Source organism: Lygodium microphyllum, chromosome 17 (assembly GCF_053477565.2).
Source record: "Lygodium microphyllum isolate KBCC chromosome 17, Lygodium_microphyllum_v1.1.10, whole genome shotgun sequence".
NCBI lineage: Eukaryota > Viridiplantae > Streptophyta > Polypodiopsida > Schizaeales > Lygodiaceae > Lygodium > Lygodium microphyllum.
Genome location: NC_141151.1, coordinates 48,007,018 through 48,079,106, shown reverse-complemented (window position 1 = coordinate 48,079,106; position 72,089 = coordinate 48,007,018). Strand labels below are relative to the sequence as shown.

At 39.9% G+C, this 72,089-nt stretch overlaps 1 protein-coding gene across 10 annotated transcripts; it reads left to right on the top strand.

Annotated features, from left to right (window-relative positions):
* Window positions 1-37,781: 37,781 nt before the first annotated feature.
* On the top strand, window positions 37,782-71,453 carry LOC148021858 (soluble inorganic pyrophosphatase 1-like). Of its 10 annotated transcripts, none has more exons than XM_087697373.1 (10): window positions 37,782-37,986; window positions 40,151-40,434; window positions 40,514-40,542; window positions 49,522-49,611; window positions 62,300-62,365; window positions 62,459-62,566; window positions 62,730-62,795; window positions 70,669-70,789; window positions 70,914-70,995; window positions 71,100-71,453. In XM_087697373.1, the coding sequence occupies exons 2-10, from the start codon at window positions 40,197-40,199 to the stop codon at window positions 71,140-71,142; spliced, it is 843 nt and encodes a 280-aa protein (XP_087553499.1). In that variant the 5' UTR covers window positions 37,782-37,986; window positions 40,151-40,196; the 3' UTR covers window positions 71,143-71,453. The 10 variants fall into 10 exon arrangements, with proteins under 10 accessions (XP_087553499.1, XP_087553509.1, XP_087553506.1 ...); XM_087697380.1 differs by lacking the exon at window positions 37,782-37,986 and adding an exon at window positions 38,002-38,131; XM_087697382.1 differs by lacking the exon at window positions 37,782-37,986 and adding an exon at window positions 38,579-38,601.
* Window positions 71,454-72,089: the final 636 nt, after the last annotated feature.

Below are 72,089 nucleotides of genomic sequence, written 5' to 3'. Positions count from 1 at the left end.
GAACTGATGGTTCTTTTGGAGAGCCATTAGGGCTCCCCTTCCAAAGAAGTTTGATGGCCTATTTGCAAGGTAGGGTTGACCATAAGGCTATGGGTATAGGAGCCTCTAAGATAATCGACAATGCATGGTGTCATGGCTGAACCTACCACAATTAGCACAAGATCATAACCTAGGGTCCTGACACTCAGATGGCAAGTGGCTTCCTCCGCAATGCACACATTGAACATGTGGGCGTGTGGGTCATCTCATCATCTCCTGTAGTTTTGCTATGTCCATCCTAATCTCTACTAGCTCTTGTTCCAATTCAGTGCCCTTCCCTTTGTCTTGAGTGCTTGGGTCTGCTCTCTCACTCAGTGTTGAGGCTCTCTCAAAACTCCTTACACTAGACTCTTCTTAATTTGATCCTCTGGAAGCTCTTTCCTTGAGCTAGTCATCCACTCTAATAGCTTCTTCAAAGACCCTCATCAGTGTGTCTCGCTGCAAGCTAGAATTGTCGGCCAGGGCTTTGTAGAGCTCTTCGCTTCTTTTTCCATTGATGAATACCCTGGATACCGCCCTCTCGGTTGGTCTCTCACTCATGGGAATTCCCTTGAAGAGGCTCCTCACATGGGTCACATAATCTCAAATATCCTCTTTCTCTTTCTACTTGATGTTCATGAGTCGCACTAATAGGTTATCGGAGTATCCAAGTTCGAAAAATCTCTTAATGAAGAGATTTTTTAGGCCACTAAAATCCATATGCTCCGTAGCATCTAGACTTGTGTACCAGGTACCCTTGTCGCCTAAGCATAGTCCGAAGGCTTGGGAGCATTGAGTAGGATTAATGAGACCGTTGGCCTTGCAAACCTGCTCAAACTACTCCACAAAGTTGTATTGGTTGTCAATAGCTTGGTATTTGTCCAGCTACTTTGCTACCACATGGATTTTTGATTGACTCTTAAAGCCTTGGTTGACTCCCAACCCTGTCATTATTAGCGATGTTGCCAATGCTGCAGTGCTTTGTTCTGCGGTCATGTTATCTAGCAACCGCTTTATCATGAGCTCGCTCAGTGTGAGATCTCCTTCTAGCTCTCTCTCACTCTCTGACCGATTCCTTCCCGCTAAGGCTAGCACTCTCTAGATCTCTCACATTTCTAAGCTCTGGCGTAAGTTCCTACTTTGCTAATCCTGGTTGTACGAAGCGAGGCCTTGCAAAGCCTTGCGGGCCAGTTTTCTCTCCTCCTCTAGGTCTGCTATGACATCATCTACTGGTCTATCGTGGTGTTTTAGTCGGGTTTGAGCATTGTATTTTTTCACTAAATGTTGGACAACCTCAAAAAAGTCTCCTAGGTTAAACTCCTCATTGCTTCTACGGCCTGAGCTACTCTCTTCCATATCTAGGACTTTCTGTTCTTCCAAGTTGTCGATCAAGCTAATAAGGCTGGGTAGGTCCACTTCCGTGGTATTGTCTATCCTTGTTGCATTCAGATTTCTCGTTGTATTCTTTGCTTGGTGGTCCTACTTTTGGGGATTCGATCTCCCTTCTATGTCTTTGGGTCTTCTCTTAGTGGTGGGTTTCTTCAAGTCCGAGTGTGTTCCTTGTTAATTACAAATAGTCCTCAACTTACCCTCACTCTGTGCGTGTGTGTGCTCTTTTCTGTGCATTGTGAGAGAAATTAGGTTTTAGCTTTTCTCAATTGTGCTTTGAGGGCTGAAATTCAAAGTGAGTGAGAAGACAAGTGCTAGATGACTCTATCGCTCTCATCATGGGTTTAGCCTGATAGGTTTGGATGCTCAATGTTTGGCCACCGATGTTTGGTCATCCACGTTGGTTTATAGGATTATGTGTTATTCCCTCCGCTAGTCCACTCGATGCTGCTGTCGGGCTGAATTGCTAGATGGTCAAATAGTATCGTCTCTATGCCTGACTCTCACTGATCCCCTTGTTCCTTGAACTAGACAGGCTTCTCGAGTGTCTTTATAGTCTTTAGATGTTTGGATAGCTTCTGTCTAGGTGGTCTGGTCTGATTTTTAAAAAAATTTAGAAAAATCTGACTCGGCCCAACAAGTCCAAATTGCAAGGGTCGAATATTCGATTCGGCCCGTCTGAATGGCCAAGGGCCAAACGAGAAAGGGCCAAATGCAACTGGTCCGAATGTCAACTTCAGCCAGTCCGAATATAATTGTCTGAGGGCCAAATGGTTGAACAGTAGCAAGCCAAATTGATTGGGCCAAGGGGGCCAAGTGGGCAGGGCCGAGGGCCGAAATTTCAAGTGTGCAAGTAAGATGGGCCGAACACCAAGTTGGTTCGAATGGTTGATTCAAGCGGGTTGAGTGGTGGACGTCCAAGCCAAGTGGGCCAAATGGCCGAATACAAGAGGACTAATGGCCGATTCTGAAACGGGCCGAGGGCCAAAATTCGAAATGTCCGAGTCAATTGGGTCAGATGCCGAACACGTGTGGGCCGAGGGCCGATTCTGGGACCCAAAATCGCCGTCACTCGGACAGGCAGAACATGATGTATTTTCTCCGAGCTGACACAAAATTCACTCCATCGAGCGATTATGGCCTCCACACAAGTCAAGCATCTCCAAATCCTACCTACACATGAAGGAGAAGGTGTGGGTATACATGTAGTGGGCAATGCACTTGTCGACGATGCAATTGAAGTAGGTCCACACAATGATGTTCTCTCTCTCTCTCTCTCTCTCTCTCTCTCTCTCTCTCTCTCTCTCTCTCTCTCTCTCTCTCTCTCTCTCTCTCTCTCTCTCTCTCTCTCTCTCTCTCTCTCTCTCAAGTAACCAGGGTTTCAAAAGAGCTCCCCCTGGTCTCCTAGCTATTAAACCCCTCCTTCACAATGTTCTTGCCACTCATGCCCCCTCGCTTGTCAGCCTCAACCCCCTTCAGTTCTCCTTCCTCCCGATTTTCCTAGATCTATGCCATGTTTGGCCTATTTTATAGTAGCAAACCCTACACCTTTCCAACCATTTTTCTAACCTTAACCTACTCTAAATGCAACAAGAATCAAAAGCAAGGTACTAAACTACTTTCTCCTACTAAACTAAACTAACCATCAAAGACAAAAAATGCTTACTTGTAGCCCGAATTAAAGATCCAAAACCTCCTATCTATCTCAAGCTCTAATTCGGGGATGAAACCCTTACTTCGATGCTCGATGTGCTCAAGCTCGAATCCATTGGTCCCAACAACGGAACCAAAATGTAGAGGCGGGCACAAGCTCAGCCATTGAGACCCACGAACCGCTTATTGTTCAAGTGTTTCAAGTGAGCACTAATGGCTACCTCTCACATAGCCAACGTGCTATCCTTCTCTACGAGTATAGTGAGCTTACCTTGATACTCAATCGAGTTGCTTCCTCTCTCAAGCACTCCGATAGCTCCATGATTCTTAATGCAAGCTCAAGCATTCTCAAGCCTCCATGTCCAAGCTCCATCCTCCATAGTCGCATGCGAGACAAGAGAAGAGAAGAGAAGAGGAGAAAAGAAGAAGAGAGGAGATGGTGGAGAGCTTCACCTCCTTGATCCCTCACACTCTCACACTCCCTCCCTCAAGCACACACAAGCAAGAAAAGAGAATAGAATGAGAGAAAAAAAGTGAGTCTCTTGTTGCCACACACCAAAAGAACGAGCTCTCATTCACCAGTTGAACTTTATAACAAAGCCCTAAATCCCATTTGGACGGTCATCCCCTTTTTACATGGCCGGCCATAGCCTAGGCCCTTTTTTTCATTGTTCTCCTATCTTCCTAGCTTCCATCCTACTGCCCATTTACATTTACAATTTGCACGGGTCAGAGCCCGACGCTCTTAAAATAAACCATGATGTGCCTTGTGCTCTTTTACAGAAGTATTGACTTGTGCTTTTTCTTGTGTGCCTCTCCTTCTTCTTGGCTTGCCTTTATTCTCCATTCCGCTTTGGACTTGGCCTTGTCTTCTGCTTTATATTTTTGGATTTTCCACCTTGTTCATTTGATGGTTAACAAAATGCTTCCCTCCTTGCCAACTTTTATCACCTATGATGAACGTAGCCCATTCTCACGCTAAGACTTGAACCATACAGAAGCCCAACCCTAACCCTTCCTAGGACCCCATGGAGTAGCACATTGAAGACCAAGTCCTCAAAAAGGGGGACTAGTCTCCCAATGATAGTACCAAGCAACTTGCCAAGCAAGACTAACTACCCCAGGAGTGCCAACCTCCCCAGTCTCCCAAAAAGTTCACCTCTTCACCAAGCTCTCTCCCAAAATCGCTCTTCTCAAGTCAAAGGGCCAAAAGCGATATCAAGAGGAGGAGAGTCTAGAAGACAAAAAGTCCCCCCAACCCCACCTCTATCCTCACCAGTCAAGATAGCACCTTCTTTACTGCCACACCCCTCTTTGCCAACTTGCAATTGGTGGTGTTGATTCCCCTAGAGTTCTCACCTGGGAGATGGCTTATCAATCATTGAATTTTATCAATGAGTTCTTGACCACGCAACAACATGAGTAGTAGGACCCTGCTGCCTAAGTGGATCCACTCAAGTAGGCCAGCACCATCCTCTCTAAGCAACTCTGACAAAAGGACACCACTCTTCATGAACATCGACAAAGACTAGAGGCATGCCAACAAATGCAACTGGCCTTTATTGATGATGTCAAGAGTGGAACATTGTAGTTGGAGAAAGATAATTATTTTCTCCAAGTGCATGCAATTAAAGCAAAGAACCTTGATGGTGTGACCTCGCTCTAGTTGGAGATAATTGTAAAACTCTAGTGCGAGTATGAAACGGAGTGATTTGACCAATGGGACAAGCTCAAACAAGAACTCTAGTGCGAGTATGAAACAGGGTGATTTGACCAATGGACAAGCTCAAACAAGAACTCGTAGCCATCATGATTGATTTCTACTCAAAGCTCCTACCTCTGCCTGATAAATCAGATGACGAGACTCTGATGCTAAGTCTGCTTTAAGTCCGCTTCACTTGCCCACCCTTAGACCACTGTAACTCCACCCTATCCACCACAGTAAGGCAAAAGCACTCCTACTGACTCCTCTCTCTCTCTCCCTCTCTCTCCCACTCTGCATCAGGTCTCTACTCCATTGACCGATGCTTCATCTAGTTACTCTCAATGTTGGCTACTTGACTCACGTGCTTCTTTCCATGTTACCCCACATCGGGATTAGTTTTATATCTATCATAACATTACAAGTTCTATGAGATTGGAAAATGGTATTGCATTAGATATCATTAGTATTGGGGATGTTAGGCTGCAGTTTGCTTCAAGCAACTCTTTTTTTTGTATAATGTACATTATACCAACTTTGACTAAAAGCCTATTCTCTACTAGATAGTTGGATGATGCAAGATAACAAATCTTTTGGTGATTTTGCATGGAAGATTATCCATGGTCACCTTGTTTTTACTCGAGGTGTAAAGGGTGGTAGTCACTATCCTTTGTTTGTATCTAGCTTAGTTGACCATGTATTGGCCGTGACTGATTTACCACATGTATCTTTATGGCATCATTAGCTTAGATACATGTGTTTGAAAGAAATGAAAGTCTTGGCTCGTTTGTAGTAACTTCTACATCTTGATTACTCGCATTTTGATTCATCTAATCATTGTCTTTATTGCAAGTAGACTTGTAACTTGAATAAAAAGACTGGTTCTATATGCATGGGTGAGCCTCTAGCTCTTATGTGTTCTAATGTATGTGGTCCCATGCCCTATTAGTTTTTGGGTGCCATGAAGTACTTTGTGACATTGATTGATGATCATTCGCGTAAGGTCTAGGCTTATCTTATTAAGCATAAATCAGACATTCTGGATACATTTCAATGCTTTGTTGCTCTTGTTGAGAATCAATTTGGGTATAGACTAAAAATCCTAAGGTTTGACAATGGGGGTGAATGTCTCTAAGGAATTTGAGCATTTTTGCAATGAAGAGGGTATCAGCATCAATTGATCACCCCATACGCCTCACGCTAGAATAGTATTTATTATAGAGCGCATAAACAAGACTATTTAAGAAAGAGTCCATAGTATGCTTAGTCAAGTATGTCTATCACAATATTTTTGGATTGAGATAGTTACTATTGCCATGTATCTCATTAATAGATCCCCATGTGCTACTCTTGGTTGTCAAATTACAAAGAATGTATGGTCTAGAAAACCTCCATCATATGCTTATTTGAGGATCTTTCAATGTGAGGCTTTCTATCACATTCCCAAGGATAAGCATAACAAGCTAAATCCGAAGTTTGTTAAATGCATATTTCTTAGATATATTGATATAGGTAAGATGGGCTATCACCTTTGAATCTATAGGGTCAAAAGGTTATCTGCAACCCCATGATGTTGTGTTTCATGAAGAGAGGATATATAAGCAGCCTAAGTAAGAAGTTGAGTTATGTAGGGTGATCTTTCAAGAGGAGACTCCTGTCAGGGCATAGCTACCTAAACATCCTTTCTAGGATCTGCTTGTTGTGCAGGATCATGCTATTATATAAAGAGGACAAGTCGCACAAGTCCCATAGCCAAAGCTTTGAGGTGCTCTACTAGACCTTCATGTCCTCTTGATTGCTATGAGCCCTCTTTGTATTTTATCATGATAACTGACTCTACTAAGCCACTTACCTATGAGGAGACTATCTACAAAGGTGATTCTCATTCTTGGGAGAGGGCTATGCAATCTGAGTTTGATTCATTATAGAAGAACAATGCATGGGACTTAGTTTCCTTGCCTAATGGAAAACATGCATTACTATGCAAGTGGGTGTACAAGTTGAAAAGTAACCCCGGTCACCCTAAGCCAACATATAAGGCTAGATTGGTTGTGAAGGGTTTTAAGCAAGAGCATGGTGTTTACTTTGATGAAGTCTTTTCTCCTGTCATCATTATGAATATCCTATGCTTGGTCTTGGCCTCGGTTTTTGTTGAGTTAGATCTGAATCTTTGTCAGATAGATATTAAGACGGCTTTCTTACATGAAAGCTTGTATGATGAGATTTATATGCAACAATTTAAGGGCTTTGTAGAGAAATGCAAGAAACACCAAGTGTGTAAATTGAAGAAGAGTTTTTATAGGCTTAAGCAAGCACCTACAAAGTGGTACCATAAGTTCGATACTTTTATGCATTCACAAGGGTATTCCCACTATGATATGGATCTATTTTTATACATGAAGTAGACCCGTGATGGTAGCCTTATTATCTTAGTACTTTATATTGATGATATACTTATAGCTAGGGATTCTCGTGCTAAGCTAGATGCATTAAAGACACATCTCGAGAAGAGCTTTGAGGTGAAAAACATGGGATAAGCCTCACACATACTTGGTATGCACATTACATGCAATTGCTCTAAGAGACTTCTTTACTTGTCTTGGAAGCAGTACATACAGAGAGTACTTAAGTAATTCCATATGTAAGATGGTAAGCCTATTATCTATCCTTTACCTTCTCACATAGAGGTTAATCATGTAGATTGCTTGTAGTTAGATGACAAGAGGGCCAAGATGGCCAAGGTTATGTATGCATTTGTAATGGGAAATTTGCTATATCCCATGATAGCCACTCATCTTGACAGAGCATTTGTAGTGAAAGTTGTGGTATATGATATGGCTACATGCGAACAAATTTGGGATGCTGTAAAAGATATCATTAGATATCTAAAAGACACATTAAATATATGCATTTGCTATCCTACCTAAGATATAGAAGTCATGGGTTAGATTGGCTCATTAGATTATGCTAGACATGTAGATAGTAGGAAGTCCACCTTTGGGCATGTCTTTACCTTTGCTAGAGGTATTGTTTCTTGGATGTCCAAGGTGCAAAAATACATAGCCTTATCTACTATTGAGATAGAGTATATTGCAACCTCCATTGAGGCTTGTAAGGAGGCCCTATAGTTAGGTCATCTGTTGGTAGCAAACATTAGTATTACTATCGCTCCTAGACTACATTTGGATTCTATGAGTATCATTCAGTTGGCCCATAATTTGGTCTTCAATACAAAGACTAAGCACATTGAGGAATGCTATCACTTTATCATAGAGGTGGTAAAGAATAAGTCAATTGAGCTTTGTCAATATCTCAACTAGTGAGAATCCTACAAATCTACTCACTAAAAGTTTCTTAGTGGAATGTTTTGCCTTCCTTAGGAGGTTAGCGTGCATAGGATGAGATGATGTCTTTTCTCATCATGTTATACTCTACTTACATGATTCACTTTTTTCTCTTTTTCTTTCACTAGTTATTGAGGCACATTCACCTTCAAGTGGGAGGTTGTTGGAGATAAGGCCACATGTGCCTAGCCATCCACATTTACTCTCATAGTACAATGTACCTGCACACCTATACACTAAAAAATAGCAGGCACACATCACTATCACTTTAATCTTTATTCTTTCAATGACCATTGAATAAGGAAAGGCCAATCACACATGGTGATTGTTGGCATTCCCACATACGGTCTCTCTCTCTCTCTCTCTCTCTCTCTCTCTCTCTCTCTCTCTCTCTCTCTCTCTCTCTCTCTCTCTCTCTCTCTCTCTCTCTCTCTCTCTCTCTCTCTCTCTCTCTCTCTCTCTCTCTCTCTCTCCATCTTCCATAGCTCTTACTTTGCTCTTACTTCTACTTGTGTGCTTCTAGTCGAGCTCTACCTTTCAATAAGTGCATGGTTGCCGATCCATGGTACTAATGATGATGATGATGATGATGTTACTGCATGCTACAAGTCATGTTGTCCATACTCTTTATGTTGTAGAGCTATTGCAAATCATGATGACAATGAGGCGATGGTAGAAATGCTACTTAAGATGCCACATTAATGACATAGGCCCTAGAAGATATCGATGATAGCTAGCAACCCACTACAACCATAAAGAAGGTTATGATGATGACAATGAATCTGTGGCAACATACACTTGTAGTCTCTTAGGAGATGATGATGATTGTCGTGCTATGAATCATGTGGTTCATTAGAGAGGAAGAGATAAAAAAGGCAAAGCAAGGATGGCACACATGCCCCCTATTACTATTCTAAACTTCCCTTGCCTTTTTCTTTGTTGGCTTTGTTTTTAGCCTTATGCTTTAAAAATCAATTCTAGCTCTCATTCACCCTTGGGGAGCTCCCCCCCCCCCCCGGGAGCTCCCTCTTCTATCTGCCTTTCCCCAAGTGTCTTTGAGACACTTAAGGATGCTTATTGTCAAGGTAGATTTGTCAAGCAATGAAATTTACGACAAATTTATCTCATCTTCCTTGCATGTATTAAGAGTATGTCTCTCGAAGATCCACTCCCACGTCTTGTGCATGTTGATAAAAGTATGTTTCCTTAATGTTATTCTGTCCTTGTACTTTCTAAAACTTCATTATCAACCAAAAAAAACATTAAGTGATTTTACTCATTGTAAATCAAGATATTTTACATAAAACCACGTGGTGACAATCCTAACTACTTGCATGCACATTTTGGAGTTGCTGATCACACACCCCTCCTATTATGTGATGCATGATGCATGAGCAACTTGTAATCACCGTGTCCTTAGTCTCAGAATGGAACCAAAATGTTGGGCAACATGAGCTCAACAATGGGACACTCCCATTATTTTAAGAGTTTTGATCATGAAATACCATGGCTAGCACTCACCTAGCCACTCACATGAATATTGAACATAATGATTTACTTGTAGCAAGCTTACCCTGTACTCCATCAAGTATGATGGATGCATGTTGCTAGCTCCAAAATCCATGATGCATTCCCATATTTCTCAAACCCTCTATGGCCTTCATCATGCATGAGGATGGATAAGGCATGGGAGAGTGTTAGAGAAGAAATAGAAGGCTTCACACTTGTCTCCTCACACTTACACTCTCACTCTCTTAGCTCTCAACCTCAATCTCCCCCCCCCCCCTCTCTCTCTCTCTCTCTCTCTCTCTCTCTCTCTCTCTCTCTCTCTCTCTCTCTCTCTCTCTCTCTCTCTCTCTCTCTCTCTCTCTCTCTCTCTCTCTCTCTCTCTCTCTCTCTCTCTCTCTCTCTCTCTCTCTCTCTCTCTCTCTCTCTCTCTCTCTCCATATATATATATATATATATATACACACACATATACGTGTGTGTGTGTGTGTGTAGAATGTGACAAAACTTTACATGCGTACCAATTAAGTGGCCAAGAGCCCTTTTTTTTGTCAAAAAAAAGTTGGGAGATCCCTTGTTTGAAGTTTGGTGTTTAAAGCTACTTTTTTGGCACGTGTGTGTGTGTGTGTGTGTGTGTGTGTGTGTGTGTGTGTGTGTGTGTGTGTGTGTGTGTGTGTGTGTGTGTGTGTGTGTGTGTGTGTGTGTGTGTGTGTGTGTGTGTGTGTGTGTGTGTGTGTGTGTGTGTGTGTGTGTGTGTGTGTGTGTGTGTGTGTGTGTGTGTGTGTGTGTGTGTGTGTGTGTGTGTGTGAAAAAGCAAGATGGCAAGAAAGAAAGTTCACATACACATGAATAGCCATTTTCATTATCTTTCATCCTTTTTATACAAAAACTTAGGGTTACCATCCCCCTTAAGCATCTAGCCCTCTTTTTGGGCTACGTAACTAAACTTCCCTTTGCATGCATATTAAACTAGCTGGTTACGATTAAGTTGCCTTTTCCTAGCCTTTAGCAACTCTCATCATGAGTACAACTTGCACAAGAGGGAGCATGCTCTCATAATATTATTTTACACAAAACATAGTGGAAACAAGGTAACTTTGATAAAATTTTGTGGTGGGTCTTCAAGGTCATTATTTCCTTCATGCCTTCATATCCTTCTACTTTAAGTAGTTAACAATAAAGCATCTACAGTATGGATGATCAATGGATCATATAGGTATACATGGTGAACACTTATTTATGCAATGCAAATCTTGGCCCCCATCCTTGCACTTGAGTTTAACTAGGCATTGGTGGAAGGCTTTCCAAAGGAGTGAATTATGCACAAAATTGTGTCTATCCAAAATCTAGAGACTCTCTAGACCTAAGTAGCTAGAAGACCATTATGGTGGGGTACACACTAGCCCAAGATCAATGGAATAGTGATGGAGACTAAGTTGAAAAGTTGAGTGCCTATGTTGAGAGAGCAGGGGATTGAGAGTTGCATGACAAGATGGATTCAAACGAGGATTCTCTACACTAGACCTCATCTTTACCTTGAAAGGTATGATTGAGAATGCAAAATCCATGAAGAAGAGACTATATTGTTGCTTTGTGGATTTCCATAAAGCATTTGACATAGTCTTATAAAATAAACTACTACAAAGGATACATTCACTTAGGATCCCATCAAACATGATTTGGCGAATCTTTGTGTTGTATGAGAATGTGGTAGGTCAAGTCAAATGCCCAAAAGGACTTTAGATGTGGTCTCTGGTGCAATAACGTGAAGTAGGGATCCCCTCTCTCTCCTTCACTCTTTGGACCCTTCATTGATGAGATAGAGGAGCACATCACACTAAGAGGAGGAGATTGGGACTTGGTGGGTGCACAAATCTGTATGATTCTTTATGCTGATGATATTGTCTTGGTCTTTGAGACCCAAATAGTCTAGAACAACATTTGCATGCCCTACATGACTTCTACACATAATGTGTACTATTATTTAATCTTGGAAATCCTGATATCCTTATCTTCCACACATTTGTCCCTAGTACAAAGGAGGTCAATCTTCACTTTATGAGCAATATAGGTGGAAGTAATGCATTCATATTATCTACATTATAGTCACATTTACCATATGCACTAGGAGATTCACCATGACATAAGTAACTAGAGATCAACTCACATGAGGATATGCATTACTAGCCATGCTCAAGGGAGAGTGCCATCATGTGAACTTCCATGAGACTCACACATGGAGGTGGTTATTTTACATATTGATCCCTCTTGCCATGATGTATGCAGAACTAGTTTGGACTCCTAGCCTCCTTCTAGCCTATAGCTACATATATATGGACGCAGATTGATAGACCATAGATTACATCCTCTCATGGATGATCTACAAGGAAACCATTGATACCATGTGAGATGCTTAGAGAAAATTTTGTAACACCCCCATGATGATAGAGGCCCCCTTCCAAATCATCAACTTTATACATAGAATGCAAGTCATGCACCTAGATAGATTGCCTAGGAGAGCTTTTGAGTCTTTTAAATAGCTAGCATGAGCAGGACATAAGAGCTCATGGTATGCATAGGTAGAGTAGTGGCTCAGACAATATGGGATTAACAAGGACCACCTCCCTCCCTTCTAATATGATTGTGACTCCCCTTCCATACACCTCACTTGCATTATAAGGAACCTAGTCATGTGATATGATCTCTGGCATGACATTTGAGTTGTTATCTAGTCATCACTTAATACTTGATGTAGAATATTAAATTATCACTAGTATTTACTAGATCTATTTGCCAAATTTTTACAAATTCTAGAAACTCCTATCACTTCGATTATGGTACTTCATCTTGATGTCTTCTATCTTTGATTACCATCAATTCTAGCGCTAATAATAAGGTGAGTGTTCTAATCCAAGATGAACATACTAAAGTTACTATACATTAATCTCAACTAAACCTTTTAATTTAGTACACCATAAACATTAAACATGAACCTTGCATGCTACTAATCTAACATAACCTGGTAACCAACGTCTACTTATCCAAACTAACTTACTTGCCTATGATGATTGTGACCCAAAATATCCTAATATGAAGCTATTAATCCACTAAAGGCTAAAGGATTATGTTTGAACTTATATAGCCTAACCTACTAGCTATTCTAACCTAACCTACTAGCCTATCTCAACCTTCTAACTAACACATTGACTTAGCCTAAACCTAGCCCACTCTACTTATTAATCTGGCCTAAATTTATTGAGATATACTTAGTAATGTAATCATCTAAGTTATGATATACAAAGATCCATTCACTTCGGCTCTCTCCTCCTCTTTCTTTTGCTTTTTCCTATGAGTTAGATATATTACTCACATTATCTAGAGATACCTATAACAATAATTAGATATCCTTATCAACTATTTGTGCACACTAATTACACTACCTAATTTTCAAACACTAATTATATGCACTAATTACACTAACTAATTATATGTACTAGTCATTCATGCTAATTATATTTTCTAAATAAATATACTAGTCATTCACACTAATTATACTTCCTAGTTAGATATACTAGTCATTCGCACTAGTAGTTATACTTCCTCATTAGATACACAAATGAAACTGTTTAATCACAATAACAAATTTTAATATCTATTTCTTAAATTAAAGATTGCAACCTAATCATACCATAATTATATCCTAGTCAAAGGCAAATCTAGATAGATTTGTAGATATTGTAATCTAATAATACATTAATCACATACACTACTACCCAAGACAATAAAGAGGGGGGGTTACTCACTCTAGGTTTGTGGCTCTTAGAATCTACCTTTGAAGTTGCAATCCATCTCACCAATAATAGACAATAATTAGTTAGACAAATTTTCCCATTACATTTCATTTATTAGTCACCAATATGGTCGTTTCTTTAACTACATCTTAACTATTGAATTGTTATGTGCATCTCTCTCTCTCTCTCTCTCTCTCTCTCTCTCTCTCTCTCTCTCTCTCTCTCTCTCTCTCTCTCTCTCTCTCTCTCTCTCTCTCTCTCTCTCTCTCTCTCTCTCTCTCTCTCTCTCTCTCTCTCTCTCTCTCTCTCTCTCTCTCTCTCTCTCTCAATATCCTTCACTACAACCTAATTATGCATCAATTGTGCCTCTTTGACATATAATAACTAAAACTCCACATTAATGAAGCTTTAATATCACAATGAATATTTCTCCCTCTCCCCCTCTATCTCTCTCTTTTTCCATAAACATAAAGAGGAGAGTGTTTTTGAAATCTTGAAATGTGCTTTTTGTGTGTACAAGAAGGGAGAGGGGGAAAGGAGATAGAAAGAAGTAGAGGAATACCTTTTTGCATGTTGTATTTGCACCATGGTTGATTTCTTTCTCATTTTGCATAGTGTAAGCAATGCCACTAGTTTTATCTTTTTTCATTTAATTGACGTCAATATAGATGTCAACATATTCGTCATCACTCTCAATATTAGTGTTGGTTAAAAAAGTACCCTCACTATATACATCAAAATAAGCTTTGGTATATTTTGAGGCATGTCTCAACAATGCTGGTTGATTCAAAAAGTACCCCCATTGTATACATCAAAATAAGCTTTTATATATTTTGAGGAATGCTTTGATGCCTATATCAAGTCTTGTACTAATGCCTATTACTGATAGGTGTTCACCATCAAAATTTTCCCCACATATGGTAATGAAGCTCAAGGAATAATCAAGCACATGAACATCAATGGAATGAAGAAATGTTCTCACAATTCCATATGCCAGAGAGCAAATGAGCACCAAAGGAACATGCATTTATCGATGTTATGAGACTGTAGAAGACGGTACATTTGTGGAGGCAATATGGACAATTACTCAGTGAAAACTATCAAACATACAAGGCCATCCGTGAAAATATTTCTATGCTAAGCAAAGGTAGGACACTTCCATGTCCACATAAATGTAGAGATTCCCTCCAAATACTAGTTTCTAACATAGCTTAAACTCTCTAGCAATACATTAGGAATTAATATTGCCATGACTTACATTATTTTAGCAGGACAAGTCTTCAACAAATTAGGCTACTTCTATTAAAGCCCTCAAAGCCCCCAAAGTAAAGTAAAGAAGGTTGATTGATTTATAGCTTAATGGCTTTCTTCTTTTGCCTCCATTAGGTCTAAGTGATGTAGGATATAGAAAATTTAGGTTATCTTAAAGATCATAAAAAACTATGAGGTACAAAGTAAATTATAGGAAAAAGGAATCCAATAATCGAAAACTAGTGAGTTTGTGGTACCTTGAATTCCAAAGACTGTTGGATACTAAAGAATATGTCTCACATTAGGACTAATACACAATTATCCCTCTCCCCAATATAGAGCCTACTAATCATAATATGAAAGAATAGAAAAGGAATATATGTGCTCAAAAGAAAGGAAATGAAGAAGAAATAGGTTAGGTTTAGCTCTTATAATAGTTAATAGTGAATTTATTGTTGATACTTTGAGAATTTATAAATTATAGAGGTGTCAATTGTTGTAACCAAAGGTCTCCATATGTAACCTTGTAAATTTGTGACCTTTTGTGATGGGAAACCACTCATTAAAATATATGCTCACAAAGTGGAATATGATTTCCACTTTACCCCTGTCGCAAAAAGATATGTGAAGTCTCTTTCTATTAGATTTGTGTTGAAAATTGCAGGAACTAGGTGTATTAAAAGGTGGCCTTATTTAGTGATAATTGAGAGCATGACCTAAGATGGAGAATAATCTAGCACTCAAAGGTCTTTTCAAGTGACAATATCATAGGGATAAAGTGTTTAACATAGCCTGAGTTGTTCGTGTTTCTTAATCATTTGCCTTGTGAATATTAAATTGCTCTAGATTGAATAGAAGGAATAATTATCTCTAGCTTGAATGTTAATTATCTCTTAACAATTTGTCTTGTAAATATTAATTATTTGTAGATTTAATATACATAACAAGAGCCAAGGATTGGCTATGGTGTTGCGAAATTTAAAAGTAGAGAATAAACATTATGGACCTTTAAAAATAATAAGTTTAAAAAAGTGCAACTAAAAGGGTCAAACATTTGTCAAAAGCATTGAATGAAGCAAAAAGAAGAAGAAGAAGCCAAATCATCACCTATACATGTAAGAATAAGAAATGGTAAGCCTTGCATACAATGAAAAACCAGGTGATCAAGAAGACAAATCAACATCAACTATAAGAGAATTCAATTGTAATGTCTCAATGTAATAGTAATCATTACCAATCTATTTATGTATAGTTAAATACTCCAAAAGATCAAGCTAAAACCCACAAAAGGAGGACCCAAAATGTTAATACTTACTTCTTACCCAACCAAATATTGCCATGTAAATATCTAAATATTAATCTCCAATAGCATTGATGGCTTGGACTTGTGCCTATGTCCCTCCTTGTTGGCAAGACCCATAAACTAGAAAAGCCTTTACTTTTTGCATCCAGATCTCCCTTACAATGGCAATATTATTCCATACCTTACAAAAGTGTTTCTAAGAATGCCATTAGGTATTTTGCCTTGCTAAATTTCTTATTCATATTGACATTCACAATCAATTCATGCGAAAAGGGCTTACGAGTCCCTACTATGGTTTAAATCCTTTAAGTAATTGCATGATTGAAATGATTTCATGATAGTTATATAGAAAAAGCTTGTTCTATATGGTTACTCTATGGTTTATTACTATAGTGTAGATAATTTATCACTTTTATGTTTTTGAAATATGAATCCTCTTGTTTTTTAAAAAGTTGCTCCTAGTTAAACACAATTATATTATGTCAAATAGTTTCATTGTTGACAGTTCCATATGTATTAAAGATCACATATTTAAACCTTAAGAAAATATTTTGTATTTCTTTCCTTTAAGAGTGATCGAATAAAAAAATGTTTACAATTGTTAGGCATAGCTAGTTGAAATAAGGAACCATGTTGGAAATGTGGTAGTATCATATTTAGAGAACATTTTATGGTGAAAGATGTCGATAAGATTTGATTAGGTTCACTATTTGGTTTTCTTTTCTAAAGATCTACATCTTTTGAACCCTAAACCTTATCACGATGATGCTAAACCCTAAATCTTATCATAATGGCATTAGGATACCATGTAAAAGTCAATTAAACGTATTGAGTAGTTTTGTATATAAAATCAATGGAAAGATAGTGAATCAAGGCGATAAGTATGTAAGGGGAATATATGAATCATGTGTGTCACTTCATGAATTACAAGTGAGGATAGGTTTCAAGGGTCATCATTCACTCATGTTCACTTATGCAATAGGAAACCTAATGACATAAGGGGGAATTTTGGGTGGACTTAATGTAAAATAAAAAGGAGACAGTCCCAAATATTGAGACACAAGGGGCAATTCTGGGTGGACTTCATGTAAAACGAAAAGTCCCAAATATTGAGACAATTGGCCTCCTAGCCTCCTTCTTTTATTATGATACTATCCAATATTAGATAGTTGGCCTCCTATTATTATGATTCTCTTGTCCAATTTCATACTTAGTGCCCCAATTCCCTCATTTTAAAAAGATAATACTTCAAGTCCCTATTTTGACATGTTTTAGAGCCATTGATGGCCTTTTGATAATACCACAAGCTTTTTGGTTTTTTCTTTTGAAAAGAGGAATGAGTTCTCCATGTCCTTGCATGTAATGAGCATGGTGATTAATCTTTACCAACGATTTGGCATTTGCCCTCATTTGATATATGTCAAATAGAATGCACAAAAAGTGTGTCCATCCAAATATGTAAAAAGCATCCACCACTCGTGTGTAAGAAATACCTCACTTATATACACCAAAATACACAATATGCATCCAACACAATTGTGTGAACCAATGCATCACATGCATAGCAAATGTACCGTATGTCCACTGGAAACTTAAAGGCTCATAGCCTTCATGCCTTAACATGTGGAAAATTGGCATTTCTAAGAGGATAGATAGAAAATCTTGTAGCCTGAGTAAGACTTTGTAAATTATGGCGGTGACACAAAGGTAGTATAAAATACAATTATCTTTGTGTTCCCAATTAGTTGTAAATTTCTCTAGCACCCACAGGGAGCAATGTTTTTATGCTCCGAGGAGTAATGTTTATATGCTTTGTGCAACCAAGGGATTTGGTCAATTACTAGAGGACCTCTGCATGAATGAACAAGGGAATACCTCCCATGTGGTATTATAGTATGATTAAATTAACCAAATTATGTGGCATATGAAAATTAAACAATATAATAAAAATAATTGATTACCTAAATGCTACAACTTGGAGTTAACCTTAATTTTGATGTGAATTAGGAACTAGGATATGAGGAATCAATCCAATTGAGAGGTTATGCTATATCAAGTGGCTCAAAACTAGGCTAACTATAGGTTTCAAGATTCAATGTTTTAGACATTAAAGAAGATGTTCATTCATCCATCAATTATAGATCTTTCATGAGGGATAGGTTATGTGTAATGTATGAATTTTAAGGGAAAATACTTAGGAATCTATGGATAACAAACTTGTTTTCTCAATTATGAATTATGTAGGATCCATTAGGTGGAGATATTAAAATATACCTCTTATTCCTCTATACTTTCTATCAGGATCAATTACTTTTTCTCGATATACATGTCAATGCTTGAGACCTTACAAGTTTATTAAAAACTGGCATATAGTTCCTAAGAAAAGAGTGGCCATTATCATGAGGAACTATCCCATTAGAGCTAGAGTTTGGAGATACCCAAAAGTATTGCATCATAATAGTATTTGTCATCCCCTAGAAGCGCCCAGTGTATGAGGACATGATCCTAAGTGAATTTTATAAGGAATGATTTTTTGTATAGCTATAGGGATTTCTATTTAACAACATTATTGTTTACTCTTATGTTCTAATAGTGCACCATAATCCTTATGCCAAGATGTTGATTATACTCATTCATGATTCACAGTATTTAGGATAATGTATCAAACAACTTGCTAATATTTGGACATAGAATTTTGAGAAATAAATCTAATTCTATTGGAGAACCTCTCAAATCCTCTCTACATTGAGATTCAATAAGGTTGGTCACAAGGAATGCCATGGAGAATCTTCCAAAACTTCTTTATATTAGCCTATCTATCCTAAAAAGATCTTAGAAACTTGAGGATCGATCTCCACAGAACCCAATTGATGGAAGAACCAAAGTTAGTTTGCCTCTACATTTTTAAAGACCAAGAGACTAATGATACTATGACCATTGACAATTGTCAAAACATATTAAAGCGAGAGAGATTGTCTTTGAACACCCAACATTGTAGGCCACAATTTATCTGAAAAGAAAAATCACTAGCTCACAAGGATGGATAATGCTTACATGGAGCTCTAAGAAAAGAAGTTCCTATTAAAAAACCAACTCCATGACTTCAATGTTCAAAAAACCAAGGTAACAATATGTAAAAGCTTGGACTAAGGCAACAGACCATAACTTTGTTGCTACGAATATCAGAAATACAAATCAGCCCATGACCACTTTTTGCTATGAATATAAAAATTACAAATCAATCCATGACCAGTTGTATGTGCATCACTAGTGAAGTCGAAGCAATGGTGCACCCGCGGTGCCAAAACAATGCAATCACACTGAAGCCTCCCAAACTTGGGAGGAAATCAAAGAATTTATAACCAACACTATGAGTCTATCAAGATGAATGAAATCTATAGCTTTCATTGAGTGAACTTGAATTTGGAAGCTTATTAATCAAATTTTATAAGCCTCGAGAAGATGCTCCACCAACAAGAATGGCTCAACAAATCACAAGGTTTTTCTAAGAGCCAAATCCTCCTCAACACATGTCTCGAGGCAATGAGGTCTATAACCTAGGAAGATGCCTCATTTGTGTTAAACCCTTAGTAAATGAGATCTCTAGGGTAAAAACAAACAAGTGGGGAGAGAGGTGAAGAAACCAAGAGCACACACACAAAAACAATGGAGACTTGAGCACGAAGAGAGATAATGCTGAAATCTTCTTCTTCTTTCACTCAAAAGAACTAAATCTACAACATGATAAAAGACTTACATAAAAGTACCACAACATATGTATATATGGTCACTAAGTGTGAACTCGCTAAGAAAAAAAGAGATGGTATAATGAATGTGCCATAACCAAGGTTGGACTATGTGGGTATAGTCCACCCAGCTATAGATTCACTAGTGTATCCTTGTATCGACAACCTAACATGCTAGTGAAAAATATTATGCCACATCACCAAGGTGCATAGTGGATGTCGGCTTGACATCTCAACACTCTTTTCAACTCTCGAGGCCTTGGTGAACATGTCGGTAGCTTGATCCTCTAAGCTGACAAGTCAATGTCACATGCTAAAACCCACTCTTGAATGAAATGGTCATGGACCTCTATATGTTTGGTATGCTCACAATGCACTAGGTTCCTGGTCAATTAAATGCTACTAAGGTTATCATAATAGATGATAACCTTCTTGTCCACCTACATCCCCAAATCACCAAGTACCTTGCATAGCCAAGCTACCTTTTGTGCTGTAATTATAGCACCTATGTACTTTGCCTCTATATTAGACAAGGTAATCATTGATTGTTTCTTGCTACTTCAAGTAAATTTTCTAAAATACTACCATCCCAATCTACATCTATATAACCATGCAAGTCCAATGCTTGCATGATGGAATAAGACATAATCCAATGTGGACTTGATGTAGTGCAATGTGCACTGCACTAAATCCAGATGTGGCTTCCATGGAATCTACATAAACCAACTCTCCAAACCAACTATGTAGTTTAGGGTTTTGGTCTAGTCATCATCAAATAGATAAGGCTTCCCACAATCTTCCAATACATAGTGATATCCTTAATCAAGTCACCTTCATGTGCACTAAGCTTAGCATTAACATCCAAAGACATAGAAATAGGCATACAATAAGCCACACTATACTTTTTCAATATATCCAATGCATACTATATCTATAACAACCTTATACCCTTTGAAGTCGATTACCTGTATGCCGAGAAAATAGCGCAACTCTCCCAAATCCTTAATCTCAAATTCCATCTTGAGGAGACCCTTCACATGGTCAATCTCTGTCTTACCATCACCCACAATGATCAAATCATCTATATATATAGTAATGACCACAATAACTGCATCACTCTCATATACATAGAGTGAGTTATCAACTTGTACTCTATGAAATCCAATACTGACAAGGTATTTTGCAATCTGTCATGTCATGTCCTGGATGCTTACTGCAGCCCATACAAGGCCTTACGAAGCTTGCATACATAACCTGGATTATTCTCATCTAGATAACTAGATGGCTGCTCCACATAAACTTCCTCTTGCAACTCCCCCTACAAGAAGGCATTCTTAGCATCCATTTGATGCAGCCACTGCTATGATAGCCCTTATAGGAGCCATTTTAGCCACTTGAGTAAAAGTCTCCTCGTAATCAATACCATGAGTCTGTGCATATCCTTTGGCAATGAGCCATATCTTATAATGCTCTAGATCCATCTAAGTTATACTTAACCTTGTAAACCCATTTTTAGCCAGTATCTTTCTTCCTTTCAGGTATAGGCACAACTCCCATGTGTCATTCTCTTTAATTATAGTCATTTCTTCATCCATAGTATGATCCTAATACTCATTACCCATTGTATCCTCAAAACGAGCGGGTTCCACATCCTACACAACCTTAGCCATGTATGCATAATGATGAGCTACATAGCTATTATATGTCAATCATTGCATTGGCTTTTTTACTATACTTGACTTGTGTAGAGCTAGATCACTACCATGTACTTTAGCATCCTCTTGTGCCTTCTGCACACCAAGTGTTTTAATAGATGAAATCCCAAACTCCTCATCCAAGATTTACTTAGAGCCATTCGAATCAACATCAACATAAGAGAACCTTGATGATAAATCTATTATAATAAGCGAGTCCCCAACTTTCTCTTTATGTTTTCTTGAGATCTATGGTGTACTTGGCAGAGTAACCTATGACCTCAATGTACTACTTCAAGGTCTATCAATAGAACTATGACTAGGAGACTCTTGTGGTCCACTCAATGTCCATGACTACTGACTTGTTTTCTGTATAGTCACACTCTCATGCTCATTAGTCCCAATTGTATTCTCCACATTATCATACCAACTACTTATTTTATACAAAATAATATCCTTGCTAACTCTCAGCTCATGCGTAATAGGCTTGTAATATCTTTATCCCTTTTGCTCAATAGAATATCCCAAAAATTCACATTTTTCTACTTTGGGAACCAATTGCTATGCAACTCATCAAGAATATGTACCTAAACAATATGTACAAATACTTTTTGAAGGGACAGATTTGGCTTTCTACTTTTAAACTTCTTTTTGGGTGTCATACCATGTACAACAGCACTAGGTGTCCGGTTCATAATGTATACAATAGTAGCAATTGCTTCAGCCCAATAGTAATGAGGCAAAAATCTTTCTGACATCAATACATAAGCCACCTCTGTAATATGTATGTTTTTCTACTAAGCAATGCCATTTTACCATAGAGTATGTCTACATGTATACTGCCTATGTATACCATTTTTTTGTAAAAAATCAAAAAACTCATTGGAGAAGTACTCTCCCCCTCCATCTAACCTCAACCATTTAATATGCAACCATGTCTCCTTCTAAACCAAAGTCTTAAAGCTTTTAAAGTGAGTGAACACCTCACTTTTCTCACACATAAAGTAAACCCATACTTTGTAATTATGATCATCAATGAAAGAAACATAATACTTGCAACCACTCAAAGTTGCAATCTTTGTTGGACCCCACACATTAAAATGTATCAATTCAAGTGGCTTCTTACATACATGATTTTCATGTGAAAACACATGCCTTGTTTACTTTCCAAATTGAGATGCTTCACATATTTTGTGCATCCCATCAACTCTAAACTTAGGCAAACCATCCACAACATGTTTTAACTACAGGTCTTTCAACTAAGCAATCTGGCAGTACATTTCCCTTTTGCAATCAACTTGCAATCCTTTTTAAGATATTCTACATAACAATCATCAAATGTGAACTGAACCTGCAATGCTTATTCTACCATGTAACCAACAAAAACCAAATTTTTTGTAATATTTGGTACATGCAACACATCAACCAAGTACTTAGTTTTACCATCCTACGTATTCAAAGAAACATTTCCAATACGAGTAATGGAGTGAGCTATATCATTCCCTATCTCCACATAGCATGAATACTCTAGATCATGCATCTCTCTAAACCACTCTCTATGAGAAATCATGTGATTAGAGGCACCTAAGTCCACATACAATACATCATTCTTTGATAAACCATCAACATGCATAATATTCATAAAGTGCTACATAACAAATAATTATTCACATTTGTCATCATTGTTTCTACTAACTAGATGCATAATTGCCTTGTTACTTTTTTTCCTTTCTAATTTTAGCCTTCTTTTTGAAGCAGTTTTTTAAAAAATGGCCTTTCTGACCACAATCTCAGCACTTCCTACTATCACTAGAATATTGTTGCCTATTGGAGTCTACAACTTGGCTCATAGACTTCCCCTTCCTCAGGATTGTCCTCCTTTATTTTGTTATGTAGCATAACTTTAACCATGACCTCTAGCTCTACTAGTAGAGTAAAATACTTGTTTAGACCTTTTCTTGCTTTGAGAAGAAGATAAATCCAAGCCAAAATTCTTCTCCTTGAGTATCAACATAGAAAACAAGTCTACAAAATCAAGATAACATCTCTCACACTCATAGATGACTTGAAGCTCTTATATTCATCTCCAAGTCTATCTAAGCATGCATACATAACATCATCATCATCATCAACTACTACACTAATAGATCTAAGAGCTTCCACAATACTCTTGATCTTTAAGGTGTAATCATTAATGGACAGGTTCCTATTTTTCACTTAGTTAAGCTCTAACTTGAGTTGCAGCTTTGTGATCTTAGTGTTTACGTCAAACAGCCTTGCCAGTTTCTTCCATGCAATAGTGGGGGGTATCACATTTCTGCAAATAGCCCATCATACTATTTGTGACATTGAGACTGGTAAACAATGCATGACTTTACCTCTATGTATGCTCCTAATCTTTTCTAGTATTTACCTATTTTACAATAGCAATTCACGCAGGAACTTCGGGTAGTACCACTACCATGTCTTCTTCAATGTAATTCTAAATACCTTTGACCTTTAAGAAATTTGTCATCTTGAATATCCACGCAAGATAATTGTTCTTATCAAGCTCCTATAGCTGACAATCTAGTTGAAGTTTAACAAAACAAACAACATTGCAAAAAATTGCAATCTACAAGCTGATACCATGTGCACCACAACTAAACACATAGCCTTTTTCACTAACTACGCAATAATAATTGCAATCTACAATCTATATGCAAATGCCTTTTGTGTTTGCAATCCACCAAACACTTGAAACCTTATAAATTCAAAATCTATAAGTTATGCAGCTATAAATGGTTGACACAATCGAAAGTGTAGTATATCCAAAAGCTACTATCGGACCACTTGCTAGTCTAGAATGGAGGCCAAAATGATTGTATATGCCAAAAGTGACAACAAGGAAACCCTAATGGGCTCAATTTGTAGTATGTACATTGTTTTTCTAACTCATGAAATTTCACTATACTCAAAGATTATAGCCTTGCTAGCCTTAGGAGCTCCTATAGCTATAATCTAAGGCGAATTGAGCAAGATGGAAGCGCTTCTTACCCATTTCTTGCTTGCTTACTTTCATACTCCAATGCATTCATCTTGGTCTTCAATCAAGCTCTATGTAACCATGCCATGAATCTAATACCATGAAGACAAACACAAGGGGAGAGAGGTGAAGAAACCAAGAGCACGCATATAAAAAACAATGGAGACTTGAGGAGATGGAGAGATAGGGCTGAAATCTTCTTCTTCTTCTTTCTTCTTCTTCCGCTCAAAAGAACTATCTACAACATTATAAAATATTAATATGAAAGTACCACAACATATGTATACACAATCACTAAGTGTGAACCTGCTAAGAAAGGAAGAGGTAGCACAATGAATATGCCATAACTAAGGATGGACTATGTGGGCATAGTCTAGCTATATAATCATTGGTATATCCTCATGTCAATCACCTAGTATGCCAGTGAATGTCTTGCCACATCACCAAGGCATGTAACGGATGTTAGCTCATGTAGAGTTTGACATCTTAACATAGGGATAGCCACAAAAACCATGGTATGTCCAACCATTATGAGAGGAATCATGTTCCTCAAAGGGCCCAAGCAAACAACAATATGGCCAATGGATAAGTCTTTGTGATCATCTAATAGCAAGGATCGTGAGTAACACAAATGCTTCCAATGTTGTAAGATTGGTCATTTAAGAGTTGATTGTCCTAACAAACCAAGGAACCCAAATTGCAACTAGTTTGCAATGAGAGAAAGGAGAAATGAAATCAACCAAAGGAGCCAAGGAAGAGAAAGAGCAATTGGATCTTATGCCAACTCTATGACATTAGATATTGACACCTTGTTTAGCTAAATCATTTAGAATCTTGATAATTAGTGGAAGTACTCCTTCTTTTTTATCTCTAATGATAGCAAGAATATTGCAAACTAAATATTCGAGTGATAAGGAAAGTGATGGTAGAATTGGCAAAAGTAATAGTATCCATTAAAAAAATAGGTCAAATCAAATTTGAACTAGATAGGAATAACTATACTATCTTTAAGGCGTTATGATTGTATATTGGGCATCTATTGGCTTAAGCAAAATAGGGCTAATTATCTTTTAGATTTTCAATGGCAACATAGAACCCAATGAAAGGTTGAAAAACTAAAAGAAACCAAGGGAGGCTGCACATCTTCTTAAATTAACAACATTCATGATGTGCTTCTCAAAGAATTGACCAACCTACCTCCTTATAGAAACATTATCATGAAATTGAACTAATATTTAGAGTTGAACTTATGTCTAAAAGATGCTACAAAATTTTTGTTCTAGAAGTCATAAAAGTTAAAGAAAACCTAAAGATATTTGATTGAATATTGATTCATCTGTCCAAGCAACTCACCTTGGATACACATGTTCTCATCCAAAAGAAAAAAGTTGGATCCCTAATACTTTGTACTAATTTCAAAGGCTAAAAGTGAGTAATGACTATAAATAAGTACCATATTCCCTAAATTGACAAACTCATGGACCAACTATATTGGTTTCAAAGTCTTCTCCAAGATTGATTTGAGATCAAGCTACTAGTTCATGAGCAAAACATCTAAAAGCCTCTGGTACACATTAAGGCCACTATGAACACACTGGCAACTTTCAACCGCCAATGCAATATATATTCCATCCTTAGTTGGTAACTTTATGCTAGTATTCTAGTGTGCTTTAAGTCTCTTAAGGATCATGAAGTCCAAACTAAAGATAGTGCTTCAAACTCCTTAGTTGGTAACTTTATGCTAGTATTATTTGATAATATTCTTGTGTGCTTTACATCTCTTAATGATCATGAAGTCCAAACTAATGATAGTGCTTCAAACTCCTTAACAAATCAATACTACATTTTCTACATATATTGAATCAAATAATGTTATAAAATTATATTTATTATGATATTTTATTTAAAAATATGAAATTTAGATGATTTTAATTATTGTGGAATTTTTCTATTTGTCACATGATCTATGACTTATTGCATAATCACATGCATGTGATACCAGTTGCATTATGCTTGGTGGATAGATGGAAGGATACTAATGTGTTTTGTGTTGTGGTGAGCAAATTGTTAGACAGACTTATGCATAATTATTTTTTTGGAGTGCACATTATAATGCATGGAATTTATGCACTTTATAACATGGAAAAATATAATTAGAAACATTATATTTTGTATGTGCCCTTAAGCGCAAGGACTTTGCATGTATACATATGCAATAGATTTATTTCAGATATATTTATTAGAAGATATAAAATATTATTTTTCATTATAAAACTATTTAGACATGCAAGAAAAGGAAACACAACAACTCAAAAAAGATGCTTTCAAATAAGCTTAATTGAATATTATAAATGCATGCATGGGGGAGGTACTTACCCATATATGGGGAAATTGTACAGCGTGAACCAATGGCCGCTTTTCCAATTGAAGGAATGCCGCTTTTGTGTAATTTGAATCAAACCTTGCCATGCTGTGTAAGTTTTGTGAAATTCTCTTCTACTATGCAATTTGTTCTCTTCATACTTTTCTATCAATTATTGGCTATTGTATAATGAAGGCCAGCAACAAATACTTGGGGTATAGGTTTCCATAGAAGGATCTTAATCGATCCTCCCATAGTTGAGAATGGTCCCGATTAGCCAATTCCCAATATGATCAAGGAAGTCCAAGGATTTTTAGGGTTGTTGGGATGGTATGAAATTCTCATCAAGGACCATTCCCTCATAGCAACATTGTTGACCAATCTTTTAAAGAAATACATTAGTTTGCTTTGCTAGAAGAGCATCAACAAAGCTTTAACAAGCTCAAGAAGTGCATCACAATGGCTCTCGTACTAAAACTTTTAGACTTCACCCCCCACAAGTTTGAGGTAGTTATTGATGTAAGTGGACTTGCAATTAGTGGAGTCTTAATGGAAGAAGAAATACAGATGGCTTGCACTTCCTAAAAGCTAAAGCCATATAAAGGTAGTTGTGCCATGCACAATTTAGAATTTATTATAACAATCCATGCCTTAAAACTCTAGAGATATTACATTTTGGAAAAGAGTTTTTTCTAGTGACAAATTGCAAGAGTCTTAAGTGGATCTTCACCTAAGAAGATCTAAATATGAGATAAAGAAGATGGATAGGAATTTTGCAAGAGTTTGACTTTGAACTCGAATGTAAGCTAGGAAAGGATAATATAGTAGTCATGCATTGAGTAGGAAAGCATTCTTAAACAATATATGCAAGGGTATGGAACCTAAGAACCATACCTACCTTGATAACCCTCCTTATCTTAGAATGTACCGCCAAGCTATCACTCTTGATAAAGAATATAAAGCAATCATGGAGACAATCCTTTAAGGGGAAATTTCCAAACAAGGAACATGCCTAAAGGATTATCACATAACTAATGTATATATTTACTTCTAAAATCAATTTTGCATTCCAAAGATAAAGAAGTCGAGAAAATAATTGTGTGGAAGTCACAAGATAGTCCCATAGATGGATATCCACAATATGCAAAGATCCTTAACATTGTCTTAGTGAGCTATCACTAGGTGGGAATGAAAATAAATACACAGCATTACATGGCTTGGTACATGTATGGTCCCATGATTAAGGTAGAAAGGATAAAAATGCTAGGGGGAACTTTAGTCCTAAGCACCCCACAAATGAAGTGGGAATCCATAAGCATGGATCTTATTGTTGGTCTAGTATTGTTATGGGTGGATATGGCTCTACCATGGTAGTAGTAGATAGATGCAACCAAGGTAGCTCACTTGATTCTAGTCAAGAATGCCTATAAACCATTCAAAATCACAAGGCTAGTTATTAAGGAAATCTTCAAATTACATGGTTTGGTCGAAAGCATGAATAGCTAAAGGCTTCAAGTTCAATTCCAAATTCTAGACTCAAAACTTAGTTAGAATTTACCACCTATCAACCCTGAATTGACAAGCAAAGTGAAATGCTAAATTAAATCACTGAGGATATTCTAAGGACTTATTGTAGATGTGAATATACAAGGTAAATTGAATATCTACCCCTAGTGGAATTTGCCTACAATATTGCCTACCAAAATAAACCATTAAGATGACGTTATTTTCAAGATCTCTGTGACTAGGGATATTGGATGCCCCTAAATTTCCTATGTTTTATTCTAATCTCAAAGTTCAACATTCAAACTCAATATTTGAAGAAATGCCCATTCACTAAGATATTAAAGCAACCCAAGATGGATAGAAAGCTTACTTAGACCCCAAAGCAATGAGCACATTCAAAGGAGACATGGTTTTCTTAATAGTGAAGCCTGAGAAAAGCTCAATATCCTTAGGAAAATACATGAAGCTTAGTCATAATATACTCAAGTCTTATATGCCTAACTCTGATCATGTTTTAGATGATCATGATGTTGGTACTACAAGGAGTTCTTGAAATGTAAGTAGAAAGTATATTTGATACAAGAGAGAAACCCTTAGATCTCACATCTTACAATAAGATATCATGTATTGGAAAGATTATCTTGAAGAAGATGCCACATGGACAGAAGAAGCTACCCTTGTAAAATAGTAACCCTAGTTTCTCTTGAGATGAGGAGATCTCAACTTTTCTAATGGGAGAAGTATCAATTACATTGACCTTATACTTGTAAAGATGTAGTGACTCAAGCTATTCATTATAAGTTTGAGAGTTGATAAATTTAAGCTTCTATTAGAGAGAAATGATAAAGCTAATTTCCCAATGAATTTTAAAGGGGTGAATGGCATGCATAAGGCATGGAAACAATCTTAGACTTGATAAATAAGCAATAAATAACTATATCAAAATGAGATATTAAATGGAAGGATCAATAGAAATTGATCATCTAAACACATAGAGCTCCAAAATTTTATCATTGTAGAAATGTTTGGCACATTAAATTGACACTAGCATCACACTAAACAAGCATCCAAATGCCAAACACAAACTTGGGGTATTTGTCTCATAACTATGCAAGTTTATCACGTGGATTTGAGAAAATAAAATTTAAAATCCCTTTCTCTAGATGTTTTAATGGATACTCACAAACTAAAATGGAAAAGGGTGTGTTCTATTCATGATAAACTTATGGATTAGGGGTTCTTAAATTAGGCCTTGAATGTGCATGATAGTAAGGATCTACATCTAGTGAACCTTTCAAGAACATGAAGAAGTGTGAAAAAATAGCATTAGCTCAATATTATGTATCCTCTTCATCATCATTGCTTTGTGCTTACATCGGTGCAATGATGCCATAGTCTTTCCTTGAAGTTCTCAATCTCACATCCTCTAGCCCTCCTCCATCATCATTGCCATCCTCCTTCCCCTCACACTATGACTCAACACTTATTTTCCTCTCAACTTTCCACACCATGTTCGACAAGTGTATAAAGCTAAAAAGTCAATCATTCAAGCATGAAGACTTGGAACCTTATTTCTATGGGGAAACTTTGCCAGTTTTGATTTTGAAAAGTCATGCACATCAAGTTGATTATAATGAGCTTGGTCTATGCTCAAAGAGTGGAGGTGGACATGAGCACTTGTCATAGTTTCCTACTACAATGGTGCTAGACTAGATGGATGCATGTGTATTGTTTCACACACTTTCAAACCAATGAGCACTTGCAATGTCTCACCCTATGGGCTTCCCTAGCCATGGCATCTCTCGGACCTGGAGAAGTTACTCTCCTTTCAAGCTCAGCTATTGAAACTACCATAAAGAAGGATAGATGGGCAAAGGAAACTCATTGCATTGTGGTCCATCAATGAGATCCAAGATCCACCAATTTTGGTTTTTGCTCCTCTTTAAGGCTCCTGCTTTTCAATCCCACATCCCTTACACACAAGAAATCGATATCCTTTACTCATCCCTTCAAGTTGAAGCAAGTTTATTCTCACTCTCCCTTCCACTCTATTTGATCTCTTTATTACCTCTCACTCTCTCTCTATCTGTACGTAGTAATAAAAGGAAGCTAGGAAGATGGATGAGCCATCCAATGAGTGAAATAATGGCTACTCTCTCCTCTTGATTGATTCAAAAGGCAATGGTGACCATTTCCCTCAATAAAGAGCTCACAATTTAAGCAAAGAGAAGATGAAAGAAGGAGAAGGATAAGCCACATTAACGCTATAACCAATATAATGGTTTCAATTCAAAAATTTTCCCCTTAAGTATACTAGACAGTTTTACAATTGGGTAGCCTCTTTCTCTTGGCAGCGTGCCAACTCATTATATCACTTGGAGCCTTAGGATTTTGGCCCATTGATGACTATCTTACTCTAACTCACACACACACGTGCTAGGACAATTATGACATACTTAGTGGTACTAAGAAGGGTATGGAGGAAGATAATGATGATGGGGGATGGGTCATTTTAGAATGGTTGCCTTAAGAGGGTCACCTCTAAGTAGAGCAAACTAAGGAGGAAGAGGTGACGATGAGGGAATGTTGAGGAGGGCTAGGAAACACTAGTGGTAAGGGAGTTAAGGGTATCTCTCTAGTTGAGGGTCTCTCTTATCTCTAGGCACAAGGAGCAGTACAACATCCTCACTACAATTGATGGTAGCCACTCATGTAGCATGGATGTCCTCTAGATAGGCAAACAACCACTAAATCAATGAGGTGTACCAACCCTGTGCAAAGGTCTATCAACAAACTCTCCAATGGTAGTAAGCTCTCCCCTTCTATGACCAAAGTGATTCAGCCCCCAACAAACTTAGTAGATGAGAGTAGTTAACATTGCACTTGGTTCATAGAGAGTGGTAGTTGCTTCCACAGTCTCCAAGGTTAATACTCTGCTACATTGTTCCCTTAAAATAACATTAACTTGGGTTCTATCCTACCAAAGATAGTCATGTTCTAGCAGTGCTCCCTAGTATTCCTTTTCATTTGGAAAGTTACATGACTTAAGAGGTGCATCCATACATAAAGTCAATCATTGGGATTGGGCTCACCCACTTTTCATGCACTCACCCAATATTTATTTTTGTTTTTCAAGAAGTCCTTACTACTATAGACATATGAAAATATATTATTTTTATATCTTGTTACACGAGGTTTTTTGGCACACCCTTTATGCACATAACAACCAATGTGCAAAATATTAACTATAATATTTAATGTTTTGCAAAATCTCACTCCCACAAGAGTGTTCAAAATCTTGCCTAGGTGGAACCCCCACAAGGTTAGGTCATATATGAGCACACCCTCTTCAACAAGTATGAGGGATGTATGAGCTTTGAGACTCACTTAAGCTCCCATATACCTTGAGAGTTATCCTATGTTACAAGGGAATTACCACTAAGTCATCTGCCCTACAAATTAGTCAAGTGGTCTCTCATTCACCCTCATCCCCCTTCGAGGTTCAAGTATCTCATATTGCAAGATGAGTAGCCAACATTCCTCAAGATGCACATGACGTGTTGGCTTGCACATTCTAATGATCACTCGAATTAAATTATTTTCCTCACACATTTGTCATAAGCATAGATTTGAGGGTTAATTACAACGTTCAAAGGTAAGAACAAGCATTTCAAAACATTCTCAAAAAGTCTACTTCTTTGAAATACATTATGGTGTGCACACTTCTACCCTTGCTTTTTTCTCTTGATTGTTTCCTACTTTTCTTTGGCTACCTAGACTTTCCTCTGACGAGTTTTGGGTTCCACTATTTGATTAAAGAGTTTGAATTTGGACTTTCTCCTATCTGAATTTATGTAAATTCTATTAAGCTTATGTCATATGCTAGCTTTTCTAGCTAATTTTAGGAATTGACACTTTAGTTATTTTAGCTATGTATGTTTTCTAGGTCAATTTAAGCTTATTATGAGGTATTATATTAGTCTCACTAGCTTTAAATTAATTGAGTTCTTTTAATAGTAATTGGGGTGGTATTTGCAGTAATAACAATAACTAATTTTGCTCAAGAATCTGATTCAGCCTTTGTCTCATTGAACAACCACCACCTCTTTGGGTTCCACTACCATCTTGGCTTTAGGTTCCTCTTCAATAGACTTCTTACCATGATCGCAACATCTCATGAGTGGCATGATATCTTGGCCTCATCTCATCTTGGCCATGGTCATTTTTATGGAAGTGTTAACCCTTTTTTCATAAGGTTGGCTACTACAATAGCAAAAGGCAAGGCAATAGCATAAGGTCAATTATTACAAAAGTGAAAAAGATGGGCAATGGGCATGAAAAAGGCTAAAGTAAAAAATACTAGAAAAAGCAAAATATGACTACCAAAATTATATTGACTAAATCAAAATGGTAATCAAAGTTGAGAGTGAAAGCGTGCTTCTCAATATGTAAAAAAGCCAAAAATGGCACAAAAGCGTCAGGCACTTCAAGACAAATTAGGGGACTTAAATTCAATAGCTAGGAAACCTAAATATTTATTATAAAATCATTCTTAAGAATTTGACTCACTCGTGTGCAACTTGTACTTTAAATATTGTGTAAGTTACTTAAGAGACACACCAATAGGACAAAACCCCAAGGTTGCAAATGATAGAATGAATGAGCACATGTAAATGTGCTACACCTGTGTAAGTTAGTTAAGAGACACACCAACAGGACAAAACCGCAAGGTTGCAAATGATAGAATGAACGGGCATAGAGCCAAGTGAAGGATGATGTCAAAATGTAAAAGAGCTCGACCATATTTAAGGTGGGAAATTTTGAATTCAAATCATTCTATGATTGCAAACTTAAGTGGCTTATCCTTTTCCTATTTCCAGCTTCTCTGTCCTTTATTTGTGAGCTCTTTGTAGAGAGAAACAATCATCGTTGCCTCTTGGATCAATCAAGAAAAGAGGACAACCATTGTCTCACTCGTTGAAAGGCTTGTTCATATTCCTTGCTTCCTTTAGTTACTTTTTGTTGGTAGAGAGAGCTCACTTCAAATTGAAGGGACAAGCAAAGGGGATTTATTTCTTGCATTCAAGAGACATGGGGTTGAGAAGCATGAACTTATGAAGAGGAGCTACAACCTAAACTAGTGGAGCTTGGATCTCATCGATAACTTTTAGACTATAATGTAGTGCTTTTTCTTCACTTATTTGTCTTCCTTTTTAGGATTCTCGACCAAGCTCAAAAGGAGAGTACCTTTTTTGATTAAATGAGGTTAGAGACATGTTTTGCCTAGGAAGCACATTTGGGCAAGAGATTATGAGTGCTCAAAAAGTTAGGAGTGTGTGAAACAATATGCATTCATCCACCATGTCTAGCATAATTGTAGTAGGAAGTTACCTTTTGGTTCCATTTAACTAGGACTTGAAATATGATTGATCCATCGATCATCCTTCCCAGCTGTAAACAGTTTACATAGTACACTAACAAGATGGATTTTCTCACATGGATGCATGCACTTGCAAAGACCTTGTGCATCATAGTCTAGGGGGGATGGAATGGGAGGCAACCAATCTATGGATTTGTTATGAAGAGAGTATATTAGTGTATTATTGGAGTAATTTAACCATTAGTATATAAATTTTTTAATTTCACATCATCAAAAAAGAAAAGAAAAAACCAAAAAATGAGCTTTACTGCTTGCCTAATATCCATTATTGCATGCATTGAAATAGACTTTGTAAGTGGATTGAAAACCCTTGTGTGTGCATTGAGAGGAAAACTAGTAAATGCTCTATATTCTTCATTTTTAAACTAAATATTTTTAATTTTTACTTGGTGGAATCATGGGATGTGCATGAAAAGCAATTGATTGCAAAACTAGCTAGTCAACCAACTATAATTAGCCAATGAATTGCCTAGTCTAGGACATGAAACCCTCTACAATTGCATGTATTTTAAGAAGTTTAATCAAGGCTGGTTGGGACTTAAAGTTGCAAAATAGAACTAAAGTTTCATGCTAATTTGAGGTGATTTTTGAAGTACATGCCCATGGAATCATACAAATGGAAATTACTAGCATAGATTAGCTAGTCATGAAGATTGATTGAATTGTGCCACATTATAAAATAAATTTAAATTTATTGATTTGGTGCTATGATTTTAAATTTTGTCTTGAAGTGCTTGAAAGCAAGGTTGACCACAAAGTAGGCGTTGGCTCAAGCTAGCTAGTCAACTGTTAATTAGCTCGTCAAATTGACTAACAATTGAGAGTAGTAAGAAAATGCTAGCTTTTGGAGTATTGTATCAACAAGAACGATCCCTAAACTTGCTTTGCTCTAAGTTTGCAAGGTTCCTCATCATTGGTTTTTCATGGGAACTTAGTTTGCAATAGCAATCTCTTAGTAGAGCTTGACTCACTCCAACCATGATGACATTGTGGACATTATTTGAGACTTATGGATCCATTTGCTAAAGAGGTCGAATACATATATTATTTAAAATTTCATTCGCAAATTTGTTGGTTTAGAGGTTTCATTTGGTTTCTAGCATACTTAGAGACACTCTTGGAGGTTCTACGGGGCACTAGTAAGCTAGTTAGGGACTAGCTATACAATATATTTGGGCTATTTTTGAGTTCCCTATTGCCGATGGATCATATTGAATCGGAAATTGCAAGGGCTTAGGGCTGAATTTGTGGGTTTTATACTAGTTGTGGCCTTCTCTCACTCAAGAACTCCAACAAGCATGTCTAGTGGTTTGGCAATGACCCATTAGGTCACTACCTTAATCTTTTGATGCTTGAGAGTGTTGAGATGGTTATGGCTTAGAAATGGTTGCAATTGGAACTTTTCTATGGGCATTAGATTATTGCTAGGGTAACCATCCAATGCTTCCCTTGTGAAGTAGAACCATAACTCTCATGCGCATTGAATTTGTCTGTCATTTTGTGTGTTTTAGACACTTTAGATGGATGGCACATTAGTGCATTTCTTTTTATACACTTTTGGCTATTTTTAAAAGGTTTGACCGCATTTAGGGTTTTTGCTATTTTTTGCCTATACATAGGCAGCCTACCCTCCCACTTTCATTATCCATTATCCATCATTGATCCTTTATGACCAGCTAGCCCTTCTTGTTCTCTCATCCCCCTACGACTGTCTAGCGCCCACATTGATGCATAGAGTTGCATGTTGGGGCTAACTATTGTAGCCTTGTACCTTCGCCCATTGTAGTCACATTGTTTCTTCTCTCTCATGCATTCTCTCTTTGTCTTCTTCTTCCCTCCATGTTCACTTTCCTCTTTCTCTTGTGCACTTTTGCAATTTCAACATACTATTGTTATATATAAATCACTGGACTTATTTTGCAAACAGAAGCATAGGAAGCTTTATAACACTTCCCACTTTGAAAATAAAAATGCATTTCTAGCTTTCTTATATATGGTTTTGTGAACTCACATTTTGAGAGAAAATCCTAAGATAAAGGCCTTGTTTCATGCTTTTTCAAGTGGACAATACAAGGACTTACATTTGGGATTTTAAATATGGAGGTTGTTCGGAACTTCTTATGAAGGTAAATTGACTACTTCGAATGAGTGGTAGACCGATCAATTGGGAGGGTATATGAGTTGCCACAAGTCTTTGGTCAAAACCCAAGATTGGGCAACTCCTTTGGATGATATACCTTCAAGTGAATAAGTCGGGTCTCGAAATTTGACATCGTGAAATACTATCCATAACAAACCAATAGATCAAATACAAGAAATCAGTACATCTCGAGATACATAAAAAGATGGAAGAGATGATCACAATAGACTTGAGCTACTACATAGCTTTATTGCATCTCTAAGCCTAGATAAAAAAAATAGAGCGTCTACTTTCTAAAGACAAAACTCCATGTAAATGAGCGAGTCCTTATACAATCTATCACATCCATGAGAACAAAATGACCAATGCATGGTAGACCCAATATATGTGGGTGACTCTACGTTACAACCAAGGACAATAGAGATAATCACACTCTCGCCCCAACACATACTCAGGGTGGTCTTCAACCACTTACCTTTATCTACAACAAGTGGCACACTCCACTCATGACCTCTCTATCACATCTTCCACATTGCTTCTTCCCAAGATACATGGCCATCTCACATAAATCCTTTAGTTATGCACTACACAAGTGCCTCAAACTCCCATTGCAAGTCCATTGTGAGTCCTCCCTCATCTTGTGGCCCTTAGCCCACATGTAAAACAACACTCTTCTACTCTCCTCAATAGGGAGGTCCTCCCATACACCATCTACTCAATTACTAACCCCCTTGATGCACACTCCTCATCTCTCTCTCTCTCTCTCTCTCACTCCTCATCTCTCTCTCTCTCTCTCTCTCTCTCTCTCTCTCTCTCTCTCTCTCTCTCTCTCTCTCTCTCTCTCTCGGCATCATGCTCCACTCTTTTGGTGTGCACGTTGCTAAAAATTGGGATGAAAATTCTTTAACTTGGTGTTGTAGGTGGAAAGCTATAGCTTCTCTTAAAGCTAAGAGGCCTTATCTCTTTTTTATGGCTACATCATCCCTTACATTGTCCTCATGACATGGTTGCTTTGGGCCTCGGATTGCAAAATGATATTGTTAGTGCTATTGTATACATGTCTAGGTTTGCTACCTCAGTTGGCTCATCAATACCATGAGCTCCCCATGCCAATTGATCATTAACCCTTACATCATTATGCTCATCACGGTCTGATCCTCCATGTCAACACATCAAAATAGTTGACATATCCCATGTCTTAATTATAGCCACATCATCAATAACACATTAATTGAGCATATAGGTCACCATAATCATACTTTGATCGTGATTTATGTCATATGGGTTTTTGTTATCATTATAGGTAAGTTCATCCATGTATATTTGCATGTGTATCCACATTATCATAGTCATGTTCTTATGTAGTCCAACCATGTGTCTCCCTTGGCTTCATGCTAGGAATCGTAAGTGTCCATGCTCACACAACATTATATGGTAAACATTATTGCAAACTCATCTTTCTTGTCCATGGGGTCATTAATACAAGACTCTATTCCTTTCTATGCCTTTCTAAAGGCATTGTCAAGGATGTTGCTCCTAGGTTGGTACTAGGTAGGGAAAGCAATGGTAAGGATATATAATGTGACACCTTACTTTGATGCATATAGATGATCTCATATTGAATGTTGGAGAAGTAACAAATACAATGAGAAGTGGAGTTAGTGTCTTCGTAATAGTAAGATATTTCAAAAGTGTTTAAAGTATAGAAAATACCTGATTTTAGGATTTCAGCCAGTAAAATGCATATAAAATGCAGGTTTTGTGAGCTTTTCTCGATTCTTTTGTGCGGGGGGGGGGGGGGGGAGCGTTGACAGGTGGCCTGCAGGTTGGTCCACTTACCCTATCATCTTGGGGGGACTGAGGGGCCGGGGCGGACGGTTGGCGGGCGTGGATCGTCCACTTTTTGGTTGGAGCAAAATGAGAATATCCTCTCTCTCTCAACTACCATCGCTGTGACGATCGCTGGTCCTTTCAATCAGCGATGGCCCGGTGCAGCGTCATGTCAATTCATTCAATCATTCATTACTTCAGTCTGTAGACGTTCGACCACATCGACCAGGTTACAGACGACAGAGCGACACCGTTGAGAGGACGTTCGTTTTTCTCTGCTCATCAGGTTCGGTCTTCCAAGCTCCCGTTCATCATCAAAGCTCTCCGCGTTTAGACATAGAATGGGAGTTCAATTTTCATTCGGATGACAAGCTGTTTGTCTAGTTAGTGCTTTCTTCTGTTGAATCAAAGCCTAAAGGGAAGGCGAACAGGTAAGACTTGTGACTCCTGGTTCGTGATTCAGTCGTGGTAGGTAAGTGCTTTCCGCGAAAGACTACGGAGGTCGGAATTTTGCGAATGCTACTCAGTGCTCACTGTTTGTCTGCGCATTCCTCTCCGAGTCTCTATTTTCTACCATTGCTACCTTCTTCCCTGCGAGACGGGGGATTTGTGCTGGAAATTGCCGCACAATTGATATCCACATTCCCGCACCTTTTTTGACTCCCGGGGGCCGGGCCCGGGCGTGAGAATTTCCTGGCATATTCTTTTCTATTCGCACATCGATTCGAGCAATACCTTTTGCAATTTTGAAAAAAAAATTGTTTGAGAAGGCCCGCCATAGCTACAAAATGCCAGCTGGAAAGCAAAATGCAAGCTGCAAAGAATGTACACGGTAGACGAAGAACTCCAAAACTTCCAGGGGACACAGCGCATCGGCTTTCGTTCTTTCTCTGCGTGAACGGTGAAAGGAAAATTTGAGCTTTATTTCTCTTTTCTGCGTGAACGGTGGAAGGAAATTTTGAGCTTTATTACTCTTTTCTTTCCTTTTCGTCTTTCCTCTCCAAGTCGTTTGTCCTCTGATGTAGGCATCTTTCATCTTATGTATATAAAAGTCCTGCTACTGCCGACTGATTGCAGGCAGATCTGACTCATTCTATATTCTCGAGTGTCTGTGTGTGTGTGTGTCTCTCTCTCTCTGCTGTACGAGCTGCAAATAGATTTCAACAGGTATGCCGTCTCCCTGCCTGCCTTTGGTTTTCAGAACTCGCGTGTTCCATACGCATTATTTTTTTCAGCTTCTTTTCGAGTTGTTTACTATGCCCAATATCCTGACTCTTCCACCACCCGCGAAGCCAACTACTCTTGGTTCCTGTCACTAAAAAAAGATCGAAAGAGCTTTGTTCAAACTGAAACTTCCAAAAGACCAGATGGACTGCCTGGTCGGGCTCGTGCTGTTGAACGTGTGCACATCTGGTTAGCATTGTGCTATCAAGTTAGCTTTCTTTCCACCTTTTGTGTTACCCCTTCTTACGCATGGTAGCTGAGTGGTTCTTTCCCACGAAACCGTTTGAAAGGCTGGCAAATTGAATTTCTTTTCTTTTCTTATACGCCATTGGCTGCTATCGGAAGGGTGCTCTTTACATTAAGTTCGCAATGTGCGCTGTTAGATTGAGGTCCCGGCAGATCTGCGTTCTGCATTCAAGGCATCCAACTGTGTGTGCAGGTTGGTCTATCCGCCACTGCTGTAGTGTTCTGAGTGCCATCTCCATGTTCCTAAACGCCTTCTACATTCTTGTTTGTTGGGATTTGTTAGCAAGGAATGACTGCGTTTCTTACGACCGTCTTGAGATTGTGAGCGTTCTAAGCACGCGATCAACTTAAGGGGCAAGGAGCATTCATACGGGATTTTGGATTCGCATTTTGCGTGAGAATGCGGTCTGTTTTAGGTTGTAGATCTTACGGTATCTAATACATGCAGTTATACGAATAATGCGTGTAACGAAAAAGCACTGATAAGTAAAAAATTTCACGTTACGCGCATTTTTTGGTGGCCTTCCTTTCCCCGCCAAACGTTTAGGGGAAGCTGAATGGGTAGGGCTAAAACTCCAAGTTTCCAACGGCAGTGCCCGACCATCAGTTCCACCGACTACTAGACGCCAGAACATATACGGTTTCTTCAGATTTTCCGTAAGTTTGCAAGAGATCTGTTCTTCTCAACGTCATTCAGGATCAGATTCTGTTGCGTTTTTAGGTTAATCTACTGCCCAAGGTAAGACTTCATGTTGAGCGGTCATCAGTCGTTGAAAGTCATTCAGTTTATTGGTTGTTAGTGAGCATGCCAGATCAGAAACTACGCGTGAAGTTTCTTGCCTCACAATGATGCGGATCTTACCTTTTTGATTCATTTGTCCTTCGACATCGTTCTCCTTATCCATCATTTGATATTTGTGCATTTTCACACTGCTGCGTAATGCTGAACTGACTGATTGTTTGGTTTCTTCCATTTTCAGGTATTTTCGAGTTAGGTTCTTCTGTTGAAAGAGAACTAAAGTAGCCATGAGTTCTGAAAACGGTGATGTGGTTGCTGTAATTGATGCCAATGGGGTTTCTAAGTCTATTGTACCTGAGAAGGTGAACGATGTGGTTGCCGTAATTGATGTCAATGGGGTTTCTAAGTCTATTGTACCTGAGAAGGGGAATTCACGGGTCCCCCATCCTCCTTTGAATGAGCGCATCCTTTCCTCTCTAACAAGACGCTCCTTTGCAGCACACCCCTGGCATGATTTAGAGATTGGTAAGCTCGAAGTTTAAAATGTCATAGCGTTGACAGTTTCTGTCTATATCTTCTTACACCTGTCATTCTGAACATGCAGGACCTGGAGCTCCATCCGTCTTCAATTGTGTAAGTGTTGCACTGGCTGTGACTTTGTTTTCGAAGTCTGCAAATGCCTTTGTTGATGTCTTTAGACAGTATGGACTCGTTCTAACAATTTTTTTTGGAAAGGAACATAGAACATAATAGTTGCTTTAGTGCTGTTCTAAGCGTTTGTGTTTTAAGTTGGAATGCTTACCATGACGTTTTGCAATTAACATGTAGAGCAATCTATGTACGACACATGAGCTGGTAGATGTTTTTCCACAAACTGCCATTAGAAAGAGATCTATGTTAGCAGAACATTGAATTTGTTGGTGTAGTGAAAATCCAAACCTATGCTTAGATGTGATGAGAGCTGTGCAAGCACTTTGTGGTTCGTTTTTGCACATATCACTTTAAGAGCCTGCCTGTCTTCACTTTTTTAAGCCCCCATTCTAGCTTGCAGAGAGACAACAATGCCTGCTGCAGGTTCTGTACCCTCCAAAATCAACTCTCCAATGATTCGTGACCCAGTATTTGCTTATTATTTGAAATGATTCTGGCATAGCAAAATTGATTATTTCTCTGGTCAAGTCTTAAACAGTACATAAGTGTGTTGTACCATTTTTGATATCCTGTCTCAACCATGCAACTTTGGAAGTTGCTTGAGAGTTTACTTAGGAAACCTTATTAGTCTATAAGATCAACATGTTTGCAGAGTTGCCTAAATCATGCCTAATATCTTGAGTCGATGCTGGGCCATCCATTGTTGTTGAATGCTCCCTGCTGTCGTTAATCAGTGTGCACTGCTATGCCAGAACCAGTTCTTGGATGTCTAGCTTCCATAATCACCTTGAACTGTAGTTTTGCCATAAGTAATTTACTGACTGGTAGATATTCTTAGATTTCATAGACACATGTGCCTAATTGATTGTTGGAAGCCAGTCTGAAGCTTTGCTCAATGTCTGGAAACAATGTTCAGACTAACATGTTTATTATCAAATGAGCAAACTTTCAGTATCTCAATTGAAACTTCCACTTCAGTGGCCCTCAGAAGACAGCTCACTTTTGCTACCATGATTTGACTTTGTCGACATTCGTTGTGAATACTGATATCCTATGCTTCTATTCAGTTATTTTGCATAACCTAGTGCCAAGGAAAGTTTTGTATAGGACACCTGTTATAGAGGAACACAACCTTTTTGTTTAGAAAGATCCAATCAAGACTACAAGCTTTTCATTGGTTTCATTGCCTCAGAGGCACAACTTTTGGGATGAACATGAGTAGTCTACTGATCTATCACACATGTTGTGGTAGTACATGATGACATTTTCTATTCTTCTGGCTGCATAATTTTGTTGATGAGATTTAATTACATTATGAAATGCAGATCCCTGCAATTTCAAGCACCTAACATGCTTTGGAATTCATATACCCTATTAGCTTTAACTAAGCAATGATGATATCTCCAACGGCAAAGCTAACCTAGATTTTTGGTGAACATCAAAATGTAGCTACAAAGCCCTTACACTCATCCCCACGCCATGGTATAGCTACAAAGCCCTTACACTCATCCCCACACAATGGATTGTTGTCCTCAACAATCTAAGGGTAGTGCTTGTTGACTTATTCTGGGGTCTTAACACAGCTCATTCTATCATGTTGGCTAGTGTTTATGAGTCTAGGACTTGACACATTAGCAGGGTCTTAATGTAGACTTTTCTATCAGGTTGGTCAGTGTCTGTCACGCTATGATTTGGGGGCCTTAACATAGTTTTTCCTATCAAGCTAGCCAGGGTCTACCCATCTAGACTCAATGTTCATTCTTTTTCATTCTAGTCCTTCCTCAACTTAGTTATATTTGAGGAGTGGAGGCTTGCAAGTCCTTTAGTAAATCTAAGGTGCGACTGAAGGTACATTGGAAGTATCGTTTGTATTCTCCTTGAACCAGGTTTCGGGGTCTTAACACAACTCATTCTATGAGGTTGGTTAGTGTCTATGAGTCTAGAACTTGACTCATTAGTGGGGTCTTAATGTAGCCTTTTCTATCAAGTTGGTTAGTGTTTGTCACACTATTACTTGGGGGTCTTAACATAGTTTTTCCTATCAAGCTAGCCAGGGTCTACCCATCTAGACTCAATGTTCATTCTTTTTCATTCTAGTCCACCCTCAACTTAGTTACATTTGAGGAGTGGAGGCTTGCGAGTCCTACAGTAATCTAAGGTATGACTCAAGGTACATTGGAAATATTGTTGGTATTCTCCTTAAACCAAGTAGCGAAGGTCTCTTTACTGTGTTCGTGGGTCTTTGCTTCCGAAATCCAAGTGGCTTCCTTGAGAGGGTGCCCTTTCCACTTGGCGAGTTACTTGGGGTAACCCTTGTGCTCTTGGCACTAAAGGATTGCTTTTACTTTGAAGGGGCCATTGGAATGAAATAGTAGAACGTATCATCCCCATTGGGTGTTGGGGCAGAACATGCATTGAAGGCGGGTATGGAATGCATTGTGGATGTAGATGCTTTCTGGCAGGTTTAACTTGTAGGTGATTTCATTCAGAACTTGGGTGATGTGGTAAGATCCATTGTATCGATGGTTGAACTTGGGGCTTATATTCTTTTGGCAGGGACATATGCTTGGAGCTGACGAGAACCATGTTGCCTTTGGTGAATAGTACTGCCTTGGGTTTCTTGTTGGCTTATTTGGTCATGGTGATTTTACTCTTTTCTAAACTTTGCTTGGCTGTTGCATTTCTCTCTTCCTTTTTGAAGAAGTCTTCTACGTTTCGACTTTTTGCTTTGGTAGCTTTTGAGGCTAAGGCCAAGGGTGTGATGACTTCTTTCCCTGTGGCTAACTCAAAGGGGTTGTAATCTATTGTTGAATGGATTGAGTTGTTGTAGTGAAGCTCGAGCACATCAAGGTATAAGGTCCAATCCCTTTGGTCCACCTGGGTATAGCTTCTAAGATAGTCTTCAATGCCTTGGTTTACTCTTTTCGTTTGCCCATCTGTCTCAGGGTGGAAGAATGATGAGAATCGAAGCTATGTCTCCAGAGTCTTGAAGAGTTTCTTCCACATATCACTCATGAAGTGATCATCTCAATTTGATACAATGGCTAATGGTAGCCCATTTAACTTGAAGACATGAGGAAAGAAGAGGTGGGCTACCTCCCTGGCATTCTATGGTAGCTTAGTCAGAATGAAGTGTGTGCTAAAAAAAATAGTCCACCACTACAAAGATGATGATATAGCTACGAGATTTTGGGAGTTCCACAATAAAATCCATGCTAACGACATTCTATGGGTGCATTGACAATGGTTGAAGTAAGCCAATTGGCTTGGTGTGTAGGGCTTTTATTAGTTGGCAAGTGGGACAAGTCTTGACATAGTCTATGACCTCCTCCTTCATATTTGGCCAAAAGAATTGTTTCCTTAGAGCCTCGAGTGTCTTGCTTTGGCCCTTGTGTTTCCCTAGCTTCTCATTTTGCACATATTGTAGTATGATTTTCTTTAACTCCACATTATTGGGAATGCACAATCTCTTGCCTACAAACATGATTTCCTCTTCTAGTGCATATATGCCATGTGACGTCTTCTTAGCTCATGCTTTTTCTATTATTTTGTGTATTTCTTGGTCATGTTCTAAGGCCTCCTTCACTAACTCTAGGAAGTTGTTATTGGCTACACTCATTGCTTTTAAATCGGCCTTGTGACTTAGTGCATTTGCAATCTTGTTTGTAGATCGTGGCTTTGTTTGATTTTCATGTCGAATTTTGCTAGAAAATCTAATCATTTGACTTGTTTGGCAAACAACTTGGGCTAGAACTAGACCTATTTGAGTGAGATATTGTTTGTGAACTGAACTATGTGCTTGTTTTTACATAGTGCTTTCACTTTTTAAGACAATGGATTATTGCTAGCATCTCCTTCTTGTGTACTCCACCTAGTTTTTGTATTTGTGAACTTCTTGGATTCATAAGGTACGGGATATCCATCTTGCATTAATGCTCCTCCAATGTCATAATCCAATGTGTTTGTGGAGATTTCGAAGGGCTTGGTGAAGTCTGGCACTTTGAATAGAGGGGTTTGACTCATATACTCTTTCATTAAATGAAAGGTGGATTCTCCATGTGAAATTTTCTTCTCCTCTGGTAAGGTGGGATAGTGAGGTTGTGACCATGGTGTAATCCTTTATAAATCTTCTACAAAATAGAGTGAACCATAGAAATTCTCGAACTTCTCTGATAGTTTTTGGGACTAGCCACTTCTTCACTGCTTGGACTTTCTTGGGGGACTACTTTGATGCCTTCCTCTCCTATGATGAACCTTAGGAATTCTAGCTCCTTCACAAAGAGCTCACATTTTTCGGGTTTTGTATACAATTTGTGTTGCCTCAGCTTCTCAAGGACTAATCTTAAACTCTCCTTGTGTTCCTCTAAAGTTTTGCTACAAACTAAGAGATAATCTATGTAGATAATGATGACCACATTTATCTTGGCCGAAATACTCCATCCATTAAGCCACAAAATGTGCTTGCTCTATTACTCAGTGCAAAGCCTAGAACTAGCCACTTGAAGCTTTTGTATCTAGTGCAATAAGTTGTTTTTGGGATATCTTCTTCGGCTATATGGATTTGGTGGTAGCCTGACCTAAGATCTATGCGGCTAAAGTATTGTGTTCCATGGAGTGGATTTAATAAGTCCTCAACTTAGGGTATGGGATATTTGTTCTTGGTGGTGATCTTGTTAAGGGCCCTATAGTCTACACACAATTTGAGTCCCCCATGCTTTTTCTTGAAAAACAACATTGGGGCACCAAATGGGGACTTGCTCGGTCGGATAAAGCCTTGCTCTTTCAATTTATGCAATTGCTTTTTCAACTCCATTAGTTTGGTGTAACTCATTTGGTATGGGGCTCTAGCTGATGGAATTGTCCTTTGGATTAACCCAATCTTTTGGTCTACATCTCTTTTGGGGGTTAAGCCTTTGGGTAGTTCACCAGCATGACATTTGCATACTCCTTAAGTATCTCTTCCACTTCTTTATTGCCAACTTGTCATTTAGGATCCTTGGCAGTCTCGTGCTTCACAGGTCTGATCATGTATAAGTACACCATATCTCTCTACTTCATTGATTTCTCCATTTGTTTGGCATTGTAGGTCATGATACGAGGTCTAATATTTGTGACTTGTTGTGGTGTTGCTTGAACTGGAGCTCCTGATTTGCCAGGTTCTAACTTTGCAGCATGGCAAGAGACTCTAGGCTTGGTCTCCTTCATTTGCACTTTGATTGGCGTTCTGCTTGGGAGTTGCATCCTTTCACACGGCACTTACGCCCTCTCCTTGCATATCCAACAATGTCTCATTAACCCCTTTGCTAAACATTGTGATTACATACTTGTTATAGAACTCCAGACCCAAAATGACTTCAAAGTCATCCATAGGTATTACTAGAAAATTGAGCATGGCCTTCCATTTCCTAGCTTTCACTTGTACTGCAATTACTTGCTTTTGCTCCCTGCAGAAAAGTCACTATTAATCCTTTTGGTGCCTTAGACAATTTTAGCCCATGTTTTGTTGCATATTCTAGTGTGATGAAATTGTGAGTGGCTCCAGTATCTACTATGATTGCTTGATCTCTTTCACTAACTCTTCCCTTGAGGTATAGATGATGTATTGCTACTACTTGAGCTACCATACATTGGGGACGTGCACTGATTGTTCCCACTCTTGGGTGATCGAAGCTCTCTTCACTTCCATTGGAGATTTTCTAAGTGCGCAAGGCTTGTGGCTTTCTCTTTCATAAGTGCTTGTGATTGTTATTTTGAATCCATTTGTTGAAGTTGTGTTTTCCATGGGGCATCTGTTTTGGTAATGTAGTCCCCCACACTTGAAATATCTAACCCTTGTGGTTGAGGCTTGGTGTCTCCACCGTGATGCGTTTGATTCTGCAGACCCGTAAGATGTGCTAGGAGTTGGTCTGTAGTGGTTGTTTCCCGACCTTCCAAATGCTTCCCTTGGTACCAAGGCAGACTACGAAGTGGCTAGGGTTACTATTTAAATTTGGCTCTGAATCTCCGAGATGGGGCCTCTTGGGGGTGGGGTCTTGCGGTCCAAGAGTTGGTGGTGAGGTTAGTATTGAATCTAGCTCGACTCCCTTGACTGCCCTCATTGCTTCTAAGTCTACTAATCTTTTAGTCATCCTCATGGTTTCTGCTAGACTTGTGGTTTTTGTCTATCTACATCTCTCCTGGCTCACTCTTGCATGTTGAATAGGAATCTGTGCAAATTTGTATCTATGTCTATGTTTGGGAGTTGCAACATCAATTATCTGTACTTGCTAACATATTCCTTCATCTTCCCTTGTGCTTGTCTGACTTTTCTCTTCGCATCTCTAACTTTGAATTTTTCCATCTTCGGGATGAAGTAATCTTTGAGTTCCTCATGTAGTTTCTCCCATGAGAAAACAATGCGTCCTTGCTCTTGCTCCAATAGATACTAGCTAGGAGCATCCTCCTCTAGATAGATGGTTGTCACTTCTCCTTTCCTATCTTCAGTGATTCTAGCATACTTCAAGTGTCTATCTATCTCCACAATCCATTTATTTAAAATTAGTCCATCTCTCTCTCCCTTGTACTTGGTGGTTTGAGGCATCTTGAACTTGCCATAATCGTCCTTTGAGCTTTCTTTTTGTTTCCTACTTAAAATTTCTTCTTCGTATCTTGAGATCTCCTAGATGTTTCCTCCCTAGCTAATCTATTTGCCAATCTATCTACCTCCTCTTGTAGTTTGTCTCTCCTCTTTCTCCTATTGTTGTATCATCCACTCCTTGTACCCTCCCTCCTCTTTAAACTTTCTTCTATTTTCTTCCTCTTTCTATTTCATTTGTATATTCTTCCAAATCAAGTTTAACAAGCTTGACATGCCCTCCAACTGCCTCTCTAATTCGACTACTTTTTCTTTCCAAGCTTCTCTCCATTCTTGACCTCGGCTCTTCTTCCTCTCTTCAACCATTGGGACGGGTGCTCTTTCTCCATTGTCCTCCATGTTGTTGTAGGGGGCAATGCCCCGGCTTTGGTGGCGTTGCCATGCGGAAGCCGCATTTTGTCTTTGGGTGGTGGTTGTGTCATGGGAAACCTTGCCATGTCTTTAGATGTTAACTTGTGTTAGGGTCGTCGCGTGGAAGGGCGATGTGACGGGGGGCAATGCAATGTGGGGTGACACGACGTGGGGTGTTACAATGTGGCGTGTCACTACACAATATTGGGTTGGATCTTCTCTCGTGCTTCTGTAAGCACTTTTTAACTCCGAGCAAGAGTTGCCCTAATATCAAGTGTAAGGCACTTGCACTTAATCACTCACTCAACATGGCACGCAAAGATATCACGATATATGAGAGTAAGGTACACTCTTGTATTATTCAATAAAAGAAATGGTACAACATAGGCACATCCCAGGACTACACCCTCATGACACTGCACATGTGAGGGTTTACCGTTGGGTATAGAGAATCACGCATTGTCGCAGCGCGTAGGGTTGAAAGTCACCACAGGGGTTTGGCAAGAGAAGAATGTACGGGGGTTTAAGAGCTTAGACTCTAGAGATGGTAGAGATAAGAGAAGGGTTGAAGGTTTCAAGCCAAGTTCTTGAAGATAAGTGACAACAGGGTGAAGGTAGATTCAAGGAGAGGAGTAGACGGAAGAGAAGGGGTTTGAAGAGATTGAAGATGTAGAAGAATACTTCAAAAAAAGAAATAGAAAATATAGAAGAATACTAATAAAGATGAAGCCTGTCAGTTTCTTTCAGCATTATGAGAAAATATAACTCTAATAGACAAAAACGTGTACAAAATAATACCTTTCTCTATGCTGCTCAGATCGCCAATTTGATTCTTCCAATGGCTCCTAAAGGGGGGTTAAATACCACGACACCTGACCAGAATCTTGCCAGATCACTCTTTCTTCATCTCCCACTTTCGGAGTGCTGTTCATTGCCTGAAAACAGCGATCGTGCGTTGCGCGATTTTGTTAATCTCTCCTTTTTACATAAAATCCTCTCAAATTAGCTGAAAGCTACATGCTTTGTTTTACAAGTCATCCTAAGCTAGAAGTTGTCTATAGTTTTGTAGATTTTTTTACAAGAGATAATATTTAGAATATTAAAAATTGACTAAAATCTATTATTTTTGAACCATGGACACTAACACTAATGTCTAAAATGGCATTGGCTCTCTAAATTTAAAAGAAAGCCACACTCTAGATTTTTTTATACGGTGTGCGCGTAGCGGCTCGACAACATAGAGTGGAAACCGAGTAGGGTTGAGAGGCACTATTGCTCCCTATATAGGTGTTTCTAGCAGCAACACCATGGTATAGCCACAAAGACCTTACATCCCCCCAATTCTTTTTCCCTCCTCTAACCCACCAAATGATAGAGGTCAATTGTTCTCTCTTGTGGAAGCATTTTTGGTTTGGGTAAAAAATGGAGAAGTGTTGGAGAGGAGTCCTTGTGCTAGAGTCAAGACTTAGTGCTTACTTGTTTGGTAGCAATGTGAACACTTGTCTAAGTGGTAGGTGTCATGAATTAGAAAACCAAAAGGGACTTGATGGAACACATATTGGAATGTTAAAACATAAGGGCCTAGGAAGGAAAGAACATTGGAATTGGATAAAGGGCTATTGCCTCATCCATTGAATTTGATTGAGTACAAGCCAAGAATAATGGATGATTGAACTAATTGTTTGACTAGTTGACTAAAGAATCGGGATGAAGAATGGCCTTTAAGTATCAAAATTTGCTCATGTAATGCTATGAAGTAGACTAAATTTATAAATTGATACAAGTTATTCAAATATTGGATCCGATGTTTTGAAAATGAAAACAATTGTCTAGAGCTATTTTAATGCCCTAAACTTTTCGTAGATCGTGTACCTATGAGGAAGCCTTTTTGACAAGGTATTATAATTTATCTCATTTTGATGCCTAAAATGGCCTTTCTTTTGGTGTTGTTTCATTAAAGTGCTGCCGTGTTACAGGTGCAATGTGTTTTACCCCCCTTGATAGAATCAATGGGCCATTGTGGAAGTGTTTGCCTCAGGTTTTTGTCAGTAGATGAATCAGTTCATGTGAGTCTGTATTCTATTTGCGGGTTGGGCACATTGTCATGAGGTTGCAAGTTTTGTGAGGTGCTTGTTGATTGTGTGACTGGCTGACTGCATTTATGATATCAATCAACTTTATTGTTGGCCTAAGTAGTTGGTCAACCTTATTTGGTGTATTTATTGGCTATTACTCCCTCCTCTAGTTATTCAGTGCATACTCCCACACTTGTAGGTCTCATTGGAGAGATGGGGCTAGTGCTAGCGCCTACTCAATTGGTGACTCATAGTTGTATCTGTTTTGTCTGTCTTGGCTATGGATTCCATTTCTCCTGCATTCTTCTTTCGAGTTCTTTTGCATTTTTCATATTCTCTTGTAGTCTTTCTCCTCTCTCTTTTGTGTGCAGCCTATTACAGTAGATTCTCACGCTTCCATTGTTGCACCCACTTTTTGACAATTTTGGAACTGTAGAAGATTCTTGAACAGTTTTGGCTGCTGGACCATCATTGGATCTTTGAGTAGAATTGCATTGGAATCAAAGGTTTTGATGAGCAAAAGTGTATAGTACGAATTGGCCATTATTTTTTCTTATGCCAATCACACGGCATAAGCATAGGAGTATGAAAGTATAAAATAACTACAGTTCAGCCCTTTGTTAAATTTCATACGTGGTAATATATATGTGACCTTGAAATTGAAGGGGAATATACCAAATAAGACGACTATAGAGAAGTAACCATGTAAACATCCATAAAATAGTAGCTACAATCTATATGTGTGATCTCAAAAGAGGGACAATGCAAGCCCATGAAACAACTAGAGAGAAGAAACAAAATAGGGAAGTGGCAAGCATAGATGGTAATAGTTACGGGCCTTGGGGCACGGTGTGTGAGGCCTAAGCCATGGCTCATGAAGCAGGCTGTAGCCTCATAACTCATCAATATAAGCATCATCCTTAGCAATATACCCATGTGGAGGATCCTCCTCCTCCTCTTTAGCATCAACATCAACATCGTAGGTCAAAGCGTGAAGTGAGATGATCATCCAAATCCTCATCTGCAATAGCCTCTTGTAACTCTTACAATGCAATCAGTCCCTCATTATTATGTTCATTGTTTAGCATATCCAAATAGCCTCTATCCTCTTAAAGTCTCTTTCTTTGACCTTGAAATTAGATGTAGATTTGTATGTATGTAACAAGCTTCTCTCTATTGGAATGTAAAAGCCTATTCACTCTCTTTGTGTGTATAAGTATTAGGAAAAAAGGTGCCCTAATTCCTTTCGCAAGGGTGAGACACATGTGCCTTGAGAAAGCACTCTGCGAGAGCTAGTGCTTGCAATCATAGTTTTTTCATAGGTCAATCATATGGGATATGTATATGGATATGGAAGTATGAAATAAGTATGATTTAGTCCCTTGTGAAATATTGTATATGGTATTTTATACATGACCTTAAAATTAAAGGGGATATACCAAATAAGACATTTCTAATATACTACAACTTCTATCCGTTCAAAAACCATGTAAAGAAATTGGAGATGTGTCATAGATTTGTAGATATGTGCGTGTCAGATTTGTAGATATGTACACAAGCTTCTCTATGTGCCAAGGCAGGATGGCTATTTTTTCTCTTTGTGTGTATAAGAGGAAACATGTTCCTATTCCTTTCACAAGGTGAGGTACATGGGCCTTGAGAAGCACTCAAAGAGCTAGTGCTTGCAATTTAGGCATGCAAGCACCAAATGTCTTCTGCCATCTTATGTTGTGCCATAGCCTTTTCTCATCCTTAACTATTGGAGGAGTAAAAGTGGACGCCTTAATCTTATAGATGCAAGCTCATCAAGAAGTTCCCTTCTTGGATCTCGTTATCACTATCCTCGTTTCTTCCTTTCCAAATGGGATGCAACATGCAGCCCACAATGTGCAACATGCAACATGCAAGGGTATATGCAACATATCCCATCGATGTTCCTATTTCTTTCACAAGGTGAGGTACATGGGCCTTGAGAAAGCACTCAAAGAGCTAGTGCTTGCAATTCAGGCATGCAAGCACCGAATGTATTCCGCCATTTTATGCTATGCCATAGCCTTTTCTCATCCTTAACTATTGGAGGAGTAAAAGTGGATGCCTTAGTCTTATAGATGCCAAGCTCATCAAGAAGTTCCCTTCTTGGATCTCGTTATCACTATCCTTATTTTTTCCTTTCCAAATGGGATGCAACATGTAGCCCACAATTTGCAACATGCAACATGCAACATGCAAGGGTATATGCAATATATCCCATCGATCATGCAAAGGGCCTATATTTCATGTTGGGGGTACGCAATCTCCAATGGAAAGCTTTGGAGTTTTGGCCACATTTATTTTAAGAAACTTATCATCAAGCATCAACTAGCACAAACCCAATGTACATCTTTTATTCAAGAGGCCACCCAACATTATTAAAGAGTATGCAACGCAAGTTGTTCCGGTTTAACCAAATCTTTCTTGTTAGGACTTTTGAAAATTGCAAGGATTGTAGACATTTTTGTTACAAATGTGACAACCATTTCTCATCCTTACCTACTGGAGGAGTAAAAGCGGATGCCTTAGTCTTACATATGCCAAGCTTATTAAGAAGTTCCCTTCTTGGACCTTCTCATTGCTTTCTTGATTTTTTCCTTTTCAAATGGGATGCAAGATGTAGCCCACATGTGAGGGTATATGCAACATATCCCATCGATCATGCAAAGGGCCTATATTTCATGTTGGGGAGTATATAATCTCAAATGGAAAGATTGTGGAGTTTTGGCCACCTTTATTTTAAGAAACTTATCATCAGCATCAACTAGCACAAACCCAATGTACATCTTTTATCCAAGAGGCCTCTCAACATTATTAAAGAGTATGCAAAGCGAGTTGTTGCCAGTTTAACCAAATCTTTCTTGATTACATCATTAAGCTCATTTGTCATTGTGGTGACAATTGCCAATTCATTTTACCTCCTCTTTCAACTCCTTTGTGCACAACCCATTGTAAGATGGAAGTTTATATGTAGGATCGATCTTCTCAATGCCTTTACATGAATAAAAAGTATAGATTCCTCACTTTCCAATGAGCGATGTCATCAGCACAGAAGAGATGATCCAAGGCAATGGTAGCTTCCTTGTGTGCTTGCAAGTTCCATGTGCTTGGCATGCGTACCTTCTATCTTGAAACTTTATGTTTCTTGCTTGATGGCCCACCATAGCATGTACACTTGCTTGTATGCTCAAGGATGCGGATGTTGTGGCACCTCGAGTATCTCAACCTAAATCATCAACATGGGGATCCACATGCACATCTTTGTCGTAGGCCTTTCTATGTGCATGGAAACCTCTTGCAAATTTCTTTGACCAACTTTGATGCTTTACTGCAAGGAGCCACAGCATGGCAAAGCAAGCCCAAAATGTGCATCTTGATGTGTTTTGGACCTCCATCCCAGTGATGACTTTTAGCTAGATTCACATGTGAATTGCGCTCTTTCTTGCGGATTCAATTGTTGACATACTACCACTCCGGACCTAGCATACAACCCATCAGTAGATAAAGTCTCCTTGATGTTACTTCACATGATGACATAGAATTAGATTGTGACATTTGATTTATGAAAGAAGGCTTTATTTCAGAGGGTTGGAACTTAGTTCTAGAGGACTAAAATAAAACTTTAGAGTGATGACATTCAATTTCAGAAATTAAATTCATTGTTTAGAGTGAAACTTAATAATGAAGGCTTGAATTTTACTAAGTTTCACGCCTGAATTTCAGGGGACTCGAATTTAATTTCAGAAATAATGTGTGTGAGGATTTAGTGAGGATAAAGAGCTCTTAGGTCTCAGTTGAGCAGTGAATATTGGGCACAGAGAGAGAGAGAGAGAGAGAGAGAGAGAGAGAGAGAGAGAGAGAGAGAGAGAGAGAGAGAGAGAGAGAGGATGCCGTCGCGAATGGTGCCGCCGTTTCCTGTCGCCCTGCCGTCGCCTGGTACTGCACGCCCTGCCGTCGCGTAGCCCTGTGCCGTCGAAGACTGACGACCTGCCTGTCATCACCTCTCGCGCGCGTCAGCACCGTCGTTGCCTGACGTTCCGCCTCGGCCCGTCTGTCGTTCGTGCCCTGTCTGCACCGCCGACGCCTGCAGTTCCGCCTGCCTTCGCACGCTGTTCACGCCCTGTCCTGCGCCGTCAGCGAAAACCCTAGACGTCAGAGCAAGAGCCGTCGTCTCCTGTTCCGCCTTCTGTCCCGTGTCCTGCCGCCTGTCCCGTCCTGTCCCCTGCCCCATCGCGCTGCCACGTCACCAGTCGCCCCGCTGCCTTCGTCTGTGCTGCTGTTTGCAGCTCAGCCTGCCTGTGCGTGTCGTCTTCTGCTGAGGCGTCCAGCTTCTGTGAAGCCCCACGCCCGTTGGCTGTCAGAGAGACAGCGTCTCGGCCAGCGTGCCCACTGATCTGTTCAAAAAAAAAAAAAAAAAGAGAGAGAGAGAGAGAGAGAGAGAGAGAGAGAGAGAGAAAAACAGGGTCAGTCCTCCTTCAAGATCAAATTGTCATACGATGGCTGGTTTGGATCTGGATTTCATAGACCAAACAGTGGCAGCACTTGGCCCGGATTCTGATGCCGAGGAACCTGAGGACATGGTTCCGTGCAACGAAGAGATGCCCCCTGGTCCCGACATTCAGCCTGCGGGTAAACGTACCAAGCATACTCCGGAAGAGATAGGTGTTCCTCAGGATCGTTCATATGCTCAGGTTGCTTCGGATCCTGTGGACTCCCAGGATGTTGACTGGGAGCATTTGCTGGAATTTGCCAACACGTTGCTTGGCGATTACGTTCAACACAATTAGGAAGCCTTTTCCGACTCAGCACCTGACGATGTTCTAGACGCCACCGTCGACCCAAAAACTGTCCTACGCTCCTTTTCAGTATTTTATGATCGCGCTGTGATACTCTTCTTCACTGGTCGAATCCCCCTGCTTTCCCGTATTCGCCAGTGGCTGCACAGTCTGCTCCAAGGGGAATGTGTTGAAGAGATTTTTGTTGGCTCCCGTGGGTTTTTTGAGGTTCTGTTGAAATCAGAGACACATCGTGCTGCTCTCCTGTCTAAACTGCCTTTATTTTTTGAACGCCGGTTGGTTCATGTGGTTCCATGGCGTCCAATGGCAGATTTTCAGCATCTGCTGCAACGGGACTGTATGGGTAGAAGTGGAAAATTGCCCGGCGGTTTATTGGCCACTGTTGAAGGATGCTATGGCCGCGGTGGGCACTGTTCTCGTTCCTCCCAGTCTCCGGACAGTGAATCGCAACCGCTTGTGTATGCTATGGGACACTGCAAGAAAAAGGCTTGCTTGGTTGCGCCTTAATTGCTCGGGCATGCATCCGTTACACTTTCGATTGAAATGGGGCAATTTCGTAGGGTATTGCTTTTCCTGTGGACAGTTGGGGCATTTCATGGCTGAATGCCCGGAACAGCAACATACCTCCGATGTTGGCCATGCTGCGCCGCCCACGGAAGATATGGTGGGTGATGCCCCGTCGCTGGATGCTATCCACCAGCCCCTAGTTTTGGCCAAAGGTAAACAACAGGTTTCGGGTCTGGATTCCCGTGCCATTGATTGGGTGGAAGTACGTGCAAAAAAAGGCAACAGGGTTGTTGCTGGCATGGAAAATACTGTGTCTACTCCCTCACAAGATTCCATGCATACATATATGCGCAGGAAGGAAATGTTGTCTTCTGAGCGCGCTGCCCCTGCTATGGTTTCCTCTGCCCCACGTCATCAGCCCGCCAGAAAAATGTATTCAGATCGTCCAAAGGGTCCCCCTGCTAAGCTGGCATTTGATACCAGAGGTAATGTCATTACCCCATGGGACCGTCGTTACCCCCGCTTCAACCCCAAGCCAACAGATATGCCGTCTACTTCCAAATCTGGTCCTCAGAACTCTTTTGCTGTGTTGGCGGATTTCTTGGACGAGGGAGTCCTGGACATTCTTGCTGACAAGGTCAAATCAAGGCAAGCTGTGCCTCATACCTGATTTGGTTTTAACTACACATGAAAATAGCCACGTGGAATGTGCGAGGAATTTGTTCTCGCCACAAGCAACATGCCATGTGGATGGTATTGCACGAAAATCAGTGGGATGTCCTGTGCGCTGTTGAGCACAAGAGTCACGGTGAAGCCGGAAAAGTAGTGGATTGCAATGGCTTTCGACTGTTCTATGCAGGGACAAAGGCCATGCATTATTCGGGAGTGCTCATGATTGTACATGACAAATATCAGCCTATGCTTATTAAAAATGATGTTCATGGCCGCTTTTTGGTGATTGAAATTTTATTCGAAGGGGAAATCTTATGGTTAGTTGGCCTCTATGCTCCGAATGATTCGTTATCTCGTCGGGAGCTTTGGCAGACTTTGCAGACCTCCTTGTCACTTGGCAGACGAGGCTTCTTCATGGGGGATTTTAATGTGTGTGGATTCTTCCCAGTCCACATCGGAGCATTCGGTGATGGACGCACCTGAAAGTCGTATGTGGCATGAGTTGGCTCTTTCTGTTCTTAAGCAAGATCTCTGGTCCTGGCTACACCCGTCTTCTACAGGGTTTACTTTCCATTCGGCTTAGTATGCAACAACATGGTCGCGACTGGATCGTATGTATATCATGCAGAATGATGACTTTCTTCCCGAGATGCTCGACATCAAAGTGTTGCAGCAATATGCTTTGTCAGACCATTTCCCTCTGCAGCTTGAGCTGCTTGCACAACCCATTGCACCTTTCAAGCGATTTCTGGACCGACTCCCTTTGCGCTTCAACTCATCTTACCTGAAGCATGCACTCTTTCAGGGCTATATGCAGCAATTGATTGACAGATTTGTCTTGGACTTCTCTTCTCAGGGCACTGCGTCTTTTGAAAGATTGCTCTCTAATGTACAACGGGTTGCTCGACAGTATGGGATTTATCATGCCTCTCTTTGTCGGCAGTGTCGCAAGGCAGCAGAGGATCTGCTGGCTTTGGTTCGTTCTCTGCTGGTCGACACTCCGGATGATGCATTTCTGCTTGCACTAGACATGCGGGTGGCTGATCTTATTAAAGCATTCCAGTTAAAATCATATCAGCAGGCCAAACTGCAACATCTGACGGAAACTTTGCAAGATAGTGCATGTCAGACCCATAAGTTCTTTCGAGCGCTCCATGCCTCTCCTGCTCGAGAAAATATGACCAGACTCGAGGATGCAGAAGGCCACCTTATCCTGGATCCGCAGACTATTGTGCATATGTGCAGGAATTATTTCCATGACCTTCTCGGTTTCACCTCTCCCCCTTCGGCCCAAATTACTCAGGCCCGTTCGGCTTTTTATGACCTGGTCCGCAATCAGCTTCCGCAGGACATGCAAACTACTATGGAGTCTGATATTTGTGAGGCAGAGGTTATGGACGTCTTGTTACACTTACCTAAGGATAAAAGCCCGGGTTGGGATGGTCTCACTAATGAGTTCTTTGAAGCTTTTGCTACCCAACTGGTGAAACCTTTGCAGGCTTTGTTCCAGCAGGTGTGGGAAACGGGGATCATGCCTTCCTCATGGAAAGAAGGCCTCATTAAACTGCTTCCAAAAGCTCCTTCGCCATCTAAGTTGACACAGTGGCGCCCAATTTCTTTGATGGGTTCAATGTACAAAATCTTTTCCAAAGTAATGGCGAATCGGCTCCATAAGCATCTCCCGGCCATTGTGCACCCTCTACAGTATGGTTTTATTAAGGGCCGAAATATCCTACACAATGTATTGAATGCTCAACTGGCAATTGATTATGCCAGGCATTCCAATCAGGAGGTCGTACTGATTCAACTGGACCTGGAAAAGGCTTTTGACTATCTAGACTGGTCTTTCGTTGCTGAACTTATGTCTGCTATGGGCTTTGGTCCGCGGATGTCTAGTCTCATATACACTATCAGCGCTGCAGCGTCTTCGCGGGTCATGCTGAACGGAGGTGTTACTGAGCCATTTGTCCTCTCCTGCTCTGTCAGGCAAGGATGCCCTTTGAGCCCTCTATTTTTTGCCCTTGCCACACATCCAGTTCTTTCGATGTTATCTCATATGGGAGCCTCTTCTCAGTTGGCAGGACTGTCACTTCCTACAGGACAGCACTTCATTGGCCAATCCCTGGCGGATGATACTTTTATGATTTTGCGTGCGGACAGGGATAACCTTCGAAGAGCATTGGATGTTTGGGGGCTCTTTGGTCAGGCGTCCGGCCTTCGCATCAACGCCCTCAAATCAGCCATTCTCAGCTGCACGGAGTCGGATTTGCAGTCCTTGGACTAGCAGGGTCTGGTTGTTCCTCGTGGCTCCATTTTCAGGCACCTTGGGTACCCTTTGGGTGTTGATGTTCCCCCAAAGCAACTGCTGCAGTGGATTTCTCAGAAAATGGTGGCTAAGTTTATGTATTGGAAATCTCAAGCCTGGCCTTTCCATGTTCGTCTCAAAGTGGCCCAGACTATTATGTTGCCAATGCTCACATATTTCTTACCATTGTTGCCCTGGACTACTACGACTCTCAATGCTCTTACTCAATCCATTCGTTTCATGCTATGGAAGAAAGACTCATTGCATGCAGGTATTTCCTGGATCTCTTGGTCGCATGCGTGCACTCCTAAACGCATGGGTGGCGGAGCTATTTTAGATGCCCAAACTCACATGCAGGCGCTCCGTTGGTCGCTTTTCCGCGCCATGTGCTCGGATCATCATCCATGGGTCGATATAGCCCGTTATTTCCTTGAGGGCCAGGGGCTTCAACATGGCAATACCCAGATCCGGAGTTCTTGGTGGCATGTTCTTAATGCTGATTCGCGGTTCTCCAGCTCTTCTTCGTTGCTGCTCACTCATTTGGTGTGTTCCTGGAAACATGTCCTCCAGAAGGCCAAGTGGCATCTAGCGGAGGATCGCTTAGCTGCTAACTCTTTTCAATTGGAGTTGCTGGCAGTTTCTCGTTTACTTGCATGGGAAGGTAAACAGGACCTCAGACCACAATTCAACCGGATGGCCCGTTTGGGTTTGTCTTCTGTTGCGGATGCCACCCTTGCCAGTCGTAATGTGCTTATATCTTTTCGTACAGCCAGGCGGCTTTTCAGGATCCCTCGTGGTTACAGGCCTTTATGGGAACAGCTTTTGAGGGTGCTCCAGAGCAGACAACCCTTTCCTGCCCTTGCTTCGGATCATCCCTGGCAGGATTGGGACCTACAAGGCCGGCTGACCTTAAGCAAAGCATCTGCTAACCAAGTGTATCATATTTTGATTAAAGATCATCAATGGCTCGTCACCAAAGTGAATGCTTTATGGGGATTACGTAAATCCCGGTCATGGTGGAGGGAAACTGTGATGGCGGGCTGGTTGAACAAGACACCCTTCAAATGTAAAGTTTTTCTTTGGAGAATGATGGTTGGTGGTCTTCCGCTTGCTTCGGCTCTCTCCAAGCGACGAATCTCCAATGGCCACTATTTCTTTTGCACCACTGTTGTGGAATCCGCCCGCCACCGATTTATTTCTTGCCCCATCGCAAAGAAAGTCTGGTTATTTATGTCGGCTGTCTGGCAAGGAGTGGTTGGTTCCACCCTGCGCCCCTTTGATTGGGTTTTCGGGCAGCCCAAATACCCCGCTCCTGCACAGCCACATATGAAGCTCGTGTATCATTTTCTTCGATATTGGGGCTGCTGGCATAACTGGACCGTCCGGAATGCTTTTCTTTTTGACTCCGCCTATAATATTCAGCGGCATATTGCCAGGCTTAAGGGCCTCTTGTATTGGCAGTTGGATCTTCTCCGGCATTCTGATTTGCTCTCTAGGGAGGACTTACGTCCCTGGCATAGGGCAATTTCCTCTGCATCTTTGCCATGACGTTGTAACTTGTAGCACTTAGAATCTCTTCACATGATGACTTAGATTGTCGTCATGTATCTTGTAATCAAGTAATCTTGTATTTTTTTCGTAATTAATACAATTACCTTTTATGAAAAAAAGAGAGAGAGAGAGAATTTGCTGCGAGAAATGCTGGCCACCTCCAGGTTGTTGGATTGGCTTGATAGGCTTGGATAAAAACTTGCAGCGAGATAAGTCTAATCGGATGGCTTGCTTGGGGTTGCAGACAATCCATGATGGTATCATTCCTAGGTAGCCTCGACTTTATTCTTTCCGGTTCATTCGTCAGTACTTTTGGGTACCTCATGGCTATCATGACATTTGGTTGTCCTTCCAGGAGCAGCTTTTGAGGTACTCTCCATTGCCTGCTTTACAACCCTTGTCTCCTTTGGCGGGATTGGATGTTTGTGCTACCTAATGATTTTGAGAATACGTGAGCTAATCAAATCTATCATCAGATGGTCGAGGTCAAGAGATGAGTCACTAGAAAGGCCAATAAAATATGGCATATTCGGGACAGCAAAAAGAAGTGGTAGGAAAGATTTTCCAACTCTAGAAGTCTAAGATTCCTTATCAGGGTAAAGTTTTTATATGGAGGTTGCTTATTGAGGGTCTTCCAACTGGGGATGTGTTGCATGCCCGCTAAGATCTCCCGTGGTCGTTGTGTATTTTGCACTACATGTGATGAGACATTGCTTCATCTCTTCGTCTCTTGCCCTATTACTCGACAAATTTTGAGTTTTGTTTCCCGTGTGTGGTCCTCAGCGACTCAGCAGTGGATATCAGCTCATTCGTGGATTATGGGAAGGATGCCTTCTATGTCCACCTTGCAATCAGATCATTCTTGCCTTTTCCATTTCCTTAGTTGGACAGCTCTGCGGCATATTTGGCGTACTTGGAATGCCTTCATTTTTTATTCTGCCTCGGGTATCCATGGTCATGTGGCCCGTGTTCATGGTTTATTGTTATGGCAGATCACCTCTATGGTTTCAGTTGACTTGGTTTTTCTTGACATTGTTGCTCCTTGACTGGATATTGTTTGCTCCACTCTGGCTGTCCTTTTTGTGTGATATTTGTGTGTTATGGTCTTAGAGGCCTTTCGGTTTGATTTGTGTTTGTTCTGTTTTACTTAGCTGACCAGATGGTCTGATATAAATATTGCCATTTAATTCAATTATCTCCATGAAAAAAAGAGAGAGATGGCTGTGCACTTCACACCTGTGACCTGATGGTCAGTTCGCCACACCCGATGCTGCATTTGCAGACATTCCTCATGCCCTGTGTGTTACACTCTGCAGTTGACCACATTTTCCCTAAAGTTTCCACCAAAAATGCGGACTTTTGTCGTGGCCGGAAGTACTAAAATCTTTTCAATACTTTGCATACCCAGATGTATGCAAAGGTGGGAAAAAGTCTCAGACATGTATGAAAATAGAACCATGATGATTGGCCATATGGTACTGAGAAATCAGTCAGACTGCCAAGGGTTAAAAAAAGCTGAAGGAGTCCAATTTTGGAAAATGTGAATGCTTGAAAACTTGGAAACTATCCCATCGAACTCCTCCTTTGGTTGGTGAGTTGGGTGGAGAAAGTCAAATCTGATTTTGTTAAGAAAAGTGTTTTGCTTGAAACTGATGCATCCCTTATAAGCAAGCAACAATATGAACAGTATATGCATGCAGTTATAGAATCGAAGAAGTCCTAGACTTGCAACAAAATTGTTTGTATGCAAGAAGCATTATACAAAGCTTACAATATGTTTTGATAATAAGAACATTATGTGGTTGATGAATTAGTTAGAGTTGAAAACTGAAGGGCCTGTTGGACATAATTGATGGAAGAGTATGATTGGTGTGGTAGATTCTTGTAGTCAAGTCCTTGTGACTCGCAAACTTAATTTCATGAGTGAGTAGTGAAGTAGTTTATCAATTGCTGTGTTTGCCAAGCTGAATAGTATGCAGAGCATGAGTAGCGAATACATCCAACTTGGTCTTTCATGAAGAGAGAATTAGGCACTCTTCGTCAAGAGAATGTTTAATGAAGTGGAAGTATTATTCTATGGCTGATTGTATTTTACATTTTTATTTTTTCTTGTTCATTTGTTTTTGGCGCTTTGTTTCCTTTCATTCCTGCCCATGAAGAAGTGACATATGGGAGAGGGCAACATTATCTGCCAGAGGTTTCCTTGGTGTTTTTGAGGTCAAATTACATATTAGGGCAGAGAAGTATTTGTATAGAGTCCTGGATGATTTGGCTTATGGCACTACGGGGACCGGTATGTGTTTTTTGGTCGGTGGAGATTTGAGAACACATTTGATCATGATGGTCATTTCATGCTGTGGCAAGCTCTCGATGATGAACGCTTGCCTAGTGTAAATGCGGACTGGCGAACAACTTGAAATGGCTGGTAACCAGTAAAATACAGCCAGTATGCGACCTATGGACTTGCATTGCAGGCATATATGATACACTGGAGTCACAAAGCTGTGTCTACCCTGAAGTCTGGCATGCATGTATTATACATACCCACTCATGAGACTTGTAATTTTGCACACAACTTCACTGCTTAGTGTAACATTAGAGACACATGATGTCACTTGATTACCCCAAGTATGCAAATTGTGACTATTGCAATGGATATAGCACATACTTGCCATACAATCAAGGGTTCTTGACCCCTGCAGCATGTTTGTTCCTGCTTTGTTCACCATTGTTTGGCTGGGCCAGTGAGTAGCCGACCAGGTTATGATAACATGAGGGGTGATTGTCCTTTCTGATAGATGGGTTTTGACATTTTCAGGTTGTTGAGATCAGTAAGGGGAGCAAAGTGAAGTATGAGTTGGATAAGAAGACAGGGCTCATCAAGGTTAGAGTGTCTTTTGTTCAGAGATTTATGATTTGAAGAGGATAATCATTTATTTACTTTGAATCACAATTTGTGTGATTTCTCACTTTGTAGGTTGATCGAGTTTTGTATTCATCAGTGGTGTACCCTCACAACTATGGCTTTATTCCCCGAACTCTCTGTGAGGATAATGATCCCATGGATGTGCTGGTCCTTATGCAAGTACAAAGCCTTGTCATAATTTCTGTCATTTAGCTGCTTTCCAACAAAATTGGTTCATTTATATTGGGCATTAGAATGAGTGATCAATTATGTAGTCCATTCTATTTGATGGTCATTTCTGGTAACAAAAGATTCTGGCTTTTCTTACTTTATATGGCCGCAGGAACCTGTTGTTCCAGGATGTTTCCTTCGAGCAAGAGCAATTGGTCTTATGCCAATGATAGATCAGGTAGCCTTTCTCTGAGAGTTTGCCATATCTATGTTGAGACCACCTTGAGTGGGCCCTTCTTAAGTTATGTGTATGTCAAAGTGTGGTGTGTTTCCATTTAGAAGATCAATCACTTCAGTGCACAAAGTTGATCAGGAAGCTGGAAACATTATTTAGGTCATTTATAATCTACTTTTGCTCTTCGTTGCTAGAATTTAGTGCAAGGCACTTTCTTCATACCATGTGAAGTTGCTGGCTTCTTGCATGAAGCACTGAATTCCAATGATGTATAGAGAAACAGGAGTCTTGACATGATAGAATAGGATATATAAACTGTGGACAGAAGATTTGGGTCCTGTTTATGCTCTTTAGAAAGAGTAGGGTAAAGGTTATTCAAGTCTGTGTAATCTTTCTGAGTAGAAATGAGGCAAACATCACACATTATATGCTGAGAATATGCTCTTTAGAAAGAGTAGGGTAAAGGTTATTCAAGTCTGTGTAATCTTTCTGAGTAGAAATGAGGCAAACATCACACATTATATGCTGAGATTATGTTATTGGAGACAAAATTTGAGATGAGTACAGGGGAAGGCTGTAAGATAATAACATTTGGAGGAAAGTCTTCAATATCAGAGGTGTCATTGGTCCAAATTAACAAGCCAAACATACATAGCATCTCCCATTGGGTGACAAGAAGGGAAAAACACAAACACCTCCATCCGCTGCAAGGAATCCACCTTTGAGTTTAGTTTTTACAGAAAGCAACATCAGCTCACTAGAAAAGACATGTCACATGCTTTTTTGGAGTAATGTCTCAAGGTGATGGAGATGATGTCTCTAGTTTTCAAATTGAAGGGAGGTGAGCCTTGAAGTGGAAGCACGAGCGGGAGCAAGAGCTATGGTGGAAGGAGCAAGAGTAAGAGAGAGAGACTCCAAATATGGGAACTCCAACAATTACAATGTGTGATCGGCCTTCCCTTTATTCAAATGTCATTGAAAGAATAAAGAATGAAGAGACAGTGATGGGCGCCTGCGGTTTGTAGTGTGCAGGTGCGGGTACCACCAGTGTAGTAATACATGGGCGGTTAGACAGAGGTGCCTTTACCCCCAGCAAACTTCTACATAAAGGCGAATTTGCCTCATTGAGGAGGGGAAAAAAAAAGTACAAGCATATATACGTACAACAGGATGAGGAAAGATGTCACTTGGCCTCTGTAGTGGAGAAGGCCGTGCGTTTTCGGCACCGTGGACATCCATGAAATAGCACCTTTAGCAAAAGTAAACACGTAGCTAGAAGTGGACTTCCTATTGTTTGCATGTCCTGTATGGTCAGAGTCAGTGTACCCAGTGACTCTTATATCTGTAACCAAGATATAATCCATGGAGGGCGTATAATGGTTAGGAGGTCGTCTATCTCCAGTAGAACGCCTCAGGGCAAGTTGTGCTACTTGTTCAACATCTTGTCTAACATCCTAGCCATGCGCATCGGTTGCTAGTGTAGGTTGTCTAACTGGCTGTGTGGGAGCAGGGGGACTCCTCTTGAAAGATAACCCTGCGTATCTCAACCAATTTCTCAAGCTGCCGATGCAACTTGCATTCATGGAAGACTACATCATGGCTGCGGATGACTTTCCGCACTTGTGGATTCCAAAGATGGTAACCCATGTCACCTGTATCTCCATAGCCAAGGAAAATGCATTTCATACTTTTCAGATCCAGCTTATTGCGTTGGTCCTTGGGCACATGGTTGAAGGTCTCACATCCAAAGATACGCAAATGAGCATATGAGGAAGGCTTTCTTGTCCATACCTACTTTGCAACCTGGAAGTCAATATCACTGCAAGGTGACCTATTAATGAGATACATGACAGTAGAGATTGCTTTAGCCTAAAAATGTTGTAGTAAGCTTGCGTGGCTAAGCATACTGTGGACTCTCTCCTAGAAAGTTCTATTCATGCGCTCAGCCATACCATTCTAGGAAGAGGTATAAGGGGCAGTTAACTGATGCTTAATACTCCACTTGCCATAAAACATCCAAAGGCATGTGAAACGTACTCATCCCCATTATTTGTTCTTTGGGCATTTTAGCCTATGCCTAGATTGATTCTCTGTCGGTACGAGAGCAAGCCAATGCTGAAAGACGACCAAGACATTCGATTTTTGCTTTATGGGATAAGCCCAAACCTTATGTGAATAATCGTCAATAAATGTGACAAAGTACTTTGCACTCCCTAATGAGTGATAGGGCATGGGTCCACATACATTTGAATGAATAAGAGCCAAAGGCTCACCCATGCGTGAAATACTATACTTTTTATGTGAATTTCTAGTCTGTCTCTCATATAAACAATGATTACACGATTCAAAATACAAGTAGTTAAAAGGTGGAAGATATTGCAAAGCACTAAGCATATTCATTCCCTTAAGCGACATATGCCCAAGATGAGCATGCTAGAGAGATACATGTGGAATAGAATCCATTGATAAAACATGGTTAATAGTACTAGATACAACCAAGGGGTAGAGGTTGTTAGACTTGATACCTTTTGCAAGAACAAGCTTGCCATGAGTTATCTTCCATGCAAAATCACCAAAGCATATATGATAAGCTATATCATCAAGTTGCCTAGCAGACATAAGGCTTTTAGTCAGTGCGGGTACATGACGTATATTATGCATAACAAAAGTGTTACCAGAGGAAAACTGTAGAGTGACATCACCAATGCCAACAATAGCAAGAGACCGATCATCACCTAAGCGCAGATAACCAAATACATTGCGATAGGTATGAAACCACTAATGGTAAGGGGTCACATAAAAAGACGCACTCGAATCCAAGAGCCAACATTGTGCATGCATAGATTGAGCCTCGGCCAATTGAGAGACATCACATGAAGAGGTTGCTAATATGTAGTCACCATCTCACTCTTGAGGTTGCATGACATTTATCTCCTTGATCTTTATGCTAGACTTTGGAGGTATAATATTGCGATCATTGGATTTCTCTTGCACATTCTCTTTCTCCTTTTCTTTACGTTTGTCATCGTGCATCTTATGGCACTGCGGCTGTATGTGTCATGCTTTCCCACAATAATGATATGTAAGATCAAACTTACGTCTATGGGACTTGATGCATCCACGTGACTTAGATCGGGACTTCTGAGAGTTCTTCCCATGACGATCATTATCTTTCTTGCCACTCTTGCCACCTCTAATGAATAAAGCATGTGAACTACGGGAAGCATCATTGTTTTTCGTGTTAATTTTTTCAGTCAAAAGAGCACTCTCTACATCTTTCAATTTCAGCCCATCAAGTTTGTTGATACAGATTGCAGCGCGAAATACATCCCAAGACTTCGGTAAAGTGCCAATAAAAAGCAAAGGATGTTGATTATCTTGAAACTCAATACCTTGTCGAAGCAAATTTTTCATGATAGAATGAAACTGGCTAAAGTGAGTAGACAATGGGGTCCCCTTCTTCATGCGGAGATTCATCAATTGTTTAAGCCAATATATCTGTGAAGTAGAGCTTTGCTTTGCATAAAGTTTGTGAATCTTTTCCCATAAATTCCATGCACTCTGATCTTCATATTCAGCAACGTTATTGTGGACCTCTTCAGAGAGTGATAAAATGATAGTGGACTTGCATAGTGCATCTAAATCAACCTAGTCATCATTATCCATGTTCTCGGGTCTAATATCCTTGTTTCTTAGTGGCTTAATCTGCAATTTTTGCACCAAAACTTGCCATATTTGAGACTTCCAGTAGCCATAGTTGGTGCCATCCAACTTGGCAATGTTAAACAAAGCTGTTATCTTTGAGATGACTAGCCATAATGAGTCAAACAGAGACAGACTATGCAGAAAACAGGCTGCTGTAATTAGTTGTAAATAGACTAAAACCATTGCCAAAACAAGCTGAAAATAAGAGAAATTGCTAAAATGACCAACTGTCCACTAAATATGATTAAAAGGGTGACAAACAGTAATGATTGCCCTAAGTAAATGCTCATAGTTTGTAAGTTACAGTTGCTTGTAATAAATCACAGCAGTAGGTAAAAGAAACCAAAAGTGGAGCAATCATTGATACATGACCAATTGCAATTGCCAGGAAGCAAATACATCCAATAGTGAGTGAAAAAGAGCAATGGGCACCAAGAACTGTCAACCAAGTAGGGTGTTAGACAAGATACATCTTATAGACATAGAAGTCATGTACGTAACATGTCTCGAGGTAACAAAAGAGACCAAGCACATGCACAATTGATAGAGCAGTGTAAGTAAAGCTCAATACAGAGCCATTCAAGATGCATACATAATTGACAACACCATGACAGAGATAGGTTCCTATCCAAGAGTAGGGTCAGATCAGCCCACTACGCATGAATTGCATACATGAAGCACAGAGAAGATACATATTAATGTCCCACGATCTCAAGAGCTCTATGTACATCCAAATAGGCCATAATCTTCCATTGGAAGGAAAGTCAAATGCAGACGGAGCAAACACTGCTCAAATACTCAAGTACATATCATTAGATATCCGACATCCAAGTAGGATACATCCAAAGCATAAATCCCAAAGTAGCTCGAGCTCGTAAAGCATAAAGCATTGAACCTTTCAAAGTCGAGTAGCTTGCAACTAAATAGAGTGTCCAAGATCTTCAAAATGCTCAAATGCAATCACAAACGAAGCCCCAAATGTTGGTCGGACATAGACATTCCAAGTAGCATCCATTTTTGATATAAGCATCAAAGCATGAAGCCTAGATGTCAAGCATAGACAACAGGCATAAACTGCCACAGAGAATGCCAACTGTAGTCCAATGCCAGTTAGTGTGGACTAAAACAGAGCTTAATCATTGCTCAAAAGCATTCTGGAATCAAAACAAAGCATTTTCCAACCTCCATATACATCCATATGGTCAAATGAATCACTCGGGAAGCACCGATAAGCAATAGGTAGAGCATACACTAACCAAATAGGCTTCAGCCTTGGTTATTACAACAGTAAATTCATTGTCAAAACTGAGTAAATCAGTCCTCAAATCAAGATCAAAGCTACCTCAAATCATGGGCATATGATATACCAATGTACTCGTATCAATGATACACATCAGTAGTGCATATAAAACACTCGAATTATAGCCAGGAGCAATAGGCATATAAAATTCCTGTTAAAAGAGGTTCAACCCTATTGTATATAGTGGTGAATACATTGTCAAACCAAGCTGATTTTAGTACCAAAATCAGCTCCAAATCCAACCCTTAACATAGTACAACATTCCCGTACATGTAGATATCACCCTAGCATAAGTGGGCATCATAAGACCAACAAAGCTGACCATAGAAGCATCAAATAGGGTGCTGCCTTGTATTTCCAGCCAGCAAACCTCAGCCAAAACAGAGTAAATGAAGTGGTTAAATCAGTCCAAAATCAACTCCAAGCAATGACATAGTATCCTCGAATATATAAGCATCAATCGGGTTTAACTGGGCATCATCCAACCAACGACAATGAGTATTTTATGACAATCTGTGAATTGTTATAATAGTCTAAAACTGAAGCTTAACACTCAAATCAAATGCCAAGAGTGGAAGGATCAATGTCAAGCATCAAAACCAAGTGTGTAAGTGCTTGTATAGCTACACAATGAAGAAGATATGCTGTAGGAGATGAAAAACGTGAGCTGCTGCTAAAAAAGGGCTTGTTCCATGCAACGTGATGCTACACCAGCAGGGTGAGGGCTATGGGGGGTTGTTCCAAGTTTTGCTTGAGAAGGCTCAAAGGGTGCCCAAGAAGGATGCAACCGTTAGGAAGCTCGAATGGAGTGGCTATGTTTGCCAACAAAGAGATGATTGTTGTAGGTATTCAAATGGAAGCTGAGAGTGTGTCGGACCAAGCTCGAGCTTGCAAAGAAGAAGGCTCTAGCATCAATTGAAGGGACGTGAGCCTTGAAGTGGGAGCAAGAGCTATGGTGGAGAGAGAGAGAGAGAGAGAGAGAGAGAGAGAGAGAGTCCAAATGTGGGAACTCCAATAGTCACAATGTGTGACCGGCCTTCCCTTTATTCAAATGCCATTGAAAGAATAAAGAATGAAGTGACAGTGATGGGCGCTCGTCGCTTGCAGGGTGCAAGCGTGGGCACTGTCTGTGTAGTAATATATGGGCGGCTAGGCAGAGGCACCTTTACCCCCAATACAAATATGTATGATGCATGCTTTTTGATGTTGAAGGCATGATATTCATGGAAAGTAAAGGATGACAATGGATTTTATACAAAAAGTATAGGTATGTCGTATGCGGTTTTGCCCATTGCTCTCTCCATTAATTGTTTTGACACAAGTCCCTTTTAGACACTAGAAACCTGAATTATGCCCTAGAAATAAGAGTTCAAGCAATGTCTATGTATATTCAAAGATGGCACACAAAGAAAACATACTTCAATGAGTGCACACAAGGGTAAGTGCCAATCATGGCCCATATAAATGCATATGTATGAATGCAGAACGCTTTTAGATATGGTAGCAATCATATCCAATGCTACATTGTACTTAAGGCTTAACCCTCAAATACTCAATCCACTAGTTAATTCTCAGGACCTTATCCTAATCTCATTTTATTCTTGAAGTTTTTAACCTCTTGGGGAATGCCAATGGGAAAGTAATGGCAAATGCTACAGTTCGCAAGAGGCTTGTTGGTAATCCATAGTAAAATGCTAGAAAGGCTCCAAAATAGCACATCATTGTGTCAAGAAAAGTGATCGGACGGTATGCACTCATACCATATCAAAGATAGTAGGGTTTGCGGGGAGAAGCACAGTGTATGGCAAACATGAGAGAAGAAAGACTAAGAAACTTAGAAGAGAGTGAAGAAGATGAATCAGTGAATCATGCTGAATGAATCAAGCCAATACAATGGAGCAATGCTTTGAGATGATTGCGTTGTCCTGGCTGATCAGGTGGCAGTAGCTATAGGGAATTTTTGTAGTAAAGGAACAAAAGGCAGTCCTCAAGAGTGAAGAAAACACAAAAATGCAGGTATTTGATGTAAGGCTAATAAAGAGGGTGCAACTTGCTGTAAATGGTCTGAATCTGCTGCAAACAAAGCCTTTGCAAGGTGGTTGATGGTTGGGAACTGTCGCCTAGGTGCTGGAGTGGCAATAGGAGCTGAAAACACAGAATAATGATGGAGATAATCTGCTGTACCGGGGAGGAGTGAAACCAGCAAATGCAGCAGCAAGGATGATGAAGGACAGGCTGCCAGGCTGAAAACACAGCAATTTGGAGTGTCCGATGGCAATGTGAAGACCTCTAAAATGAAATCACCTTTTGGTATGGTGTCACAATCAGCTGGACAGCACCATGAACTGAGATATTCGCCAAGGTAGGGGTGTGGACACAAGTGGTAGAGGATTGAGGCTGACGGTGCAATGAGGGAATGATGAAGAATGAATGAGAGAGTAAGTATGGAGGGGAGTGGAGTGAAGTAAAGAATGGATGAATGCCCCTTCCCTATTTATAGGCACATGAGCCATTGAACTCTCTTGGGTGGCGCCCATTGAAGTGTCTAGTGTGGTGCCCTTGCTATCTCGGGTGGCACCTAGATACAAACTAATGCTACAAATAAAGCCTTTTTGGGGCTGTAATTGGAAACCAAAATAGGAATTAAGGTAATGAAATGAACTTAATGAATGGGTTTCTCAACACATTCATGTTGTCTTGCGGTGGCTTGGGGACCCTTGTCAGCAGTTCTATGTCAGCAAATCATCACAAGTTGTGAAGCTGGTTCCAGCTTTAATTTTTGACTTATCTTGATGTCACCTCTTAATTTGTAATCTTCCTGACCATAAAATTTGTGTCTAATTGGATTGCATTTGATTTATTGTTTTCCAGGGTGAGAAAGATGACAAAATCATAGCTGTTTGTGCTGATGATCCCGAGTTTCGACATTACAAAGACATCAGAGACCTTCCTCCACACAGACTTGCTGAAATCAGACGCTTTTTTGAGGACTGTATCCTACTAAGCGTGAACTTCTTTTATAAACCCTCGTGTTAAGATATAGAGCAATATCATCTGGGCATTTGCTGTATTGGTGGAGCTGTCACACGTTTTCCTCAACCAGTCTCTCTCTCCAGACAAGAAGAATGAAAATAAAGAAGTGGCAGTCAATGAATTCCTACCTTCTGCCAGGGCTTGTGAAGCAATTCGGTATTCAATGTGAGAAAGCTTGGCTCACAATGAATTGTGATTCCATCATTTTATTTTACATGCTTCTGGCTAACCAAAACTATACTGAATGATCTGACATGATTTTCCTACAGGGACTTGTATGCCTCCTACATTGTGGAAACTCTTCGACGGTGAAGCTCTCTTTGGCCAGGCACAATTTTGTTAACTCATTTCAATAGGGCCCAGCTGTACAGTATGCTTTTTTGGGTCAGGGGTCTTACAAAATTAACATATGCTATCATTGGATGAAAAGCATAAAAATTGGTGCATTAAAACGCATCTTATGTTGCAATATATATATATTATACGGGTGTTGGGTAAGTCAATGGAAATAATTCGCAGCTTTATTGCTATAGTAGATACTGATGTAAATATGGAGATGCTCTGAGAGGTCAGAATGTTTTGGCCAGACTCGTAATAGATTATGGTCCAAGTTAAAGGTTGAAGCAAGGCGTCAAACGTCACCATCTACTACTCTCTTTACAAAGAACTTACCAATTATTGTATTTACTAACAGATACTTTACGTTCAACTTCCCAGAAACCTTTTTAATATTCATTAATGGCGTTTGAGTCCATGGGGGGTTTTGCGCGCAACCCTTTTTCAGGAGTTTGGCACGTATGGCATCAGCTTCCCATCCAACTTCCATTAGCTCCCATCCACCATCTAGCCATCCGTTCTTCAGACAACTCACACTTACAGGTGCCGCAAGCTTCCCCTAAAAATCTCTATATGAGCAAGTCCCACCTTTTTAGGTTTTGTTCCAACTGATAAATGGAGGTAGTACCTCAAAGCTGGATAAATGAATATCTTGAGAACTTTCAATGTTATATCAAGGGGCCACGTGGTAGAATTCCAAACTGTTAAACCTTTTTCCTGAGCTTGTCAAGGATCCCAATTGACCTTATTTGCTTCTTCCACCCCCGTAGAAAATCCCAAGTATTTCAAGGCATTCCTTTCGTTGATTATTCTTCCATTTCAGCCTAGCTGAGAGAGATGCCCCAGAGATACATGAATCACGCAAGATTTCCCGAAGTTAATTTTGAGGCCGAATGCTTTCTCAAATATTCCCAAGAGATGCA

Coding starts and splice junctions, on each gene's coding strand:
- LOC148021858 (XM_087697373.1), top strand. CDS start 40,197: ATGAGTTCTGAAAACGGTGATGTGGTTGCTGTAATTGATGCCAATGGG. Junction 40,435..40,513: donor CTGGCATGATTTAGAGATTG/GTAAGCTCGAAG, acceptor CTGAACATGCAG/GACCTGGAGCTCCATCCGTC. Junction 62,366..62,458: donor AGAAGACAGGGCTCATCAAG/GTTAGAGTGTCT, acceptor CTCACTTTGTAG/GTTGATCGAGTTTTGTATTC.